Consider the following 72,089-nt stretch of genomic DNA (forward strand, 5'->3'; position numbering starts at 1 on the left):
AAGAATGAGGCTCATACCAACAAAATTAGAGCAGAGAGAGGGAGAGGTTCTAATATCATACACACCTTTCTTTGGATGCAGGAGTGCCAGAGTTGGCAGCATTCCTAGAGTTCTCATTTGGGTGAAATGTAAATGGGCTATCTGTTACTTGCATTTTTTAAAATCTCAACTGATTTTCCTGTTAATCCTGGATGTCTTTTTAGGACCTTTGAAGTAAGACTTGGAATTGTTTGTATACAGTTTCTGTTAGCAAAGAATAAATTTGAGATAATAAAAGGAAATAGTCATTATATACTGAAACATCTAGTTAGTTGCTTGGCTACTTAGGGAAGTGGTTCTCTTTTACTAATGGGAAACTATTGCAACACAATTTGTCTTGCCATATTGCAATTTGAAATACTTTCATGTAAACTTGTGCATAAAATTCTACCAAATGCTCTTTCTAAAATTTTATGGCTTATTCTAATATGAACACTAAAACTGATTATTGGATAAATACACATATGACATGCTTTGTTTTGATAACTACTGTTTTTTTTATTATTTTGCTATATCCATATGTTCATGTACTTTTGATGCTGAAAAACAGAAATTTTAAAAGTATTAATGTAAGACTTTCCAGAAAGTAATTTTAATGTGTGGGTGTATGTATGTTTTGTTTAACTGAGACTGAAGTGTTTTTTTTTTTTCTTCTACTGGTCTTTTTGTGGGCTATGATTGTAAAAACTAACATGATAATTGTTGAGTAAAGATTTTCTAAATGATCTTTTTTATTTGATATAATGTGTCAATAACCTTATTCAGGACTCATCTATTTAGCAATTCAATCCTAAACATTTCTTTTCAATAAGTCATCAAGCTCTGCTGCTAAAAATCTACATAAGGCCGGGCGCGGTGGCTCACGCCTGTAATCCCAGCACTTTGGGAGGCCGAGGCGGGCGGATCACGAGGTCAGGAGATCGAGACCATCCTGGCTAACACGGTGAAACCCCGTCTCTACTAAAAAAATACAAAAAATTAGCCGGGCGTGGTAGCGGGCGCCTGTAGTCCCAGCTACTCGGGAGGCTGAGGCAGGAGAATGGCGTGAACCCGGGAGGCGGAGCTTGCAGTGAGCCGAGATCGCGCCACTGCACTCCAGCCTGGGCGACAGAGCGAGACTCCGTCTCAAAAAAAAAAAAAAAAAAAAAAAAAAATCTACATAAAAGTATTCTCATTGCAACATTTGTGAGAAAATTAGAAATAGCCTCTGTTAATAAAAAAGTGCTTTAATTTTAGTATCAACCGTAATTACAAAATTTAATGTTTGCAATGATTTAAAAGTAAATTTTAAAGTAGTAAATTCCATGGAAAGAACTCCTGGTATACTGCTAACTTAAAAAAAAAAGTATGTGGCCGGGCGCTGTGGCTCACGCCTGTAATCCCAGCACTTTGGGAGGCCGAGGCGGGCGGATCATAAGGTCAGGAGATCAAGACCATCCTGGCTAACACGGTGAAACCCCGTCTCTACTAAAAATACAAAAAATTAGCCGGGCGAGGTGGCGGGCGCCTGTAGTCCCAGCTACTCGGGAGGCTGAGGCAGGAGAATGGCGTGAACCCCGGGGGGCGGAGTGTGCAGTGAGCCGAGATCGCGCCACCGCACTCCAGCCTGGGCGACAGCGAGACTCCGTCTCAAAAAAAAAAAAAAAAAAAAAGTATGTAATATGTATGCATTATGATATTAATTTTATAGAACAAAATTTATAAAAAGCAATTAGAAGAGAGAACATAGGGTAGCGAAGTTATGGACAATTTTTATTTAGTTATTTTTACTTGTCTATGCTCTTCGTATGATTGGCTATGAAGAGGTGTTATTTAATAATCAGAAAAAAATCTTAGAAATAACCCCTAGAACAGTCAAAGGTATGCTGATATGGAAACAACTTACAATACTGGTGGTACAACAAATTAATTTATCATTTTAGAATAGATACCTCCTTCAAACAAGCTCATAATATTTTCATTAGTAAAATGAAGCAAATAATCCTGAAAATTGCTAAATATAGGCACCAAAGGTATGTTCTTTACAATATTATTTGTTACTATAAAAAAATTGAAAGTAACCAAAGGGCATAACCTCTAGTATATAGATGAAAAAAGTACAAATTACATATCTTTTGCAATTACATCTATGTAATTAATCTAAAGATGATGAAAAATCCAAAAGCCTATTTTGCTTTAACAACAACAACAAAATTTTGCTTTAACAACAACAAAAATAACTACCAAAAAAGAAAAAAATAAAGACCAAGCGAAATGTAAAGTTAATGAGCAAATCTCCTCTGATTTATTAGATAAGCATTTTTTAGATGTATCAAAAGATTTTCAATTTCCTAAATTTCTTTCAAGTAAGACTGTTTCTCAAAATGATTCATATGGGAGGGAGGGAGGGCAGAATGTTTATACTTTAAAAAAAATTATACTTTAAACAGAAAGCAAAAATTACATGGTGCACAAACATATAGAAATTTGAAAATTGAGCTCAAAAGGTTGATCATATGTTTAATATTATGTAGATATCTGTTATGAGTGAAATATTCGTGTCCCTCTAAAATTTGTATTTGAAACCCTAACCACTAATGTGACAGAACTTGGAGACAGGGCACTTGGGAAGTGATTTGAATTAGATGGGGTCATGAAGGTGAGGACCTCGTGATAGGATTAGTAGCTTTCTAAGAAGAAGAGAAAGAATGCATCTGAGGAAAGTTCATGTGCTCACATGTGCTCACACCTGCAGAATGCCACTGTCTGCAAGCCAGGACGAGAGTCCTTACCAGAAACCAAATGGGCCAGCACCTTGATCTTGGACCTCCCAGCCTCCAGAACTGTGAGAAATAAATTTCTGTTGTCTAAGCCACCCAGTCTGTGGTATTTTGTTATGGCAGGCCAAACCCACTAATATAATATCTTAAAAATCTCTTGCTGTATTGTACAGGTGACAAGATAAGAAAGACTACCTTTTTATTAAACCTATATCTTGTCAGAGTTAATGAATGAATTTAAGCAAGGAGTGGTGAAGATGTAACTTTTTTAGAGACAAGATGGTAAAGAATCAGTCTCAACACTTATTTGCAAATGATAAATCAACTTACTTAAGCCAAACAAGGTAACTTACTGGCTCATGTAAGTGAAAAGTACAAGTTGTAGCTACAGATACAGCTAGATCCAGGGGTTCAAGCAATCTGATATGGAATCAGACTTATTTTTTCTAACACTAGGCCCTCTTGTTTACTGACTTCATTTCAAGAGGCTCTTTCCTCCTGGTGACATGATGGCTACCTGCTGCTTAGCAAGAATATCCTATTTTCTGAGGAACCCCAGAGGAAGGATAGCTTCTTTTTTGCAAAATTTCCCCCAACGGGCCTATAATTGATATCCATTGGCCTAGGGAAATTTGAGAAGCAAAGAAACAAAACCAGTAAAAGATGTGTGAAATTAATGAGTAGATTACTATTAGGAGCAACCAGGGCTCAATCCCAATGGGGCCTCTGACTCTGTAGGACTAGTGTTTATTTAATCTGTTGCCTGGAAAATATATACCTGTTGAATGAATAAGTTAGTGAAGCATTGAATAAATCAATGAATCAGTGAGTCAACCAATCAATCATTGAACTCATCAAACCATGAATAAGTCAGTCAATGTGTGAGCCCTGACTTAAGTATAGGAATTTATGTACAACCATAATTTTCACACGTGTTTGGTTTATTCAAAATTCAATTGCCCAGTCATGGTGGCTCACGCCTGTAATCCCAGCACTTTGGGAGGCTGAGGTGGGTAGATCACCTGAAGTCAGGAGTTCAAGACCAGCCTGGCCAATATGGTAAAACCCCATCTCTACTAAAAATACAAAAAAAAAAAAAAAAAAAAAAATAGCTGGGCAGGCACCTGTAATCCCAGCTACTCGGGAGGCTGAGACAGGAGAATTGTTTGAACCCAGAAGGCAGAGGTTGCAGTGAGCCAAGATCGTGCCATTGCACTCTAGCCTGGGCAAGAGCGAGACTCCGTCTCAAAAAAAATAAAAATAAAAATAAAAATTCAATTGCCCTTTAACAACCCTGAGTTCACAGAACAAACTGCAACCTGACTGTTACCCATGATGAACAAGGAAATGTCATTAATTGGTAAAATAGACTACATTAAGGACTCCTGAGCTTATTACCAGACACGGTAACTTCCCTGGTATTCCCGCAGGGGACAAAATTCTCTTTTACTCTCCACTGACTGAAATCATTTATAAATAGATAATATCCTGATGACAAGAGACATCAAAGCATAGGAAAACGGAATATTCTACTCTTTTTGGCACTATACACTAGAGGTAATGGACATATGATGAAAATAAAACTAATTTAATTCCTTGGCTTAAATCAAAACGTAAGAGATCACCTATCGCCGGGCGCGGTGGCTCACGCTTGTAATCCCAGCACTTTGGGAGGCCGAGGCCGGTGGATCAGGAGGTCAGGAGATCGAGACCATCCTGGCTAACACGGTGAAACCCCGTCTCTACTAAAAATACAAAAAAAATTAGCGGGGCGTGGTGGCGGGCGCCTGTAGTCCCAGCTACTCGGGAGGCTGAGGCAGGAGAATGGCGTGAACCTGGGAGGCGGAGCTTGCAGTGAGCAGAGATCGTGCCACTGAACTCCAGCTTGGGTGACAGAGTGAGACTTCGTCTCAAAAAAAAAAAAAAAAAAAAGAGAGATCACCTATCAATGGGTCCTGGAGAAATTCAGCCATTTGCTTGGGGTTCACCTGATAAAATAGTGGCCAAGATGGAATGACAGCCTTGGTTCTTTGGCTGTCAATCCAGAGTTGTAATTTAGATTGCTATTTAAAGTGCAATCAGTCAATGATTATATATTTCAGGGATTTTTCAACCCTCCTTGTACATCAGAAGCAGGGGAAATGCCTTTTAAAAATTCCTATATCTACATGAAAGCTTCAGATAATCATATTTACTTGGTCTGGGGTAAAGCATTGGTGTTTTTAAAAAGTGATTTTAATGTTTAGCCAGTGCTAATATTCACTAAGAAAGTTGGTGACAAGGATGAAAAAAACAGCCCTTTTCAAAGATTTACTCAAAAGAATCAAATAATCAATCACACTTTACTATGTCCTGCTTGTGTATTCACACAGGGAATACAATCTCTAAACTTAATATATTTTCTAACAGAGATCCAGCAGAAGGAGGCATCTATAAAATGTCTGATGATTAAGAATAATGCAAACACTTTTCACAGAGGCCAAGAACAAATGACTGCAATTTCTAAATTCTCCTAGCCACACTTATTTCTTGCACTTTGTTATGACACTGACATTTAGCCAGAATATTCCATCTAAACAGTGGAGCTGACTTTGTTTTTGAGTTATCAAAGTTTGTTGATCCTATTATGACATTTATCTTTGCACTTCAGTTAAATATACAACAGGTGCATATTAATTCATATGGTATCTGACTACCTATTAACAATATGGAAGGTTTAATTTAATGTTAGCTTGTTCAAGTGCCTGGAGATGCTCAGGTGAGAATGCATATGATTCTAATCTCTTTTCATAAGCCACAGTCGAATTAGTATCTCGCATTAGTGTATTGTCTTTTCACAGTTTATCCTTTTTCAATCAGTTTGCTGTTTCACCTTGTTAGTTCTGACAGAGGCAAAGTAGAAATGCCGAAAGCTGTTGAATAAATGTAGCATTGAGTCGTATATATCTCAACTACAGACAACAAAATTCAATTCGTTTTCGTGGGTAATGTTGCTGTTCATTTATAGGCCTTAATTAGAACCCATGTTGTTTTTTATCCACAAAGTTTCAGGATAAAGTAAATGCTCATTTTTAAAAAGAGAAGGGGAAATGTTCTTGCATTTAATCACACTAAACAAGCTCTTTAGACAATTTGTTCAGAAATTTCCCTAATTAAAGCTTGCCCTCCAGGTAATGTGGTGATCAGATCAACCAACGGATATAAATTAGGGACATTATGCAATTAGCACTAAGACCACAAATGGGAGTAACAGCTGGGTGGCTATGAGGGACACAAACAAACAGCTCCTAGGTGGCTCCTTAATATTAAGGAGTAGGTCTCCTGTTCGAATGTGCTGTGGTGACTGCTTCCTTAGCTCAATGAAAGAGGTATTTTTCTCTGAGTTTATGTCAGAAGATTAAAGTTGAATATTTTTAAAAATTTGTTGCAGATAAGAACATTTAGCTTTAATTCAGAAATGGATCTTGGTTTCTATTCATTCATAGCTTTCTGAAAGTTTTGAAACTAACTTTACCCTGATACAAAAAAGTCAAGAGATCAAGCAAAGGATATTTGGATATTAACATAACATTTCCTTGGGATAATTAAAAGGCTGAGAGACACATGGGTGTTTTTAATTGAAGTCAAGAGCAATAAGGCTGTATGATCCACTATCTGAATCCAAGTTTGAAAATTAGCTCCTATAAAAACATATTCAGAATTTTTTTAAAGTGTCTCTTTTTCTGAGACAGAATCTTGCTCTGTCGTCCAAGCTGGGGTGCAGTGGTGTGATCTCGGCTCACTGCAACCTCCATCTCCTGGGTTTAAGTGATAATCCTGTCTCCCTAGTAGCTGGGATTACAGGTACCTGCTACCATACCCGTCTAATATTTTTGTGTGTGTATTTTTAGTAGAGATGGAGTTTCACCATGTTGGCCAGGTTGGTCTCGAACTCCTGACGTCAGGCGATCTGCCCATCTAGGCCTCCCAAAGTGCTGGGATTACTGGAATTTTAGGGCACACTTGGCCCTAAAAGTGTCTATTTTATAGGATTTCCCAACGTGCTCAGTTGTATCCATTCCTCCTCGCCCACAGCACACCGACCCCATCATTTTCTACCTTATTAACTCAGCTTTCTAAAAAAAAAAAAACCTTTCTGAGCTCGATAATGGTTGTGATTTCATACCTCTCTTCTCACCTCTAACCTCACTGCACTTATTCACTCTGTATCCTAAAGAGGCAAACCAAGTGGCCAGAGGCCTCTTTGAGGATACACAATTAGCAGGACGGAGTGTGAATGGTTTCCTAACAATATCTCGGTGTCTTGTTGAGGATGTCAGATTTGAGAAAGAAAATAGAAATGGGGCCAAAGTGTCATTCCTCATGTTGCCGAAGTGGAACGTTCTTTCCAGGAAATAAGATGTGAGCACCATGTGTAAGGAATCCATTGAAACCTACTAGGCTTAAAGAAACTAAAGGGCCATTTGAAAAAATGAATGCTCAGTTTTAATCTTTCTGAAAAGCAGAAAGTAGCTAATTTGCTGCCATTTTTATTTATTAGATACTTCTTTTGAGTAATATTTCGACCTCCAATAGCATTTAAATCTCAACAGGGGACAGCCATCTGGGCCGTTTCTAATTTCATCTAATTTGACAAGCTTCATTTCAACATGAAGTTATCCTCTCTTGCCTGCGCTTATGGAACACCCATTTATATGAGCTGGAGCTCCAGCTAATTGGCCTAGGTGAGATCAGCTCTTAAGAGGAATTAAGATCTAACCACTTAAACACAGTTAGCAAGTCAAAATATTCTTTAGAACCTCTGCCAGAGGAACTCACTCCAGATAGCAATACCCACTTTTGGGATTCCTGGTTCAGGACCCCTTCTGGTGTCATTTGCTATTTGTATGAAGTCAGTAGGGCAACAATATTAGGCCAGTCTTTTCTCAACAGCCATACTACTGACATTTTGGGTTAGGTGATCCTCTGTTGGGGTGACTGTCGTGTGTATGGTACGATTTTAGCGCATCCCTGGCCGGTAGCACCCACCAGTTTGACAACTGAAATATCTCCAGACATAACTGGAGGTACTCTGGGAGGCAAAATTACTACCAGGTGAGAATCACTGCATTAGGCAAACTACGCATAACTTGCTGTGAACGAGAATACTTAAAATCTTAAGTTGCCCTGAGCCAGAGCACTTGAGCTGCAAACCTCAGCAGCCCTGGACTTAGCTCATAGCAAGACTTAAATCCTTTAATCAAGGATATGTGCTCATCTGAAAGACTTGCTGGTAAGTCACAAATGTAGAAAGAATTTCATTTTCATTGAGACCCAAAGTCCTATCATAAGGGATTTTATTAAGTTGCAAGAGAGATTACTTAACCAGATTAAGCTTTGTTGTTTGCCAAAGCTAGTCTGCTTTCATCTAATTTACGAAACTCTTTTTCACAAATCCACCAAGAAGGGCTACATTGAACACTGAAGTGGACATGACTTTGAGAAAATTAGAAAATGAATCAAAATGTATTCAAAATTATTGCAAATCTTAAAATATTTATAGCATTCATTTTATATTACTTTCATTTAGTATTTTTGTGAATTTTAGACACTTTGTGATTGACCCTAGAGCAGTCCTGAAGCACCAGCATGAAAGAAAATTCATGAGCCCTGCCCCTCCCCATATGCTCAGCATGATGGTGGGTCACTACAGCCCTCTGGGCCTCTGTTTCCTCACTTATCAATGAGGAGATTGGAGTAGAGAAAGAATTCCCAAACATTGCACCTGGATGGCATAGCCTACTGGGGAGGGCAGAGGCTCCATGCTTTGATTTAGCAATAGCAGCTTTCCTTTAATGGGATTCATCGATTGAGCTTCAGTTAACGATATTGTCACAGGTAGGCCCCTTTCAAGAGACACTGAGATGGAGATTGGGGCAAAAGGGTTTATCAGAAATCACCACCTGTGAAGAGAAGGTAATAGAAAGATTAAAGTGTGGGTGGTTTTATATTTGTTTTTGTTTGTATTCTTTACAGTTTTGCAGGTTTTTGCATGTGAAGAGGTTGTTTTCATTTTTTACTTGAATTTTGTTTTGTTTGCAATGAAATCTTTCCTATGCTTCATCCAGTTGTTTCACTCAAATCAAGATTGAAAGGAGCCTGATGAAAGGAGTTACAAGGTTTAGGAAGACAAACTGATTAATACAATACTTTCTTGGCCCTCCCAAACAATCTTAAAACTCCAGATGTTTCTCTATTAGCTTTCTCCTCATAAGCCCAAAGTTAGACCCCAGTATCTCCAATATTTCAGTATAGAGGATATAAAAGTATTCATACACAAGGCACTCATAATGACTAAAAACACAATTCAACCCTGAAACGTGTGAAGGGGGAAGACAGAAAAATTGTAAATCACAGTTTGGAGAGTGGCAGCCAATTCCTCGTTCTCTAACACTGTCTACAAAACCAGTAGGATTAAAAGCTTGCAGTTCCTTTTTAGATAGCTTCTTGTCAGGCAATAGCACTCACAGAGTAGCTAGCCTTTAAAGGGATTTCCCATCGCTTACTAATTGAACACCGGACACAGGACAGCTTAGAGGAGAAATAAAGAGGTCGTGACGAAGTTAGGAGGAAAAGGCTGTGTGTGTTGGGAATATGATACGCTAGTTACAGTGAAATTCCACTAAAATGAAAACATTCAGATTACTATACAGACCTCACACTAATAGGATTGAAATAGCAGTTTTATCCTCTTCCCTAACTGAATATACTTTAAACATTGCTGAAGGAAGTACGAAACAACACTAGGAAATATATTTAAATCCATGCATTGATCAACTCAAAGGTTAAATATGTTAAGCACTTAACCAAAAGTGCATATTGGACTCTGGTTAATTCAAGGATTTTATTACATCATTTCAGTTTTTTCTTTGGCATCCAAATATGTTAACAATTGTGATTCTGTAAGAAAACTACTAGTGTCAAATTATTGGTTCCTGATGCCTACTTGAACATCATAAAGGCATCTCAAACTCAGCATGACTAAAGTAACCCATCATCCTCTCAACCTGGTCCACTTCCATCTTGGAGAATTTACGCCATATTTACTTTACAGGTCACTGTCCCTCATGTGCTGGCCAATACTGGTCCCCTCATCATTCCTGAAGTTTACTGCAAAACATGTCATGTTTCACGTAGAGCAGGCTCTGGAGTCAGACTCTACCTGTGTTTAAATCCCCCACTACCCTCAAGAGCTATGTGCTCTCAGCAAAGTGAGTTGACTTCTCATTGCCTCAATTTCCCCATAGATAATAAAAGTACAGTGAGAGCTTCATATTTCATAGCAAGGATCCACCCCAAAGGAGATACATAAGTAAGAATCACTTTTTAAATTCTTTAAATCAACAACAAAATATTTGATGTTGTATATTTTCTGTGACATCAGTGTCGTCTCTCAAACAGATTCACAGCAGCCCCTTTGTCTTGAGATTAGCATAGCCAATGTTCTTCTATATTACAGAATATATTATATATAATTATTAATAAATATTACACATATTGTTACAGAATGTATTATACTCCAGCCCTTAAATGCACAAGTTGGTTTGGATTTAAAGAGCCAGCTCAATAAAACAGTAACCCTATGAACTATAAAATCAAGTCAAGAAGCAGGTACTTGCACTATGGGATTCGTGGGGCAACGAAAGGTAGCACAAAGGCATGAATACACAGAGTCCTAGTCACATCGAACCCCCTGTATTTTCTCCATCTCAGTGCTCTCCCCAGCACTGTGTTAGTTGGCAAAGGTATTAGCCTGAGTAATGGAGCAAGGAACGCATTTTTGTAGTACTTACAATGGACGCTTTACCTGTAGGTAACATGAGGAAGCAGGCTGGTCAGGTATTCAGTGGCAGGTTCAGCATTCCCTGTGTGCAGTTCATAGGGCAAGGAAGAGTCTGTAGGTAGTGAACTTTCCTTGAACTGAGACCCAGTCCTGTTTTCATGTACAATACAGTAAAGCAGTAGAACGGAGAATGTGGTGGGAAGGAATGCATATTTAAATATGCATATATTTAACTCATATGCATATTTGAATAAGTAAGAGTGGATGCATTATTTCTAACTTACTTGAATTTTCAGAAGACTGAATGAGATAACATTAATACCTCTAAAAAAGTAAACACTTAATAAATGTTAGCAATTTATTTTCTTTCTTGTTTATTACCTACTAGTGGAAGCCCAAAATCTTTCACACAAGACCTTTCTCCTCCTTGATTTTTCATGAACCAGGATTAGTGGCAAGGGAGAGTCACTCAGTCAGGCCAGGTGAAGATAAAAAGAGCTTGATAGTCTAATTAGTTTGCTGTATCTTACTATTCTATCTCTGCCAAATGACAACACTTCTAAATATGTGTACTACACGGTGAATATTGCTTTACTGGCATGGTGATAGGAGTCTTGTTTGTCCATATTCCTGTATAGCACTTAGTATTACCTGACACTTCATGCTCCAAGATTATAGAAATGTTAGTGCACATTAAGGATGCTCACTTTTTTTTCCCCAGAGCTAGACACGTTGCTGAATCCAGAGGACCTTCAAACCTGGCTCACATTCTATGGCAAACTATCCCTGCTAAAAAATTAACTGTTTAGGTAATGTGGCTTGATTACTGTTTTGGTCTTCTCTCCTATGAGGAATTCCTAATGAGGAATTTTTCTCTCAGGTCCTTTACAGCCAATGGTCTTTGATCAGTAGTATTGCAGTCCCCACAGGTACTGCTATCTATTGCAGATTGTCAAGATAAATGCAGTAGTTCCTTCCTGTATATATGCCCTTTGTCACTCTTCTGTCAAGAGGTGGAATCTACTTCTCCATCCTTAGAATTTGCAAGCCCTGTGGCTTGCTTTGGCCAACTGAATATTGTGGAAGCAATGCTTGGTGCCTTCTGAACAAGGCCTCAGGAGGCCTTATATATTCTATCTTGAGACACTTACTGTTTGTTTCTACTACATGAAGAAGCCTGAGCTTGCAACCTTGATGATGAAATAATATGTGGAGAGAAAGGCCCAACTAACAGACAGCCCTAAACTCAAACACATGTATAAGGCTATACGGACCATCCAGCCAAAGTCATCTCAACAGCTGACTACAGCCACATGAGTGATCCCAAGTGAAACCAACAAGTAGAACCACCCAGCTGATCCCAGCTCAGATTTCTAAGAGAATTAGGAGCAATTAAAATGGTGGTGGTTTTATGCTGCTAAGTTTTTGGGTGCCTTTGTTGCACAACAATAGATGGCTTATAAACGAGCTTGGAATCCTGGGAAGAAAATGCTGAAATTTCTATTCCTTTCATTCAAGAAACCCGCCTGGGCTTCTTGTACAAATTAGTTTCCCCTCTTCAAGAGTTCTCCAGGAGGAATAGCATTCTTACGTCAAATCACACGTATTCTTTTACACTCTTCCTCATGGAAAGTATTATACTCTGGAGCCATCTATTCGTGTCTATTTATCTATTTATCAACTTTAAAAGGACTACACATGTGCCCATTTTTTCTTATGAGACTATCCCCAACTGTGAAGATACAAGTGATGAGCTTAATTATTAAATTATTTTTAAAACTACTTTTTACTATCAACAATACATCATATAGCTGCATCATAATTTATTGCATTATTTTCCTATTATTGGATATTTATTACAACTAAAATTCTGTTAAGAGTATATTTTTATATACATATTTGTTCACATTCCCAGCCTTTTCTTCAATACAGAATCCTAGAAATACCATTACTAAAGAGTATAAATCTCTTTTTAAGATTTTAGTGACAGCTAAAGTTGCTTTCTACATAGGCTCATAGAATGCATATCCCTTTCTAAGGTAGGTCAAAATAGCTATCTCATCATTTCCTTGCCATTATGGACTATTAACTTTGTAAAAAACTGTTGAATGTTTGATAATAAAAAGATAGAATTTTGATTGCTACTACCACTTCTTTCCGTTTAGCAATGTTTTTATAATATTTTCTTTTTGGATAATTTTCTTTCTTCTACTCTTTTTTTTTTCTCTCTTTTTTGAGATGTGATCTTGCTCTGTTGCCCAGGCTGGAATGCAATTGTGCTGTGCAATCATAGCTCACTGCAGCCTCAAACTCTTAGGCTTAAGAGATCTTTCTGCGTCAAGCTCCTGAGTAGCTAGGACTACAGGTACGAGACAAAACAGCTGGCTAATTTTTTAAAAATATTTTTGTAGAGATGAGGTCTCTTGATATTGCCCTGTCTTGTCTTAATCTTTTGGATTCAAGTGATCCTCCTGCCTTGGCCTCTCAAAGTGCTGGGATTACAGGTGTGAGCCATCACGCCCAACCAATCTTCTTCTACTCTTTATCTATTTGTGGATTAACTTGGAAAGTACTCATTTTCACACTACTTTGTTAGAATGTTTGATATTTTAATAATAGTTACATGAAATTTTTCTTCATATTTTTATATGTGAAAAATAATATTTAATATTCACAAGAAAAAATGTTGCAGAACAAATATTTATTCCATTGAAGAGCCCATATACTCCTCATTTTATCACACCTTCTCTCTTTCACCAAATAAGTATATAAAGGTGTTTTACAGGGTTGAATACAATTTAAATTTTCTTACGGAAATAAATCTTTACTTACCCAGTTGTAAGCTACTTTGTAATAATAAAAGACTATGAGCCTGGATTTCCAAAAGAAAAAAGAAATACTTATGAGAAGCAAATTACATAAGAGACATTAATCTCAAAGCTTATTAGGCAGTTAAATTTCTTCTAAGTAAAGATGTTTCTAAGCCTTTAAAAAAAATCTAAAGTAATATTTCACAAGCAACTGCTAATGGTATCTGTTGGTGTTAGTAGAATTGATAAAATTATGTTTGGGGGTATAACTTCATTGGACTCTTTGAAAAGAGATTTTAAGCAGCAAGGTCTCTATACCACCAACAAAAGTGGTAGGGGTGCTTGCTGTATGAGTCATCTTACATACGAACATTTTTGTTCCCAAGCTTCCTTCTGGAATTCAGATCATAATTTCCACAAGAAAAAAGGAAATATGGTGTTTCTGACCCAGAAAATCCTTGGAATCAGAAGTTGGGGGATGAGAATGGGTAGGAAGTGGTCCATTTGTGTCTGCAATTCTCTTTCCTTTCCTAGACCAAACTATCCACCCTCCAACTTTACATTCCATCTATGCAGATGTCTAAATTGATATTAAATACTCATCTTCGACTTAAAACTAACAACTATTTTTTCTGGAACCAGTCTTCTTTCTCTTTCGGAGGAAAAAAAAAGTGACTTCAAGAGGGTGGAAGGTAGTATACAATTTTTGGTGAATGACCTTCTTGCTTCTCGGAATTTGCATTGCCATGGAAACTACAACCACAATCCTTTCAAAGAGTTCTGGCTTAAGCACAGTCAAAATCAGAGGGTTGCAAGGCCCTATGGAATAACCAGCACTTTTGCACCCTTTCTCTTAGCCTGGGTAAAGTTTGAATCCTGGAACTGGGCTTTGTGGAATAGCACAGTGGACATTTTCAGGCCTGCTGTGTTGCCTCTTGTACTACGGAGAGGAGAGTTACATTGAATTTTTTGAGGTATGACTTTGTACCTGTACAAATGCCCCACATGTTAGTTACTCAGTTTTAAATAGAAGTTTTATCCTTTTAAGAAGATCTCTTTCTCCTGTATAAATTTGTCACTTGTATTGAAATTATAGATTCACAAGATTCATTAATTTTGAAATTGTTCTGCGAGTGTATCCTGATTCCCATGGATGATTTTCATCCTCTGCATTTACTTCATCGAAAAACAAACAGCTTGGAAATTACACATGTGTTTCAAGAAAAGCCCTGATTTTGCTGCTTCATGACTAGGAGCATTCAGGATATGAAATAGGAGGCATGAAAACAGCTAGAGTTTAAGATAAGTAAATGTAGAACTAATAACAACAAAAATGCAGCCACTATCCTCAAATAAGCATAGGCTGAGATGTATTCCAGAGAATACCTATAAAATAATTGTTTAAGTTAAATCCAAAGAAATTCACTTGCTGAATTGGAATGCTGAATTAAAGACATCCTAAAAGAGAAAATTTAAGGTTCTAAGACTTTGCTTGCTCTTTTTATCAATATTGCTTAAAATGCTACAAGTCTCGTTTTCATTACATTAGATTTCCCAGCACTGAAAGGAAATCAGTTGCCTGTTTGAAACCAAAAAATATATATAAATTGACTATTTCATACAGATAAGAGTAATTTAAGCCTAAGACCTAAGGTATGGTACTTGTTTTATTTCAATTGTCTTCTTTCCTGGCTAACATTAGAAAATATTAATATATTGGTAATATTTGACTTTTTGGAATATATTCTGCAAAGCAATTGTAATTTCCCCACATATTTTTGTATACATCAACTAATGGACATGCCGATCCCTATATAAGACGAAAATAGCTCTCTAAGTATATAAGTAAATTAATAATGATCAAATTCACCCCTGTTTAATCATGCAATTATCAAGTCACTAAGAAAGGCTGAAGAGTTAAGTAAGATAATAAAGTTATCCCCATCCTCCTGGGAAGCTCCGGGAAAGCTATCATGTGCTAGCATGTTGTATTGAGCTGAGAAAGCAGCCTCAGAATAACACAGAATGAAAACCATCTCTTCTTACAGTTCACCAAGTCGAGGTGCAAATTAGGGTCACACATTTCTAATATTCCTATGACATGATTTTGAATTATCTACTGGCCCTTTTCACACATTGGATTCCACTTGCCTAATCTCTGTGATGCATACCAAAAACTCCAGGAAGCTTAATCAGCCAAAAGGTCAGTCCTGGTCACTATAAATTCACAGGGAATCAATCAGAAAACTTGTTCTGACTGCCTGAAGACCATCTGCTACTATGCTGGCTTCTGCTGGCTCAGCTTGCTGTTGAAATAGGAAGTTCCATTAACTCATGTAATAGTTGTTGAAGTGTTGCTCCGTCTACCTGGTGTGCATATGTGCATGTGCACGTGTGTGTACATAAGTGTGCACGCATTTGTCTGTGTATGTAGAAAACTGTAAAAGTTTTAATTTGTGACTTGACAAGTATTAAAGAATGAGGGAGAGAAGGGGTCAGATTGTGGGTGGACTTGTGGGCCAGGCTCAGGAGCTTTGACTTCGTTACAGGCAAAAGAGAGTTTCAAGTAGAGGGTTGAAAATCAAATTGCACTTATGTAGCTTGCTTTGTTGCAATGTGAAAGAGGGAGTAATAGGAGAAATGGTGAAAATACAGATATGAGTAGGAGACTTTTCAAACACAAGGGCCTGAACCAAGGCAACCATTAATATAATAGGAAAATGGGAATGTATACAGTTGTAAGTATTCTTGTATAATCTAAAATTTCATAAAGCATTTAAGATTTAATTTTATTTCATGCACATGAATCTGAATACCCTCTCTTTCAAAAAACTATATTGTCTTATAGTTTATGAATTGGCCATTTAACTATTCATTTATCATCTGTTAGTTCATTATTCAAAACTTCATTTTCTGATGAAGATGATCAAAAAATATTTGTTGAGGTTAAAGAAGTTAAACAACATGAATAAATTATCTTCGTTATTAGTTAAAGAGATTACTATGCCAACATTTTAGGCTGACATCCATTCTGTTTTTGTTTCACTGTTACAAAACTGAGGGGACAAGTCCACTCTATGGCCAAATGCATTAACTGAAAGAGAGCAATCTTCACTGAAAACCAAAGTTATTTCAAAGATTGAGGATAAACTTCCAAGGATAATTAACCTAATGGCATAATTATTCTGCATGATTCTAAAGATCCTCTCTAAGTTCATCAAGTCATCATGTTTGAACATTCTAGTGGTCCCTGCATTACTAGCTGACTGGAGAGTTGAAAGAAAATGAAGGAGGTTTTGACTGGTCGGTCACACTCAGTCTTCACTGAGAAGCTAGGTGTGTGTGCCAAAGGTCTAAATTTTCTGAATTAAATAACTAAAATGATTAAATTAAAGCCCCCCTCAGTTCTGCCTTCTATGTATATTTTTGCCTAGCCTCTTACTCTGTTAATTCCTATGAACTGTAAGTGATCATTGTCCCTTCTTCAACAGTATTCCTCTTCTTCAACAAAAAAGAAAATTCATAAAATGAAATCTATATAATTGCATCTCCTAAGGATTATTGGAAGACTACAATAAAGCATTTTGTCAAATGAATGTGCTGAGGTAAAAGAAAATAAATAAACAAATAATTAAATGGATTTACATTGTTTGTCTGTAGGTTTTCCCCTCCCTTTTAAAAAAATGCAACTATGACTTTAACTGATTTTTAATGCATCTTTGTCTTTCTTAAAGAAAATATTTTTAGAGCTAATATGTTTTTTAGCCATGTAGTATTGCAAGGGAAGATTATATTTAAATAGAGTCAATTGGTTGTTGGGTGAAATGATTAGAAAGCCTTGGGAAATAAATTGTCAAATAATAAGAACTTGTCCATTTCTCATGGAGCGTGGGCTTCACTTTCTGACTCTCTGAGAATCCTGCAATTACAGATAGTCATTTAATAAAAATGAGAATCAGTTTGCATGCTCCTGTTTCTAAAAACGCAAATACAATGTACAGGGAAAGAATTTGCTTTTAGCATTTTAAATTAAATTTACCGTGAAGTTGTAATATGATTTCCCTCAAGTTCTTTTAAATTAATATTTAATATTCTGTACTTGGTGTAAAAATTTGGTTGTAATATGGGCTTATGAAAAGATAATAGGAAAAACAGATATAAAATGTTTGGCAGCTGTCTTTCCTCTTACCTTTTTCTCTGAGTGTGAGCTGTGCTGAGGCCACAAGCCTGCTAAGTCTATTTTGTGTTTTGTAACATGATACTATACACTGGGTAATTTATAAGAAACAGTGGCTTATTTCTTACAGTTCTGATAGCTGAGACATACAAGATCAAGGGGTGGCATCTGGTGAGGGTCTTCTTGCTATGTCCTCCCATGGTGGAAGGTGGAAGGACAAGAGAGCACAAGAGAAAGAGGGGGGATGAACTAGCTTTTATAACAATCCCATTTTCTCAATAAACCTACCTCTGTGATAATAACATTAATCCATTCTAATCACCTCTTAAAGATTCCACCTGTCAACACTGTCACATTGGGGATTAAGTTTCCAACATATGAACTTTGGGGAACACATTCAAGCCATAGCACATGCTAATCAAGTGCTAAAGTGAGCTCTCTATTGCCTACATACCAATGTATGGATCACACATGGTTTGAAAGTATCAAGTCTTTCAGCACTTATCAACTTAATGATACATCGGTATAAAAAAAACATTCTAAAGGAATAAGTTACTTTAGTGGTCATCTGGAAAGCAATATAAACATAGTCAGTTTTCAGTTGGTCTAGAAATAAGAATGTTGACGGGCACATTTCTCCCATTCATGCGTCCCATTTGTTGCTTGAATCAAGTTACAGACAACTTTTCAGCCTGTGAACATTTAAAATAAAAGAATTTCATTAAAATGCAAAGTTATTTTTATTTCCATAGTGCTGTGTTAACATTTTTATACTGAGAATAACGATAGTCCTACCCAATGTGTTTGGATACCTGCTAACATCTGTATCTATTTTATTATATGTTTCAAGATAGGATGAGATAGGAGTTAGATCATTCCTGTACTAAAAGGAGACTGTTCATTAGGTAGCACACGTAAGAAACATCTGGCAAAAAGAGCTTTGCCATTTCATGTAGATTCTTCTCCATTTGCCCAGGAAGATCCAGGATAGAATGAGGCACTCATTAGAAATGAATAGTCTCTTAATTCCTCTTTCTACCAGCGACCCTTTCAGTATAATGAATATTTATTTAGATAAACAGCATGGTGGTCCATATTCCGGTTGTAATCTTTCGTCAGATACTTGTCCCAGAAAGTCTTTTATTTCAAGGGTTTTTACTGCGTTGTTGTCATTTGCTTTGGGATTGTTTAGATTCATTATTTATCTTACATGCTAGATATGCCTTTTAGTCCATGGATGCCATTGAATTTATTTTTAATTTCCTAAAACTTGGCACAATTTCTATAACATAAGAAACACTCAATAAATATGTTTCCATGGTTTTGCTTAGGAAGGAAAAAATGAATATTATGTTTATGTTTCTAATCATAAGCACAGATCTCTCTTGCTGTACATAAATATTACCCCACAATTTAAAAATTGAACTCTTTTTTCTTAGAATGAATATGTAAAGAGAGACAGAGAGTAGGAGCAGAGGTACTAGTAAGAAACTGTGTGCTCTAGATATGTGATAAATCTATCCTTAATAAACTAGTAAGTTCTTGTTGTTTTTCTTCTTCACTCTTTTCTCCTCTTCTGTTATCTTTATTACATGAATTAATTCCCCTGAAGTAAGTCTATCAAAATGGAAATTTGAGCCAAAATATATGAGCACTATGAAAAATGTGTTCTATGTCTTTCACAAATACACTCATACACATACACACACTCTCTCTTTCTCACTCACAAACAAAACCTTCATGCAATGTTAGAGCCGAATGAAAAGTTAGAGAACATTTTCTGTGATTTACTCTTCACAGGGGATTACGGATAGAAGGCTCTGATTGGGGATATGGATTATAGAGCCAAACACACCTGGATTTCAGTCTTGAGACATTTGTTACTTAAGTTTCAGTTTCTTCATTGATAAAATTGGCAAAATAATACTAATTAATCAGGGTTGTTTAGTATGATAACAAAATGATGTGCTTAAGGTATGTGTTGCTGTATATAGAACATGGCTGCTCAATAATTTTAGCAATTATTTTTTCCTGAATCATATATGAAAATGAGGTGGTATTTTTGCTTATGGCTTTATCGTGAATGTGTTTTTATAGACATGCTCTAACCGACTTTAAATTTCACAAAGAATTATTGTCAAAATCAATAAAATTGCAGCCTGTTGCATTTTGTCTTTTACAGGCATGTAGTGAATGAGAAGAAATAGTGTGACATTATAAAAGAAGCATTGCAATAGGAAAAACGTGAACCGAGTTTCAAAACTTTGGTCTGACACCCTTTTTGTATAAACTTGAACCTGTCCCCTGGTGGTTTTGGGCCTGAGTTACTTCACCTTATAAAGAATTACATGATCTCACTCACAGGAAGGCAGAAATCTGGGCCAAACCCTTGGTTTTTCCAGTCATTTGCAGATCAGAACTCTATATTCCTATGAATGGCTTTTTCATACGTATTTATGTTACACTTTTTTAACACGAAGTTGTCATGGACTAAGTAGAAAGAAGCTAGACCAGCACAGTCCAATAGAACTTTCTGTAATGAGGAAAATGTTCTTATCAGAAATTGCTATGGTAGCATTAGATGGTATGGTATCTTATGAATCAGTAATTACTATGGTAGCAATAGCCATGTGGCTGGCTATTTAGCACTTAAAATATTGATAATGTGACTCAGATACTGAATTTTTAATTGGATTTTAATTAATTTAAATTTAAATATAAAGAGCTACATGTGGCTGGTGGCTAGACCGTGGGACAGATCGGACAAGACTACAGGAAGTCCTCAGCTAACGTCCCCGATGGGTTCTTGGAAACTGCCACATTTTAAGTGAAATGACACATAACAATACCATTTTTTCATCAACCTTATAAAAAAATGATGTTGAAGAAAATGATGTTATTTGAGGACTTGCTGTACATCTTTTGCTTAAAGTCACAATTTCTAAGATTCTCTGGGTGATGTTAATTGAGGACTTACTGTACAGAAAAGGGTCAAGTCAGATGCACCCTGAAGGCCTAGTTATTGTGTTAAAATAAATTTGACAGATTATTAAAAGAGCTCATCTGTTTTTAGAATAGCAATATACATGAGCTCATGAGAGCAAGCATACTTCGAAAGGAATCTGCTTACATGTGACAGAGCCTTGACATGGGAAGTGGTAATTATCCTGTACTTAATTTTTAATTGACAAATAAAACTTAAATATATTATCATGTACATTTTTTGAAATATGTATACATTGTAAAATGGCTAAATCGAGGTAATTAACATATACATTATCTTATATTCTTACTGTTTTTTTGTGGTGAGAACAATTAAAATCTACTCTCTTAGCAAATGTCAAGAATGTAGCATATTGTCATTAACTGTAGTCACCCTCTTATACAATAATTATTCTTAGTTTCTTCTAAGTATTTCTCTATTGTATTAAAAATGAGTGTTGCTGATTAAAATCTCATGCTTAGAAGGCAGTGTGGGTTGGATTCCCACCCTATCTCATCTTGAGTCCTTTCTGATTTTGGGTTATCAAACAGTGCTGAGTGAAGGAGAAGGATGGCAATTTTGTAGAACAGAATTTAGAAATTTGTATCATGTGCTGCCCCGGTTTTTGACACTGTGTAAAATTAAAAATATATATTATTTTGGGTTATAATAGGTCATTTAAGGGAATACTGGAAAAGCAGATGCCTTTTTAGTAATTTGGGAAATCCTATAAAATATCTCAATATTTTGTTTAATATTTTTATCTATTTAAAATACCTAATATTTAACAGTTTATTTAAGTGAAACCTGAATACCAAATGCAGGTTTTGTTTTTGTTCAAAAACTTTCATTCATTTATCCTGCAATTGTTTTTAAAAACTACAAAGCAATCATTTCACAGTGTTTCACATTTCACCAAGCACTTCTATGAGCATATGTCATTTGGCTCTCAAAATAAAATAGTCCTACTGCTCAGGTGTCATAGTGGTCCTGGCTTTTTGTCTGTTTGTTTGTTTGTTTCTAAGATAATGAAAGTGAGCTTAAGCCAATTTGAGTGACTCCAGTGGGCTCATAATTGAGTGTTAGAATCAGAACTTCAAATCCTGTGTCTTTGCTGCTAACCTCTCCCACTCTCTACCCTACTTATAGTGCTGATTAGGTGGCTTTTCTCTCATAGTATCAATATGCCACTGAAAGGGAGATTGCTTTCTTGTCGAATGCTTCTTTTGTTAGTCACACTTTGCCCCGGAGAAATTCTCCCTTTGGAATTTTGCAAGGGATAAAAGCAAGCCCTACATAACGTGATTAATGGTTCTGAAAACCGTTTTCCTTTTAAACTGCTTTGTGGATCATATATGCTTTAGAATTATTTATTTTTATTTTTGTTTGACTTGTTTTGCTTCCTCCTTCCTCCAACACAGATTGCTTAGTGGGGGCCTACAGGGTACAGACTTAATTTTAAAAGTGTATTTAAAGATATAATTTAAATACAGTTGCCAGCACGGGTCTGGCTGAGTTGTCCTTCTTTCAATGTAGAACCTCCAGGAATGTCCGTTGTGCATGACATGAGGGCAGTTTCACTGACAGTTTATGCAGGCAGGGGGAGGTAAGCTCATATAACCTTGTTCCTTACGGAGGTGTAGAAAATCTGTAGCATGATGTAATGGTAAGCACTTGATGTTTTCTTCAGATTTTTCCTCATAAAAGGAACAGTTCTTACTGGAAAACTGTTCCAAACAGATGTTCATAACTCTAGCGCTGGTATTGCTTACCCTTAGAGTATGGTAGGTCTTTGAACGTTCTTCACAGGGTGCCTTATTCAAGACTCATGACTTTGTGTGCAACATTTATGTTCACATTACAATAAGACTATTTATGATACTATGAGTTTTGACGTTACAGGGTCCTCAAGTCAGAGAGTGATTAATATTTCGAGCTGTCTTTGAGCTACACGCTTTTTTCTTAATATTTTCCTCTTTTTAAATAGCATGCAAAGCAATTAAGATACCAAATAAAACCTTAAAATGTGAAAAGGTTAAAAATGAGCAGAAATAGTCACCATTTCCATGTTATGATATACAAATATATCAACAAATGTCTAGGTGTATGTTCGAATAAATATTTTAAAAGTCATGTGTAGATTTACTTAGCTTAAAAATGGAAACCAGGAATATGAAAAAGGAGAAGACATTTAAGAAGACAAATTATTACAAAATGGTATCCATTGATCCTCTGTGAAATATGTTTGTTTGTTTGTTTGTTTTGAGACGGAGTCTCACTCTGTCGCCCAGGATGGAGTGCAGTGGAGCAGTCTTGGCTCACTGCAACCTCCGTCTCCCGGGTTCAAGCAGTTCTCCTGCCTCAGTCTCCCGAATAGCTGGGATTACAGGCTTGCGCCACCACGCCCAACTAATTTTTGTATTTTTAGTGGAGACGGGGTTTCACTATGTTGGCCAGGCTGTTCTTGAATGCCTGACCTCAAATGATCTGCCTGTCTTGGCCTCCCAAAGTGCTGGGATTACAGGCATGAGCCACCGCACCTGGCCCGAAATATGTTTTTTATGCAATTGTATTATGCTCAGTGAGAAAAAGAATATTCTGACTTGAACATATGCAAAGTCAAAACTGTGGAAAGGAACTAACTACAGGGCTATTGGTTGTATTTTTTTTTTTTTGAAAATTACTTGAATAATTGTTGATTCCGGAGGCTTTAGTAAAGATTATATGGAGACAGAAACACAGTTTAAATCAAGCAATCGGTTATCTAGGGATGCGCCTACACAGTGAATGTATCAAACAGCAGCTTAAATTGCAAGACTGGAGTAAGTACATGCAACTGGAAGCAGCAGGGATGGGAGTGAGTACATGCAACTGGAAGCAGGAATAAGGGCTACTTGATTTCTAGTATGGTTGTTTAGGCACTTCTGGATGACTAATAAGAATTTCTTTTTCCTTTTAACTTTTATTTTAACTTAAAGGGTACATGTCCAGGTTTGTTACATAGGTAAACTCGTGTCACGGGGGTTTCTTGTACAGATTATTTCATCACCCAGGCATTAAGCCTACTACCTGTTAGTTATTTTTCCTGTTCTTCTCCCCGCTCCCACCCTCTACCTTCCAAAAGGCCCCAGTGTGTGTTGTTCCCCTCCACTTGTCCATGTGTTCTCATCACTTGGCTCTCACTTATAAGGGAGAACTTCCCGTGTTTGGTTTTCTGTTCCTGCATTAGTTTGCTAAGATTGACCTCTAGCTCCAACTAAGTCCCTGCAAAGGACATGATCTTGTTCTTTCTTTGTGGCGTAGTATTCCATGGTGTATGTGAACCACAATTTCTTTATCTAGTCTATCGTTGATGAGCATTTAGGTTGATTCCATGTCTTTGCTCTTGTGAATACTGCTGCAACAAACATATGCGTGCATGTGTTTTTACAAGGCCTCCGTACTCACAATCAAATATAACCTCTGACTCCTTGAGTCTCTGGGAACACACTCAAGACAGAGGAGAAGAGAGCAAAAAGAGAGAAACGGTGGGAGGTGGATAAGGATTGTAAAACTAACTGTTGGGTACTATGCTCGCCAGCGGAATGACAGGAACATTCATATCCAAACCTCGGCATCATATATATATATATATATATCCATATAACAAACCTGCGCAAGGACCCACTGAATCTAAAATAAAAGTTGAAATTACTTAAAAACAAAAAGAGAGGAAGGGAGAGGGAGGGAGGGAGGAAGGGAGGGAGGAAGAAAGAATACAGTGCGCAGTTTAGCATGAATCATGCTACAAAGCAGACAAATTTGTCACATAATGTTCATGATACCCATGGAAGCAGATAATGTTTTTGTTACGAATTCACTGATGAAGTCAGTGAGGTTCTAACAGGTTAAGAACCATGTCCATGTTACACACATAAAATGCTGTACCAGCTGGTCTATTGGAATCCAAAGCCCACGTGCTGAACTTCGCTGGCAGCCTTTGACTTAAAATTGGAGGAGCGTAAGGAGAAGTTCTGAACATGAAGTGTGGGACTAAATGGATGGTGGACTGCAGGGTTGGACAAAGAGAACAGTTTGACATAGTATCACCAAGGTCAATGGGCAAGAGGGTGTTTACAAAGGTCTTCAAGGGAGGCAGCTGTGGCCAATAAAAAGGGAATTTCAGAGAGAATCATGGGAACCTAGGGTGCTGTGAAAGATTAAAAGACAGAGGAGTCCCACAGAGAGAATTAATGAAAGACCACAAGCACAGTGGGAAGGCCAGGTAGCAAGGACCCTGCTCAGGGTTCAAGGTCAATAGAGTAATGATATGAGCAGCAACAGGGGGTCCTCACATGTGACAAACCCCAGTAAGAGAAATGGTGTTTATTTCATCACCTAGAAAAACACTATCCAAGGAACTTTAGTTATAAGGAAAATGTTCTGTATTTATGCTTCCTAATGCAGAAACCACTAGCCACAAATGTACTCGAAGTGTGGCTACTGCAATTGAGAACCTGACTTCTTAGTTAAATTGAAATATAAATAGCCACATGGAGCTCGTGGCTACCGTGTTGGGCAGCAGAGACGAGAGCTGTAGGATTACGGGGAGAGGCAAAATATAGATTGACCTATAAGTGACATCAGATAGTAAGACAGCATTGATACCAAAACAGAGACTGTTAGGCCTTTTAGCACCTTGTCAGGAACTCGGGTGAGAGTTGGATAGTGCTTTGCCTAAAAGCAGCCATTCCAGGCCTTTTTTCTGCTCTCACTGAAAGCAAAGAAAATTCTTCTTTCTTTCTTATCAGGAATCTGGCTTCATATATTCTCTTTCATGTATGTTCAAGCTCATTTTCCTCTTCCCTTGCAAGCATGGTTATGTCTCTCCCGCACTAAAAACAACAAAAATTGCCAATAATAATAATAATAACGGAAATACTTCCTCAGCCTTCCTTATTCCTCCAGACACACTTGTCCCTCCCTCCTCCCTCACATTGCCAAGCTTCCTGAAATAGCACCACATAGAAAGGATTTTCACATCTTTGTCCTTCATTCATTCTCAGCCTACTGGTCATGATCCTCTTGCTGAAAATAGGCTCACTTCACTGAAAATATTAACGTTGGCAAATCCAAAGACACTCCTAATTTTTAACCTTAGTTGAATCATGTGTGTGCATTTGCCCATGTTAAACAGTCTCAGAAAATCTTTTCTCCATTGGCTTCAATAACATAATTCTCTCTAGGCCTTTTTGTCCATTCTTTTGGTCTCCATATTTCATCCTTTTTTCTTTGCCAATTTATTTATCTACTTTTAAACGATGAGGCTCCATAAGGCTTTTCTTAAAGCTTTGGTTTTCTCACACCAAAAATATTTCCTGGTCCTTCTCATTCATTAGAAAAATCTCTCAGGAGGCCGAGGCAGGCGAATCACAAGGTCAGGAGATCAAGACCATCCTGGCTAACACAGTGAAACCCCATCTCTACTAAAAATACAAAAAATTAGCCGGGCGTGGTGCCACATACCATGTAGTCTCAGCTACTCGGGGAGGCGGAGCTTGCAGTGAGCCAAGATCGCACTACTGCACTCCAGCCTGGGCGACAGAGTGAGACTCCATCTCAAAAAAAAGAAAAGAAAGAAAAAGATACTATTAAGTTTGTGTCACCCACTGGTCCAGGCATTTCATAGGCATTAATTTATTCACTGTTGATAACAGGGTTATACCAGATACTGCTATTGTCTTCATTTTAAAGGTAACACTGAGACTCAGAGAAGCTAAACAATTTGCTCAAGGCTGAACAGTTGCTAAGTTATGAGGATGGAGATTGAATTTAAGCACTGTAGCTCTAGGGTCCATGTTCTCACCTTCTATATGATGCTGGCTATATGATGACTCCATTGTTGCTCATTCCATTTTTCTACAGCTCTCATTGAAGCACATTGATTAGTCCATGCATGTCCATCCTGATAACCCAATATGCAGCAAAAATGCTTTTGATGAGCATGTCTGCTGTCTGCCTTTGTGAATGTTCCAGTGCTTGCTCAAACTGAACAAGAACAAAATGGAGCTATTCTCTCCCAGCCCAACCCACCCTTCTGTATCAGGTTATAAGCATCACCAGCTACCTGAGAGGCCAGGTCAGGATCCAGGTGTTCATTCTGGACTTTCTTTCCACATTTCACACCATCTTATCTTTTGCATCCCCCGTTTCTTGGCATAGTTCAGGGCTGTATCATTTCTTGGTAGAATAACTCGCATACACTACTATTTGGCCAACATGTCCTAAGTGCACCCAAGCCCCCCAAAACCCTCACTCATATAAACAATCCGGCCTTAAAACTCTTGCTAGCTTCATGTTTCTAAAATGCAAAATAGAATTAACTTTTTTTCTTATTTAAAATTATTTAATAGCTTCCCATTGGACAATTTTAAAAACTCTCAAATGCTTTAGCATGGCAAGTGAACTTCACACATACCTTCCTTGCCTACCCATCCAGCCTTGTCTCTCGACTCATACCTGGCTGTGGCTTCTTTAGCTTCCACTTTTAGCTCTCTAAAAACTATGCTGCTTCCGTCTCTTCCATCTTCATATTTGTTGTTCCTCTGCCTAGAAGCACCTTGCCTCTTTCATGCACACTTTGCCTCACTCAGGACCTACTAAGACTTTGTCTTCTGTGTTCCCCTCATGCCTTATATTTTAAAGACTTAACTATTATGTTTCAGTTATGCAGTTCCTCTTTTCCTCACTACTTTAAGAAGTGGGACTGTGTAGCATTTTTTTTTTCCTCTTGCCACTGCATTTTATTGCTTGGATCCTCAGTGAATGTTTGAATGAATGAATGAATGGCTGAATGAATGTCATTTCCCCTTCTTCCATGAGCACTTTGGCTATATATGAGAATGGAGAGGAGTCTCTTGGAAACTGACAACAAGAAATTTGGAATATTTCCTCCATTCCACCCCTTCTATCAGCCCTGAAACTCTCCTCTCTAGGCATGGTTTTTCTCACATTTTGAGGAGGGAAATGCCACTCTGGAGATTCTTTCCCTTGGGTAAAATGCTGTTGGCAAGTCTCCTAGAGCAGCAAGGTGGGGCTCTGGGGAGAGGAGGGACCACACACAAGCAGCAACACTCAGAGATTTTCATTCCTGCTTTATCCTCCATTACTGCACCCACTTCAAGAATGTCCTTAAATCTGGCAGTAGGTTTTGAGACGTGGAAGCCCCAGAAAATGTATAATTTTGCCCGAAAAATACAGTCTCTTTGCATTTTCTAAAGTACAGTGAGAGTTTAGAAGCTATTTTCTGTTCTTGGGAAGAATGTGGTAGGGAAAAGGTGGGGGCTGTGTCGATCCCCCACAAGTAATGCAAAAAAAATTTTTTAAGGCACATTATATTGCAAAAGTATTGTGTAGCTCCTATGAACAAGGAGAGTAAAGTGATGTAGTTATCTCACGGATTGATGCTCTTCCTAATTATTGAGTAGCAACTATTGCCAAGGCATACCTCTCCTTGTGTGGGCCACATACCTATGACACCAACTCAGTAATGCTACTACTAATAATAACTACAACAAGAGCTAATATTATGTGCTTACTATTTGCCAGTCATTGTTTAAAATGCTTCACATAACTAAATGCTTAACCCATAACTCAATAAATCGAACAATATATAAAGATCTTTCCAAGGAAATCATCTAATTTTGGCAGTTTTTAAGGTTAATTATTTTATGAATGGCAAAAGTAAGGCCTAGAGTGGTTGATTCCTCAAGTTTCTACAGCTAGTCAGTGTAAAAGCCAAAAATCCTGGCCTATGACCAGCATCTGGGGAGTCAAAAGAACTCCATGGCGTGAGGTTTTCAGTATTGAAAATGCTGTTCTACCTTTGAGGACTCTCCTCATAGAGACTGAATCCCAAATTCTGAAGCCTTATATGACCACAGTTTTTTCACCTATCCACTAATGTGTTCATTGCATAGGTGTGCATGACTACCATTCTATATATAATTATATATAATTTAATTCACAAGTATAGAATATCCCTTAAGCTGCCCCCAAAAAAGTCAATCTTGTCCTAATACGAAATCATCACATAAATAGCAAACATCTCACTGTGCCTGTGTTAGGCTCTGATTTTAAGAAAAGAAGGGGAATCCACACTGCCATCCATTAACCAGTTACAAAGCTCGTACTCTGTAGCTGGTACTGTGTTAGGGCCAAGACAGAGAGATGGGAATAGCACTGCAGCCCTGCCGTCAAGTGTGTTTGGTGTCATGAAAGAATCTGTTTGTGTTCCTAGACTGAGCTATATTTTCCATTGATTGTCATTTTTGTGTGCTTCTTAAATAGTAAGATTGTTTTTCTTCACCTTATCTTTGTAAGAAGCACAAGCCATAAATACTCCTAAAAAAATGGAAAAGAAAGTGATAAAGAGTTGAGCAGATATAGGCATAAGAAACTAATGGTGAAGAAAAGAAAGAACATCAACTGCAAATATAGGAAGTGTCTGGAGAAACCTAAAGGCAGTTGAAGAAGAAGAGAGTATATTGGGGTCATACATGGGCCAGCCAGCTTTCTTTGGAGACAACTGTTTACAGTGATGTCCAATTCCTACTTGGATGATCAAGTCAAAACTGGTATGTATCATATCTCTGGAGGAATGTGAAAGGGTGATGTCTTTAGCACCTAAGCCAGGGAACACCTGGGATATTTAGTCGAGTAATTGGATGTAACTTAACTAGAAATAACTTTCGGATTCTTTCTCAGAAGACCATTAAGAGAATCAGGCGTTATACTTTGAGAAATGTGACCATGCATCAAATCTACAACCTGAAAGAAGTCAAAACATTTTGAGAAAGCAAAGATAATTGCAGGAAGGAGCACTGGAAATAAGATAAAATTAAATTTAGAAAGTGTTTTCTCAAGTGGATTTGTTTGTTTGCCCATTCTGAATAATGAGCATGCAAAAGATTAGACAAGTGTACTGTGGGCTTTGGTGAAGGCAAAGAAGGCTGAGGACTGCAGGAAAGCCGGGCACTCAGAGCAGAGGTAAGGGGAGAGGGAGGGAGATGCTTGTAAATGAAGGCAAAACCACATATTATAGAGGCTCACAATCAATTAAATATTTGAGTTTTATATTCACATGAAAACAAACAAAATGTCAGAGGTCTGTTGCCTGATCAGCTTTGGAAGCTTCAAATCGAAAATGGGCAAGGATTTTATGCTCTGCATTCAATTACTGAGTAGAACTCATTTTGACCCTCAAAACAAACAGGATATTTCACTGAGATCCAGAGAGCAGAGAGGAAAGGCTCTTGAATTCCATCTGATATTACACTCAGTGTTCAGCTCTGTAATTCTCTCCACCAAACAAAACAGCCAGCTGTGTCAGTGTCATCCAAAATCTGAAGTCCTTTCCAGCTAGAAGCCTCAGGGAAAAAAAAGAAATTCTATACTAAAAAATTAGTTTATTTTCTATGTAAATAGAATTCAGGTTAGAGGAAAAAGTTCCTTGTTTTTCATTTGTTTATAGACTCCTAATCAATTAAAATATGTATGAATCATTTTCTAGTGGAATTCATATGAGAAAGTGGAGCAAAGGGATGCATTTCAGGTATGGGAGATGGAACAAAGGAAAGGGGGATGAAGAGTAGAAAGGGAAGAAAAGAAAGAGAGGAGGAAAAAGAATAAAGAGGGAGGGAAAAGAAGGGAAAGAAAGGAGAAAACTGGGAGGCAGTTTCCTCTTTCTGCTGAGATATTTGACATACATTATCAAATGTAGCCTCACAACTCTTCTGTGAGATAGATTGTACAATTAGACCCAGATTAGAGAGAGGAAAGCAAAGCTTTGAGAAGTTCTGTAAGCCCAGTGTCTCATATTTAGCAAGAATTGGAGCCAGACATCCACTCAAGTCCATCTGCCACCAAATCCCATGCTTGCGAGGTCAGCCTAGGATGGAGAGGGGGTGATATTCAAATTAGCTTCATCTATGTCCCATCTACCTGAGATAGATGTGTGGTTACCAAACATTGAGCATACATCGTGCCCAAAGAAGTGACTTTCTTAGTGGGGTAGAATTCGGAAAAACCCATTTTGGCCAAGTATTTTATACACTATATGTAAATAGAGTAAAACATGATTAAAAACAAAATATCCTCTGTTTACCAAATCCCACTCAAGTCTCTACTTAAAAATAATCCATTCATTGGAATTCTCACATAAAGAGATGAGAAATGTATAGGATATTGAGGAAGTAAGACAAAGAAGGAAGAAATTTTTAGGGGACAGAATATCACCTTCTAACTAAAAATGGAAAACAGAAAAGACTGCATTTCCAGTGGCTTCCTAGACAGGAGTCTATGTTTCCCACTATTTGAGAATGATTAATGAATTGACCTCCTGTGTGCCACTTTGAAAACACACCAAATGTGCTTAGTTTGGCAGAGTAGTAGAGGAGGAACTATTCACACAGAACAAAAAAGGCTGCTGTTTGCCAGTAGCTATTAACTCGCAGCTATATCAACACTTGCGCAGTTAACAATAATCTTATCCAAGAGTCTATTCTTGTAGAACCTCGAGGGTTGAAGAAATATTTTATTGGCAGCATCCCTAATCTTATAAGTAGCAATATGTTTTGACAAAATGAAACCACACAATTCTCACCTAGTCTTGGGTTTACTTTCTTATGAGAGCATCTGAGGCTGAAAATAAAAAGCATTCCCAAACCCCTGCCACCTTCCCCTGCCTTCCGCAAAAAAAAAAAAAAAAAAAAAAAAAATTGGCTTTACACTCAAACCTTGAGGTTCCAATTTCTTTTAAATTTTTTAGTACTCACAGTTTCTCTAAACTTATACCTTCTAGGCTTTCGAATCTAACCACCCTACATGGATGCATTTTCTTAACCTATGTGCACAAGAACACTTCAAGATTTTGTGATCAGCTACTGTTGAAATATCTCCTCTTGCTGTCATATGCTGGCTCTTAGTTTTGGGAGAAACTACAAACCTCTACTTAAATTGAGAGTTTTTAGGTATTGAAATAGTGCCCACAGCAGGAAAAAAAAAAAAATTGGGTGTAGTGGCAAACTAAATTTGTAACAGAAAGTGGAAAAAAATAGCCTAGAGCACACATAGAAAAGTTCTACTGGGAATTAATCATTTCTATCTATTGGGTCCAGTATGGAGTATAAAGAAAGGAAGATAAGTGTTATGAACAGACCGCAGTGAGTCCTTAGCAATAAGTTGTTACATGAGCCTAGCAAATTGTTGACTCTATCTTGTGATCTATCTCCATAGCTCCATGTTCTACTTCTTGAGACTTTTGTTCCACAGACTTATTGAAAAAAAAATCCACTGAGTGTTTATAATTTGCTGAGAACTCTTCTAGATACTGGAGATACAAAATAGATTGAAACTGGTTCCCTACCCTCAAGTTCCCTCCCCAGCTCATGTCCTCTGAGTGGAGATAAGGGCAGCATATGAATGAGTGATTTGAGAAGAGTGGGAAGATGGTACAAGTCCCCTGCACAAAAGAGATGCTGGCAATGGCAAGTTTGTACCTCATAAATTATAGTCCCTCAACAACATTGTTGCCATCGTCTTCATCCTGACATGTGGTTTGGTGGCATAACATTGGCAGACAATTACGTTCCAGGAGACCTGCCTGCATGACCCCACTGTTATTTTAATGTAGGGGCTTCTCATGAATACCTTTTAAAAATAAATAAATAAATAACAGAAGTGCAAGTTCAGGGTAATGGTGTTGGTGGCCTACTCCTTGTTCTACTTCATTAATTGTCCATAGTAATTTCCACGTCTGTTCGGTTTTTTTTTTTTTCACTTTTCCAGTAAGTGAATTGTATATGATTCTCTTTAAGATTCACTCAGCTTATAATTACTTGATTCATCAAAGACAAGCTCATAAATTCACTTTTCTTCAAGCAATACTTTTTCTGAACATTTACTATTTGTACTGCACTCATCTAGATATTCAGAACATAAAGTCACATGTAAGACCTGCTCCTTTCCCTGAAGTTGCTGAAAGTCCAGTGGGAGATATGGCAAATCCATAAAAGAGGTATAACAAAATTAGGCTATGAGTACTTACATAAACAAAAGGAGTAATTAATTCTGATGGGGAAAATGGAAAACATTTCCCAAATGTAACACTTAAGTTGAATATTAAAGAGGTAGAAGTGCACCAGGCAAAAAAACAAAACAAAAAAGTTATGCTCAACTGATGGAACTTCATGAGTAAAGTATTTGGCGGGAAATTAACAATACCTAAAACTTACTGAGCATTTATTAAGTGCTAAAAGTTTCCTATGTATTAACTCTCTTAAATCATTATCATAACTGTAGAAGGTAGGAACCAACATCTCCAGTATAGAAATGAAATACCCAAGCCACAGAGAGGTCAGGTAGTTTATCCAAGATAACAGAGCTAACAAAGATGGAAATTTGACAACAAACAGTCTGAGTCCATCTGTACTTGAAACCCCCAGCTCATACATGTCTAGGAACAGGGGGCAGTCTAATATGGCTAAAATATAAAGTGGGATATAGAGGAGGATAAAATAAGGAGAGGATAATGAAGCCAGCCTGTAAGGGCCTTGAATGCTGTGCTAAGAAACATGGACATTATCATACAGTAGGAGGAAGTGGGTTGGAAATAAGAAAAACTACAGTGAAAAAAGATATGACAAGTGAAAGCAACAGAAGTTGTCATTGCTAAGGAGACATGGGGACAACAGGGAGTGATGGGGACTGTAGTGACATAGAGAAGCCTTACATTTGCAGGAGTATGTGGGGACAGCAAATCAGTCCAAAGGGAGAAATGTCAACCTACCATTCATTGCTGGTTGCTCTTTCTCAAGAAAAACAGTAAATATCATAAGTTGATTCTACAAATTATTAAACGTTGACCAATCAAAAAAAATTTTAGACCGTGGACTAAACAAAATATGCCTGCTGGCACCCAGATTGAAAGGAGAGACATCTGTGCTTTTAGAAATCATTTCTTCTATTTTTTTTAACCTGGGAAGCAATGTAAGCTTATTAGTATTGTAGGAAGATAAATCCAGTGGTATTATAGAAAGTTGAATTGAGAGGGAAGGGCCAGTGAGAGATTATTGCAGTAGGAAAAAGATGACAAAGGCTTGAACTAGTGGCAGTGGGAAAAGCAAGGCAGGAAAGGGTTTTCAGAGGATAATTGATCTGTTAAATGTGACTGTGGATGAGAAAGAATGTATCAACAATAACCAGGACTGTCTAGCTCTGGTGATCAGAAGGAAGGTAATGTATTGATGGAGACACAAGACAGAAAAGGAAGAGCACATATGTGGAGAAAAAGAGTAAGTTCAATTTGAAAAGTGTTGAAATAGGGTTTAGGAAGCATTCGAATAGTATCCAGCTCTTCTTGGCTTTTCTATTGAAAAGAATACTCAATCATCAGATTAAGTCAGATCTGATTCACTGATCACAACTGCTTCCTCGAAAACGCTAAGAATTTAAAGCGTTGCTAAAAACTGTTTATTCTTGTGAGATTTAAGCACAAAATCAATTATCAACAAGAATTAGTAACAATAGGATTGCAAACTGTATTCCTTTTAAAAAACTTGCTCCTCCTTACTTTCCTTTGAGTTTTGATTATGTTTTTCTGCAGGTATTTGTCTCCATTACCATGGGCAGCAAATCTGTCAAGGGAAATAGTGTTTGGTTTAGAATCTTTTTTTCAAAAAAATCATCTTTGAAACTTTGCTTGTAGTTTTGCATTAGTTTTCCTATATGTATACAATCAGGTTTCTAGGAGTTTCTATTATTTAATAATCATAATGTACATTTAGTCCTTATTAGTAACCATAAAGCTTTTGTTCCATTAATCCATTTTAAATGACTTTGTAATCAAATATTGCATAACCATAGATCTATGAATATTAATTAGAGACTGAATTAAATAATTTTTAGTTCCTTCTGATTTCTGTGGATTTTGATTTGATGAATTCTTTGGGGTAAGGAAAAATGGTATACATGGGTTATAAGAGGTTTAGGAGTCAGTTAAATGGAGGTGTCTAATCCCACAGATTGCATTACACGTGCATATGTCTTTGGTTTGCCAGCATGATGTATGATTTTTTAAAGGAGATACAACTTCTCTAATGGGAAACTTCACATGCAAAATACTTGGATTTCTAATTGCCTTGACTAATCAAGATTTCTGCCAAGGGTGTGTTGAGGGTGTGTGTGTGTGTAAACCACCCCCTCTTCTTGTAAACAAGGCTCAACCTATTCTAAAAGAAATTAGAGTATTAGAGTCATATGAACCAAAACATATGTTGAGATCAGTGGAAAATAAGTAGGTAATGTCTTAGGATGAGTATATATGTATACCTATGAAGACATGTGTATTTTAGTTCATTCAGCAAACACTTATACTCATCCCACTTGAAAGACATTGTGCTAGCTGGTGCAGAGAAACTCTAGGGAAAAGACAGTTTATGACTATAAGCAACACACAATCTGAGGACACATAAATAATTAAGTTTAATATGAAGCAAAAACTGCCAAAAGAGAAGCAGAAGGTAAATGCTATTAGAGGACTCCAATAATTTTAAAGTTGATGAGCGACCAAAGAAAGTCTTGTTAACAAAGTGTGATCTATTATCTTTCTACCTTGTTGAGCTATTTCTCGTTGACCTAGCCAACATAAACACATAAGACTTTTCTGAATCCTTAAACTTTTACACTTTAGCACAATTCCTTTTAAAGAAGCAGCTCCAGCCTCTGATCAATAAAACTAGAAGAAGCCATTCTAAAATTAATTCTTAAATAATATCAAACACTATGCTATGGAACAGTATTTCTATTCTCAAAGGTAAGAGTGTTGGGGAAATATTCATTATTTTCGCAGATCTTGAATTCCAAGAACAGTTTGTGGCTCATAAAGTTTGTTCCTTAGGACTGCTATGTCACTCACCCTGACTGGTACATGGGAGTCCTAACACACTCATAGATATTAATGGGATACCTTTCCTTCCTACGCTCTAAACTGCACTGTATATGGCTGTAGTTAAATTAACATTCAGCCATGACTACTTCAGCCTCCTTTTATAACCACATCATTAATAGAGCTCAGTGTGCATAAGTCTGCTCCAAAAGCTCATGTCCTTTGTGTGACTCTGTATTCTTTTACTGAGACCAGATAGACACTTACTAGGAAGGCACTACTGGGAAGCTGGGTAGTGGCCGCGGTAGGGAGGGATCCTGTAAATTTGTCTTGACCCTTGGTTGCCTGTAGTATGCTCGACCTTTTGTTGCCTGCAGTATGCTCACCCTTTGACCACTTAGAGCAAGATCTTCAGGAGCTGGCATTGTCCTATAAAATGGAAAGATGCGATGTGTTGCTTCTGTAAAGAATAGACATGAGGGATCCTCAAATACCTTGAGATAATAACACACATATTTTTTAAAACAAAATATATTTTTACAGATGAGGACACAAATGGCATTTAGGTGACTCTCTCAAGGTCACATAGTGAGTGGATTAAAAACTTCAATTCAAATTTCAGGGATCCTGAGTTAAAGCCTAGTGATCTTTTCTTATTCTTGTTCTTTCAGTGTTTTATTAAATATGCAAATATTAACCTACTCAATCCTCATAAAAACTCAGTGGTGAACTGACTGTTGGCCTGGCAGTTGAGAAGTTTTACTCCCCCACTCTCCAGTGAAACTGGTGAAAAGTATTTTTAAAGGCAACTATTTAAAATCTCTGATGCAGATAATTTTATTTCTATTTTATATTAATAAGCAAAGAACTGAGGCATAGAATGGTTAAGTAAAATGCATAAGGTCATGTGGAAAAGCTGAGATTCCAACCTAGTTGGTTGGTTCTAGAGCACAACCTCAGGGTGAGAATGGAGATGTAATAGGCAACATTTTCCTAATCATTTTATTCTAGAGGAAAAATGGTATCCATGGGATATAACAGGTTTAGGAGTCAGTTAAATGGAGGTATCTAATTCCACAGATTGTATTACACATACAGATGTCTTTGGTTTGCCAGCATGACGTATAGTTTTTTTAAGGAGATACAACTTTTCTAATGGGAAACATCACACGCAAAATACTTGGATTTCTAATTGCCTTGACTGATTAAGAACTCTGGCAAATCCTGACCCCTCCTCATGAGCACGTGGCGGCTCTCAGCTGGAGCAGAAGGGCAGCAGCACCACTTGGATGAATGTGTTCATCAATGTGTGCTACCAGGCCTGTATCATAGTATCCAAATGATTTCTCTAGGGCTTTAATTTCATGTCTTGCCCCACACTAAAATGATGCCTAAATAAAGCTTATTCTGGGAGGAAGATTTATTCCTGGCAGGGGTGGGGGATGGGTTGGCGGGGCAGACTTTGGAGTCAGACTAGCTGGTTGAATACTAGATCTGCCTCTTACTCCTTGTGTGACTCTCAGCAAACTAAACCCTAACTTGGATAGCTTCTGCAAAATTCAGTTTTGTCCCTTATAAAATGAAAGGCTAACAGTAGCTGAGTCAGAGAATTCTGCTAGGTAAAACACATAGCAGAGGGCCTGGTATATAGAAGGCTTTTCATAAATAATATTAAGCACTTCCTAAACATTATTAAGCACTGCTTAATATTAGCTGCTAAGCTGTTATTGTACCTTTTGTAATTTTTGTGATGAAAGGGAAGTGTATATGAAAATTCCTAAAAGCACATGATAATAAAATTGTACACAACGAAAATATTGAGTCCTAGAATAAATTGATATGGAAAATTATTCAAAGTAGCTTTAGGTAGAGATGAGGAGATGATTAAAAATTAGCAATTTAAGTCATAATGGTGAAAGAAGAATAAAATACAAGTAAACGAAATATCTAGTATGATCAAGATCTGTAGAAATAAAAAGAAGAAAAAGCAAGGTTTTTGCAGAAGGAAAGAGAATGTGTACATTGGAACAGAAATTGGGGGGAAGTTTATAGAGGAAGAAGAAAATAAATAAGGGAAAGGACAAAATTATCACTAAATAAATAAAAGGAAACTCCTCCAAAAGTCCAAAATAAATGAAACTCAAATTCAAAAGAGAAAAACAGGAAGAAATATTGTGTTTCCATAAGTCTGTGGATTATGAGGAATCATGAAAAGGAAAAAAGAGGTTTGGCACAAAACCTTGAAGGATAAATACGAGTACATCACAATTGAAAAGAAGATAATGAAAACAGATAATTAAAATGCAGAAGCTAGAGTTACAGCCTTTGGAACTCAAACTAAATAAACTTGTTTTATTGTCAGTCTGGAAATTGGGAAATAGCTGTACTGAGAGTGAGTATATCTGCAACCATCACATTAGCTGACAGGGCATGTAAACATTTCAGAGGTAAATGAACTAACCCTGAGATGGATGATTATGGATGTCAATTGTGGAAAGCAAGAGATTTGATTTTATAGCAAATGCTGCAGCCCCCTCTTCCTCTCAGACAATGGCACCAAGAAATACAAATGGATAGGTTACTTAAGGATATGTCTCCCTTCCTTAAAGAAGAAAAATGGCTGCATTTAAAGAGAATATAAGATTTACTTAGAAAAAAAAAGTCAAGAGGACTAAAAATAAATAAAACTAAACAAAGGATGCAAATATATAGACCCAATCTAAAACAAATACAGAATTTAAAGTTTTGACATGTGTATACATGCAGAAAGGCTGAAAAATTACTTCTAAAAGATGAGTCACAGGACTGTGAGAATTTATGTGTAAGAGAAAAAGAAAAGTTCAACTTTTCAAATCATTAATATCTTCCCTAAAAGCTGCATATATTGGAAAATATACTTGGACGATAACCTTATTCCTACAGAACAGGAAGATGATTCAACTTCTAGAAGAAATATCCAAGGTGTGAAAAATTTTCTTCCTTTGTCAGGACATCAGAGTCCATCGAGAAAGTTCTAGAGGAAGCACTCTGAGAAGAAGAAATGAAGCTCAAACAATTCATAGGCTGAAGATATTTTTACTTTCAGCTACATTTAATGAGAGCAGTAGGGGGAAAACAAGGATGAGAAATTACCGCGTAAATCAGAGAGCAAAATGAGGGCCATTTGTATTGATACAGTCAAACTGAAAAAAAGAAAAAAAGGAGGGTAAGGCAAAAATGAAGGCGCATGCTACAAACATCTTACTGTGTTCATGAAGAGACGAGAGGTTGATGGGTTCAGAGTGCAAATGGAAGGCAAAAAAAAAAAAAAAAAGATTTGGAAAAACAAATCGGATAACTTAACTGTTTCAATTTTAAGAAAAGGCCTTTAAAGAAAATTATACGGTTTCCCAACAGAAAAGAAGCCCAAGATGAAAAATCCAGTGATTCAATGTGAGACCTCACTCCACAACCTGGAGACCGGATAATCAGTGAGTTGAAAAAGAGAGGTGTCCTCAGTCCCAGTGGTCTGACCCTAAACTCTATATCTTATTTTAGCTAAAAAATCATAAGTAAAAATGAAATAACTAACACAATAAAAGAATCTTGTGATCGTATTTTTAAAGGATGTTTGAGAAGGTATGAAGAACTAGAAGTGACAAACATCACTATCCTGATAAAACTGGTTTTCCAGGAAAAGATGCTAGTCTGACAAGAGGCAGGATGTGGCCCATGCAGTCCTGGGCCACTAAGCTATTTAGTGGATCGTATTCTGGTATCATGACAAAGAACATAGCTAAGGCTATTTTATACCATTTAGGTCAAGAAAAACTTGCAAGGAGATGGTTTGTTAGATAAGTTGGGAACACATACGAATGTGTTATATGTCAGGTCTAGAGCCATCACCATAGGAATATGAAAAATAAATTAAAATGATAAGGGACTGAGGTGAAGCTGTTTGTTATGTACTTGTATATGACACCTTCAGATTTTTTCCAAAGAAAAAACATGTTCGATTTGAAAGAAAGTAAATGTAAAGATGAAAAAACAAACAAACAAACAAACAAAAGAGTGAGAGAGAGAGACTGATAAGCCGGATGGTCCCAGACATATCTTATGCAGCTGAGATCATCCTGGACATAATGAAAGCAAAAGAGATGAGGTAATTTAAAATATGTGACAAGTACACAACAAAATATGCAGAAAAGTACAATACAATAAAAGGAAAGGAAAGAGACTTACATTGAGACAGCATAAGGTGACAGATGATCTCTATGCCTCTTATTATTCAAATTTCACAACAGAATTATAAAATATGTCATCATCTCCATTTTACACATTAGAGAATTGAGAATTAGGCAGGTTAAGCAACTTGTCCAAGGTCACACAGTAAACAAATAGAGAGGTGAAATTCAATTTGCTGTCTATCTTACTCGTAAGCTTTTATCTACACACCATTGCCTTTCAAAACAAAGACATAAAAGTGAGAAATAAAGGGAAATACAATTATATTGAAGCTGTAGAGTTGAAGGATGGGTGTATTGTCTGTAGAGCATAAGCCTGCAACAAATTTTTTAAAAAGAAGAAGGAAATGTTGGCAGGATTTCCACTTACTTGTCAGTTAAAAGAGAATTCTCTACAATATTATGCAAAGGTACATCTGACCACATGAATACTCAGGAACTGACCTGTGTGTTAAATATCCATGCTAAAAGCATAAAGCTGTAATTCTGAGTGAGAGTTCCTGTTAAGAAAATATCCCTTTCTAAAATAATACATCATTAAAGCAGATTAAGTATTACTTGACTTCTCTTTTGCTGTTATTCAAATTTTATTGCATTTTTTGTTGCTATTCAAATGTTATTGCATTGTACATAATTAAACTAGCACTTATCATTAAAGTGTTCCATTAGGAAGCTCTAGGTAGGACAGACCTGCTGTCCTCACTCAAAGATCACTCTGGGGATTGCATACCTGGAAAATGTTCATTCCTTGAGGAATCCTGGAAGGGCACACTGATGGATTTATATTAGGGCACCATACTTCTCTTTTTTCCCCCTGATGAAATAGTGCCTATACTTTGTCTGTAAGGGCACACTGTCTTTTTAATTTCCAGGAGTCATGTAATTGAACAATGAGATTAATAAAATGAAAATTAACATAGAATAAATTTGTAGGCATATTTTATTGAAAAAATTAAGAAATATGTAAAGTTTTGGCATTATTTTTATAAACACTTTTATGCGGCCGGGCACGGTGGCTCACGCCTATAATCCCAGCATTTTGGGAGGCCAAGGTGGGTGGATCACCCTAGGTCTGGAATTTGAGACCAGCCTGACCAACATGGTGAAACCTTGTCTCTACTGAAAATACAAAAATTAGCTTGGCATTGTGGTAGGCACCTGTAATCCTATCTACTCGGGAGGCTGAGGCATGAGAACTGCTTGAACCCAGGAGGCAGGGGTTGCAGTGAGCAGAGATTGTGCCACTGCTCTCCAGAGTGGGCGACAGAGTGAGACTTTGTTTCAAAAAAAGAAAAATTTATACACACCATAAGATGACATTTTGCATGGAATATATTAATGGATTACAGGTAATATTATAGGTAATATTTTTCTTCATTTCCTGATTTTTTACGGTAAAAATACATGACTTTTTAAAGTTTAATAGTGTGGATTCAAAAGAAATACCCATTTCAATTCACTCTTAGAGATTAAAATTGGGTTAATTATCATGCTGACTCAGGTAAATGTTGTGATTTTTCTAATACAGAATATTTATGTGCCTAACCAGAATGCATAAAAATTCAGATGTCTGTTTACACCCTAAGCAAAAACTGTTGTAAACCAATTAAGATTATAGTCAAATGAATGAAACTTTAAAAGGTTTGTAGATCATGATTTCAATTAGTAATAATAATAACAATTGCTATATTTACTGAGATTACTATAGGCCAGGCACTTTTCTAAGTGTTTCCATCACTTAACATGTTTGAATAATCACGTGATATAGACGCTGTAATCATCCTAGTTTTCACCAGTGGAGGGGCTGAGGCAATGCTAAAACTGTTTTAATGACATTCTTGAAAATTAATTATAAGTTTACAAAAATAATGCCTTGTGAATGTTGAAATAAATCAGCCAAGACTGATGTTTCCATAGATGATCTTAAAAATATTTTTATTATGCATCTACACGTACATTTATTGCAGCACTACTTACAATAGCAGACTTGGAACCAACACAAATGCCCACCAATGATAGACTCAATAAAGAACATGTGGCACATATACACCGTGGAATACTATGCAGCCATAAAATGAAAGAGTTCATGTCCTTTGCAGGCTCATGGATGAACCTGGAAGCCATCGTTCTCAGTAAACTAACACAGGAACAGAAAACCAGACACTGCATGTGCTCACTCATAAGTGGGAGTTAAACAATGAGAACACATGGACACAGGGAGGGGAACATCACACACTGAGGCCTGTCAGTAGGTGGAGGGGAGGGGGAGGGAGAGCATTAGGACATCCATGCAGGGCTTAAAACCTAGATGATGGGTTGATGGGTGCAGAAAACCACCATGGCACATGTATGCCTATGTAACAAACCTGAACCTTCTGCACATGTATCCCAGAACTTAAGGTAAAATAATAAATAAATAACTATGTGAAACAATATATTTTTATTGTGCATCTAAAGGAAGCTAGAAAATATTTCTCCTTTCTTTATTGAAATAAAATAGTTTAGAGCACTCACTGCTCCCAGTCCCCATTCTTCAAAACATGTGCACGGACCACCTGCGTTGGAATCCTCTGGAGAGCAGACCCAAATCCCAGAGGCTCAAAAGTCTGCATTGTTAAAATGCTTCCTAGCAATATTTACAACTGCTAAAATGTAATGACTTCTGAGTTTATGTGGGAAATCAGAAACTTTTTTTAAAAAAATCATGCATTTCTGATTTTCACTTTCCAGTTTGACTCAATTGCTTTCTTATGTGTTATTGGAAGTGAGATGTTCACAGCAATTTTTTTTTTGCCCCACATATTCTTAGTATTCATCCCAGAATGCCAACGCCTCAACACTTCTTTCTGTACTTCCCCATTTCTCCCCTCCTACATTCTTGCAATTGCTGAGGAAATCGTGACTGAGAGAGGAAGTGCATCTGCTGACTTGGGCCTAGTATTTCAGTGTGTGAGTTTACTTTATACCTTCCACATCCCATACCTAGTGGCCATCTACACGGTAGTGGAATCAAATATCCCCATGTGGGAAGATTTATTTGTTTCCTCAAAGGATACAGGAACCAAAAGGGATCCAGTGGGGAAGAAAAGAGACTAGCTGCTATCCTTCACGGAGCCAACATTCTGCTGGGAGAGGCAAGAAAAAATCCACAAATGAATAGAAAAATAAATAAGTATAATAAAAGTTCAGAGAGCGATAAGACCTATGTAGAAAAAATGTTATAAGGGCACAATTACTGAGTGACAGATGGAGTAGAAGATGCTAGATTAGAAAGGAAAGGCCTTCCGGAAGAATTGGCATTTGAGCTGAAATATGAATGAAGTAAGAAAGTGAGCCATCCAAAAACCTGGGGAGGAGTGTTCCAGACAGACAGAAGAGAAAGTAGAAAGGCCTGAGGCAGGAGTGGGCTTGGCTTGCTCACAGAAAGCATGAAGGTCAGTGAACATGGTTCGAGCAATATGCGTGAGGAGGAGAGTGGGGTGACATGAGCAATAAGGTAAGGATTGACTCACGTGTGCCATTGTAGCCCATGGTGCTTGGATTTCATTCTGAGTGTAATAGAGACCATTGGCCAGTCTTGAGCAAGGGTGAGAAATTATCTAATTCACATTTTAAAATATCGCTATAGCCAGTGTTTAGAGAATTATCAGAGCCACAAAAACCTGTCAGTAGTATGTTACAGTCCAGGTGAGAGAAGACCGTGGCTTAGATGGAGTATTCACAGAATAGATGTTAAGACGTGGTCAGATTCTGTGTGTACACGTCTGTATTATGCAGTTAGAGACCATTGGAGTTGCTAATAGATGAGGAATGTGGGAGATAAAGAGGAGTCACAGATTTCTACAAGGTTTTGGGCCCACGTATGAAATGTTGACGCTAGGGACTGAGATGGGGAAGGCAGGTTGCAGGAAGACTTACGAGTTCTGCTTTCGATACGTCGAATTTGAGCATCAGTTAGCCGGTCAGTGAAGAGCCAGTAGGCGGTGCAAGTCTGAACTCAGGGGGAGATGGGAGTAGAGATCCAAACGACAGAGGCATGGGCGTGTAGATGGAATGCAAGTTCATGACTCTGGATGAGATCACCCAAGGAGGAGTGTACACACAAATAGAGAAGAGAAAGATACATGGATTCATGTGGCTCAGTGCCCAGTAGAAAACTTGCTCAAGCCTGTTGTTCTATGACAACGGGCGTGGTTTTTTAACTGCCTGCAAGTCACAAACAGCGTTGATCTGACAATAGGACCATGATATGTAGAATATAATATGTATGTTATTGTAAATAAATTGGAATATAAATGTTACCTGTTAATGTCATACAACCTCCTTGAAAAGGCAATTATTTTTCTTTTTGTTGCAATAAAAATTTGTGTGAATATATTAACGCCCCACAGTACAGGATTCATTTTTAGCAGTGAGTTTCAGTTTATCCTGAGAGGCAGGCAGATTCACTTATAAAAACTGGTGGTACAACTGGGAAGAAAAACTACCCTTTTGAGTAAGTGCTTTATAAAGGCAATTAAAGCAGAAAGATGTGTTTATGGGCTTTCACCCTTCAAAATGGCTATAGATCAAATTTATTAAAAATGTAATTTGGAAGAGAAGCTGGCAATACAGTAATAAAAAATGAAACTAATTTATCTTCAAATCGTGTGGCGCTTTTAGCCCTAACCAGCCTAAAGACTTTGTTACCCCACTACAAGTAGGAATTGAAAACTGCTTTTCAATTCCAAAGCATTTTGTACTAGAATGTGGCTGGTGTTTATATGGTCACATGAGAGGTTATTCTAATAGTTCAGGACAGAAAATATAGATATAATTTGTATATTTCTGAAACTTAGTAGGAATAATATTTAGGGTCTACTATAGCAAAGATAGAAAGAATTTGATGATGTAAACAAATCTACTATTAAAACACATGTATCCAAGTGGTTAAAAAAGGCAGTAACTTTTTGTATGTTGAAGTCAATACTTTTTCCTGTTTTGCAAAGACACTTTCTCTTTTTAAATTTTTTTTTAAAAAAATAAAAGAATATGTTTTAGATTTAGCAGGACACTGGAAATATGAGATGCTTTGAAAATTCAAATGATAGTGTTTCTTAATATTTCTCCTACAAAATTACTTTTTAGAGGAATTCATCTTATTTTAAGAGGAAATGTATAAACTTTTTTTCATTCAAGAATAATGTTCCAATGGATTGTTTCGTGTAACAAAAAGTATCATTTCCAACAGCATTCAAATTACTTCAAAATCCTCTATTGAAACAAATGGAAATGACCTAAAATTGGATGAAGTTGTTCACCAGTAAGGAAGGGGCAGCTTACAGAGTCAGTTTCACTGCACTGAAATAAAGAATGTCCTGTAGCACTTGTGGGTAGAGAGGAAGAGTCTAGTGAGCAGAGGAAACAGGTGATGAAATAAGGACAATGTGTGGTCACCCCAGTAAAATTAGTTGAACTAACTGTGTAGACAGGAAGGACAATTCTGACTTCACATGGAGGCTCTGCTCATGGTGCCTTATGAGTATGTCTTCTCAGGATCAGCACTGTTGAGAAATGTAAATCCCCACGTTTCCTTTCTTGCCTCTTGCCCACATTCCTAAAAGATTACGCTTAACTGTCAGAGCTAAAGAGTAGATCTTCATCTTCAATTCTTTCAACATGAAAAGATTATTATTAATAGCACACTGAGTGAATAATGATTTCAAAGAGTCCTTGTTATTATATAAGCCTGCCTACAAGGTGATTTCAGAATAAGAAATGTGAAGTGTTTATTTTATCAGAAATTGAATGTGCACTTGCCTTTCAAACTCTGTAACATCGTTGTAGTTAAAATAATTGAATATGGTTAAATGTCTACCCTGACTGGATTATCTTGACATTAGCCTGAATTAGCTAGTAAAACAATTATTTTTAAAATCCAAGTAGGTTTTATTATTAATTATAATTGGAAAGCACCATCCACTTAAAGTATTAATAATCACAGTTCTTCAGTGACATTAATTTAGAAAAAATAACAAAAATTTTTGCCTCTTCACCATGTATAGCCCAAACCTCGTGTAAATTAAATGCTGTATTTTTATTTTGTACAGACCGACTCACCCACCCACCCAAACACACACACACACACACACACACACAGACTCACACACACACACATTCTCTGTGGTTTTCCTAGTTCAGGAAAGTGATTATGATCAAGCAACAAACAATAGTGGTTCTCCATTTGCTATGCTGACATTAAAATGAGAGAAAGGACATTTTAAAAGCAACAATTACCACCCAAGTCACTATTCGGCTTCATATTTTTAGCTATAAAAATATAAAATCAAATAAGAAGGTTTTATGAGATCGAATGATTTTCCATCTCTGGGCAAAGGAGAGGAATAGCTGATTTGCTTTGTGAATATATTTCACCAGTGTCTATATAGAATGTGACAGTTACCGACTGCACAAACTGTATCCTTTTAGAAATGTAGTAAATTTAAAGCTTTTTATGAGTCTGTGTGAACCAAAGACACGATAGCTGGAAAAATCACATGTTGAAAAGAAGTTTATTTTTACTTCAGTGTCTGCCTAATAGTGCAAACCTCATCTTTGCCTGGAGGTGGTATATCTATGTAAATGAAGATGGGCTAATAATGTGAATATGAAATGGGATGGATCTTCTGTCTTAATTCATGTGCTATTTTCACATGAAGAATAAATGAGAACAAGATATTGATTACTATAAATTTTGTTCATTTTAGTATAAATATGTCCAAACACATTTGAGATTAAATGGCAGTTATATTTCTTCATTGAATGTCATTTTCTCCTTCTCTTTGATAGATATTACATAAATAGATGCAGATAGGTCATAGATATAGAGATGTAGATATAGCTAGATCATAGGTAGATAATACACATATATAGATGAATAGATCATAAATCTACCTACCTATCTATTGCTATATATGAAAAGGAAAGAGAGAAAGAGAGAGACCAAGGTCAGCAAATATCTCTGTAAAGGGCCAGATAATTAATATTTAAGGCTTTACTGGCCATATGGTCTCAGTCATAACTACTCAAGTATTTTTGTGTTGTAGCACAAAAGTCTTAAACAATATGTAAATGAATCAGTGCAGCTGTATTCAAATAAAATGTCATTTGTGGACACTGAAAATTCATTTCATATAATTTTTATGTATCATAAAATATTATTTTCTTAAATAATTTCAAAACATAAAAACTATTCTCAGCTTGAGTTCCATATAGAAAGAGGCCTTAGGGCAGATTTGGCATGGGCCATAATTTGTAACCCGTAATATATATAATATTCAATTGTTATTTTTAATCTCAAAGAATCCCATGGCTCTTTGTGAAGCTGTCAACTCATTATGATTTGCAAACCTCTCCAGAGTAAATATGAACTCTATACAAGAAAGTGAAAGTTGGTTTTGAAGCAGAGGACTTTTTAAAAGAAAATGCAATCTTATTGCACAAAATGGAACACAGCCAAAACAGAAAAACTCACACCTCTACTTAAAAGAAAGTGCAAAGCAAGACTACATCTCAGCTAAATGTTTCATTATAGGATAAGTTAAGATGTATAATTAGTCAAAATAAGATCCCAGTATTTTCACAGTATTGCAAACACAGTACAATATTAATTTTCACATTATATTTTATATGCAAACAAATTGGGTTTGTCAAAAAAAGGTGTTGCTTTCCTCACAAAAGCTGTCTTTGATAATAAATAAGAATTCTACTGAAAAACTGAAGCTTTCCATATGTGACAAATTTTGGAAATAAGAATAAAAGAGAAATGTAGCATTCTCTCTTAAATACATAATTTTACAGATGAAACTTCTTAAACTAATGCTGAAAAATTTGAATGCCCAACTCTATCGACTTATGCAAAAGAATGAATGGATACATAAGCAAGTGGGTTTTTTTGTTTATTTTGTTTTTTAAGATTTCATTTAGCATCCAGGTCACTGATAGGGTGTAGACAATGGAAATAGTTCCCTCTTCCGTTCAATTACAATTCCTAATCAGTTGGATTTGTCATGTGGTTCTTTCAAGAGTGCTGTAAATGTTGCTTCCTATCCAATCTCGATATTCAAAATATTACTAATCTTTGTTTGTTTTTGATGAAGGGGTTCATGCATTTCTGTTAAAGACTTAGACTTGAGAACTGAGCACTAGAACCTACATTCAAAGTGTTTCTCTCATTTCGTTCTTTGCCACTAGGAATTAAGAATGGGTCAATGAAATATACAGCTCCTTTCTGGAATGTACCTGTTCTGCTACAACCATGGAAATCCTGACGTTTCTGTGTCTTTCAGGGACAAGGGTAATAGAGGAGTTTCAGACTCCCTCTAAAACAAAACAACAACTGAACAATAAACAACAGAAAAAGAACACAAAAAAAGACGGCGGTACTCTTTCCCCTTTCCTTGCTTTCTCCTGCTACCAAAACAAACAACAAAAACTACATTGTCTCATTGGATGATGAAGCTAAAATTTTGTAGCAAATCTATAAAAGAAAAGAAGTGGAAATCTACTCAAGAGCTACTGTAAAACACTGTATACAAAACAACCACTTTGATTCACATTAAAAAGTGTTATCTGTTTCTTTGAATTCACAAGCTAGATATTAATCCATCTTTAAAAGAGAAGAAAGCAAAGATCGTAGATGACAAGTCTGGCTTTCTTGTAAGTATCTTTGAATCTGTATGTTTGCCATCACAAGTTCTCAGATCTATTAACTATTGTTTACTTCCAAAAAAAATCTGGCATGGCTTATGAAGATGTATATATATAACAACATCAATATGAATGGGATAATACAACAAGACCAAGGGAAACTAAACTTGTGTAATTATTGAAGGTAGTAAGCATCTAACAGACATTTTGTTTGTTGTAGTTTAGATTTAAATTTGCCACTGAAATCAGCCTCTTCTTGGGGATTTCCTGCTTGTACTGATGAGCCAATACCCCTCCCTTTATACTCATTTTCACAGAAATTCTTTGCTAATTCATTGCCTAGCTCGCTCTGTAACATTCATAACCATCTTCAACACCACCTCCAGACTGACTGCAGTTTGACATAAAAAATGGCCTTAGAAAAGGCTCTGGCTGGGAAATTTCATTCCAGCATGGCAGAAATGTAAAGAGTCTGTTGTGATATAAGTACTATTTATCAGGCTCCTATAAATCTCCTTAGCATAGTCAGCAGAGTCCAAGATACAAACTTCCTAGCAAGTCTGCAGGTAAATTCAGATAAAGCAATCACAACTTGGCCTGGGGAGTGGATTCATGCTCTCTAGAATAACAGTTGCATGGTGTGCAAAAAGATTCTGCAAAAAGAGTCAAAATACTAGTAATAACGATAATGATAATAATTCATTCCACAAATATGCATGAAACACCTATTAGATATTCATCAACATGAATCACAAGACCTTGCAACAATTATATTGCCATTGATGATTTTTTTTTTAATTGAGACGGAGTTTCACTCTTGTTGCCCAGGTGGAGTGCAGTGGAGTGATCTCGGCTCACTGCAACCTTTGACTCACTGCAACCTCTGCCTCCCAGATTCAAGGGATTCTTCCGCCTCAGCCTCCCGAGTAGCTGGGGTTACAGGCACTCACCAACATGCCCAGCTAGTTTTCTGTATTTTTAGTAGAAATGGGGTTTCATCATGTTGGCCAGGCTGGTCTCAAACTCCTGACCTCAGGTGATCCACCTGCCTTGGCCTCCCAAAGTACAGGGATTACAGGTGTGAGCCACTGACCTGGCGGATGAATTTTTAAGACTGTTGTATGAATGCCTGTGGGGTATTGCCCAAGAATAAGGTGCTTTCCAGAGTCTTTGTCCAAGGGTTTGTGATTAACACTCTTGAACCATCTGTGAATGGCTCAAGAGGCCATGATGATGGCATTGCTATTGATGTTGCGGGAAGCCCTACAGGGAGGTTTCTTCTCCACAGAGGATATTTCACCATTATCACAGTAGAAATTAGTATTTAAGGAACTCAAGCCATTCCTGACTGAGTGAATGGTAGCAGCAGATGGAGCTGAGGCTGCAAGGGCCAGATGCCCTTGGGCCTTACCATGTCAGTGCCTGCAGGGCTAATTTTCAACTTGCGAGTCTGTTTCACTTTGCCTGAGGCCCTTCTCTAGTCATAAGATCTCACTCTGCCTGCTGTAGTACTGGGGAAAAAAGGGCCCCTAGGAGCAGCCCTCAGCCAGTGACTGACTGGGAGTTGGTGCAAAATGCACCAGTTGCCTCACCCTTGAGGTGGGGTGTTGCAGATCCACTTATGATGCTTTGGCTCCCAGAGAACCCATCTGGGTGGAATTGCAATCTCTCATTGGAAACTTGCTTGGAAAGAAAGTTTTCTTGACTTTCTGAGGCCTTCCCCTCCTCCCGATTCTACTTCTTCATTATCAGCATTTCCAGGAACCACACACCAAATAAATAACTTGCACTTGAATCCTTGTCTCTGGGTCTGCCATACCTCACAATGAACCCACTAAGCAGATTTCTTAAAATATCTTCTGAGAGTAAGAGTGGGTGGCATTCTTCTTTTACATATTATTGGTATGTAAGAAAAAAAAAGCTTTTTAAAAAGAGCTTGAAATTAATTTTTTTCTCTAAGAAAATAAAATAAAATAAGTGCTTGCATATCTAACCAGTTTCCTTAAATCAGATATGCACACATCTGGGATAATGATAAAAATTAAGAAATTGGGAAAGCTAGAGTGAGTTCTGATAAAGCATTTATGAAGTGCCCTAATCCAGTCAGCCATCTTGCTGTTAGCCAACACTTTATTATTCTTCATAGAAAAAGGGTTTTCATCGATATTTATGTGGCCTAAACGTTCCACCCGATATTTATGAAGACTATTTGATGAAGTAAAGTAGCATGATATCAGGACCATGGTTTGAATTAAACTCTGAACCCTTCTTCATCTTAATGCTACATTTTGAAATTATTTCCTATACCTCAAATGAGAATTTGACTACCTACTACCCCTCAAAATGGCTCATGTTAAAAGAAATGCTAGTTATAAAAAGATATGGCACTCACTAAATGCCTAAATCATTCTGATGCATGGATCATCAAATAATTATCATTGCTCCAGCAGCATTGAGATTTCTATTACCCCTCTAATTTTTCAAAATGGTAGAAAGCCGTTGGCTTCTGCAATTTCACATGTGATACTTGTCATTGATGTGCTGATTCTGATACTAACATAAGATAAGCTGAGAAAATCAGAAAGTTTTAAACATTTTGATAAGCTGTTTGAATCAATAAGAAATATGTGAAATTTTAAAAAAATAGGTGGATAACTGTATACTATCTATACTCCTGACATTCACCTCATCCCTGGTTCAACACTGTAACACACCTGCCCAAGTGGAAGGCCACAGCCCTGTGCCTCGATCAGTTTCAACCACCATCTGCTTTAGACTCAAACCTAACTCAGCCACTCCAGCAATTACTGGAAAAACAAAACAAAATAAAATAAAAACAAACACACAAAAAGAAAGACACATGTCATAAGGGCCTTTCTAGATTATCAAGAAGGTAATAATTTCCAATTCTGGAATGATGCATTTGCAAGTATTAAAGACATTTGAATTGCCACTTTTGCTTTGCCTGAAAGTGTTTCATTTGTGCTTACAAACAGAATCAGGATGGTAGGGTAGAGAGTTTGGAGGGACCAGTTGCTTATACCTCATGAACGATAATGTTCGTGAACAATGAACTGTGAAAGAAATGATAATGTATGGGCAAGAAAATGTATTGCTCTTACATACGGCAGGCCATTCCACAACACCTTTCTGTCTGGTTTGTTTTTATTTTAAATATTGTATGAATCTATATTAACTCATAGTCTCTTTAGGGTTTTATTTTCTAAGGAAAAGGGTGCATCCTTAACTTAGAAAGCGGATATGCAGTCCTGAAATCCTTTAACCTGAATTCAAATACCAGGATGTATATATCCATTTATTCACCAAACGTTTATAAAGTGAGCACTAGCTTTTAGCTGAGCAGGTTTATAGATGCTGGGTATACCCAATCACCTAGATCATGACACATAAATTTTGAAAAATTCAATAAAGATACTAAACTCAAAGTAGAAGTTGAAGGTAAGGTGTGGCCAGAAGAAAAGAGTGATCAATTCTTTCTGAGTACATGGAAAATTTCACAGAGGAGGTCATACTTTTACTCAAGACTAGAAGGAAATGGAGATAGATGTTTGTTAGATGGTGAAGAGCCAACAGGGCATCTCTGTCAGAGGAAAGAGTGTGCTCAGAGGAATGAAACAGCCAAGTGCATTCAAGAACCAGGCACTTCATTAGGACTCAAGTAAATGTGTAATGAAAATGGCCAGAAGCAAGAGTGGAGAGATTGGCAGGAACCAGAAGGTGGAGACCTGAATAGCTGGGATTTTATTCTGGAGGCAATGGGAGCACAGGAAGATACTGGGGAGGGGTGAACAGAGGAATAACAGCATAGCATATGTTATTTAGAAGGGTTTCCTCAAGGCCAATGGGAAACTAAAAGTAAAATTCATGCAGTATGTTTCAGGCCTCAGGGCTGGGAGTGACAAGCACACCTTCCACATACACACCCTCCTTTCAGACACGCAGGATGCGATCATAAATATTTCTGTTATTACATACAAGTGATGGCGGGAGGTGAGTGATGGTGATGAGAAGGAGCAGAAGAGCCACAGAAGATGAAAAGGAATGGCTGGTGTTCTCGTCAGATATGCCGCAGCCTGGCAAACATTTGTCTCTGGGCCCCTCCTCTATTTTATTATCCACTACTTACTTCTCTGAAACATCCTATTTCTATCCTTAACCCAGAAGCATATTTTTAAAAAAACCCTTTCATCTGCAGAAATATCCATCCATAGGAAAGATAATGGCTTCTTTTATTCTTTTTTCTTTTTCTGAGACAGAGTCTCTCTCTGTTGCCCAGGCTGGAGTGCAGTGGCACCATCTCGGCTCACTGCAACCTCCGCCTCCCGGGTACAAGCGATTCTCCTGCCTCAGCCTCCCAAGTGGTTAGGGTTACAAGCATGTGCTGACATGCCCAGCTAATTTTGGTATTTTTTGTAGATGCTGGGTTTTGCCATGTTGACCAGGCTGGTCTGGAGCTCCTGGCCTCAAGTGTTCTGCCCACCTGGACCTCCCAAAGTGCTGGGATTATGGGCTTGAGCCACCATGCCCAGCAAGACTAGGGCTTTTTAACATCCATTTAGATGTATACATATGACAAAGTTACTTACATAAGATGCTGTATGGTGAAAATACAGCTTTAGGAGAGAGAGAGAGAGAGAGAGTGTGTGTGTGTGTGTGTGTGTGTGTGTGTGTTTAATTTCTAGATGTCAAACACTTCAGTAAATTGGCCTATGCAAACCATGTATATGTCCACTGCCTCCAGTATGATTAAACCTAGGGGATAAAAGATTCTGAGATTCCCAGGCTCTGCATCTGTCACTAATAATTGTAAATAATATACATGATGCTAGAATGTGCATTATGCTTTCAATCTGGTTTTACATCTGAAATGTTTCTTATATAAACTGCCACATCGTCCAATGATCAGCAATTATAGTAAATCAAATTCAGTACCAAACTCTTTTACCTTTCCTAATGGCAGAAGGAAATGTCTTCCTCACCCTGAACATCAAAAACATCCACGATGACCTGCCTGTAATAATGTCATCAAAAGTGCACGGATCACACCAGAAAACACATGAAATGAATTTTCATCTATGGCATTGCTTCCAGATAAAACTATCATGAAAAAAAATAGTTTTTCAGTGGCTGTAAAAGAGAATATGGAAAAGATATTTACCCCGCATCTATTTCTTCTTATCCTTCATCATCTCTCTGACTGCTTGTTTAATTGTCAACCTGTCTCTTGAGTTTCATACCCTTCCCAAATGTGTTTTCCCCCTCTGCCTTATCTCTTCAAAGCCATCAGTCACACAGCAGATTTGTAATGAACTTGCTCTCTGCCAAGGCAAAAAAAAAAAAAAGGTGACATCATTTTCAAAAAGGGGGAGATCAGCACTTTAATCTCAGTGAGATAGAAAATAGAACAAAGGAAATGCCTGGCAGGAGTAAAAGGGGGAAAAGTTAGGGATGGAGAGCAGGCTTTCTTTGCTTCTCCATGCTTTGTACACTGAGCTTTAGAAATTTGGAAACCATTTGTTTTCCATTCTCATCGTATCCTGCTGGCCATTTATGGTCTTGTCCAGAATAATTACTGGAAAAGGAGCATGGCATTCTCTCTCTCTGCTTTTGTGAGTTTGGTGGGATGGGCTGAGGGTAGAATCCTTAAATGCTTATTACAGAGTTTTGACATGGAGGCAGCATTTCAACATTTTCTTGTGAAGTAGCTAACTCACGCATCTGGTCAGACAGGTGTATTCTAGCTGTGTACAAATTAAAGCTGAAATAAGAATGCAGAGTTATGATGGTGGAAGAAAGAAGGAGCAAGCATATTGCTTTAAAGAGCTGAAGATCCCATCAGACTAAATTATAGACATATGTATCAAAGGTAATGTGGAAATCAGCTCTGAAGGCTCAGAGGCTAAGACATTAAAACAGCTGTTTACAATAACTTGGGATGTATAATCAGAATGATTTTATAAAAAACATAATTCTCCAAATTAATCAAGCTGAAGAGAAATGTGGGTTCTCTCCATTTACTTGGGGGCCATGTGCTGGAGATTATCAAATATGTACCATTTGTAAGAGAAATGTGATGAATCACCCTAGATAAAATGATAGCAAAAGCTTTATTTCTAAAATGAAGCTGGTGTAGCATTAGAAATGTGTGTTGGGCATGAACCTCCCAGGTCACAGGCTAAGATGTGCCAAGAATGTAGCTTTATTTTTCTGTTACTTGATTTCAGTCCTGGAATCGTCACTGTTTCTCTTATCAAAAATCCCAACCTGAAGTCAATTCTTGGTAAACTCATTCAGCTCCAGATTTTGCTCTTGCTCCTGTTTCCCTGTATTGATTCAAATTCCGTGAATTTTTCACAGTGTCCAGGTCCTGGCCCAGTCCCACCTGTATAATCCTTCATCTACTAAGGTATGTTCCACCCTGTCAGATTTCCTGTCTTAGCACCTCTCATCTCGCCCCAGCCAAGCATCCAGTTTCCTGTGGTATCACTGGTTGACATTTCAGAGGTAACCCTGAGTCACTGGCATCACTACCATGAATTATTTTTAGCTCCTGTGGCCATTTCTCAGCCACTTTCACATCCCTCAGCATGGTGGAAACCACAAGAAACTTCTGGATGCTCTTCTCTTCCACTTTCTGGTTCCAAGTCTGGTGAATGGAAACTTGAAGGCCATTAGAGGACTATTCAGTCTGCCTAGATTGAACAGACCACATTTTCTACCCGTGGCTGCCACATCACTCAGGCAGGACAGGAGATGAAGGCAGTGGAGTCTTAACAGGCTTTTGTTTCCCACTTTCCATCCAGGAAAGTAAGGCAATGACCCATAGATGATTGGTTAGCTCTAGGTCCCAACCATCAATCTGGGATGTGGTCCAGAGAGGGCAGTTGTAGCAGAGCTTGCAGCCCTTTCTCAGGTATCCCCATAACCATTTCACTCAACTGCTCTCCTTGATGATGCCCCTCTTTTCTCCCAACCCAGATGCATAGTGTCTCTTCTGTAATTGGGAAAACAGGGAGAAAGTTTACCTCCAGTCTGTTACTTAAAACTCATGTCATCAAGCCCATGGTTTTTAATATTCAAAACTTCAGACTTTCAAACAAAAATTAAATTCTTCTTCCATAAAAATTGTCTCTATAGTATTTTGAGATTATATTTTAAAAGTTTTAAAAACTGAGTTTTGATCTTTTATTTCTTTTGATATTTCTGCTATATATATGTGTATATATATGTGTGTATATACGTGTGTGTATATATATATATATATATATATATATATATATATATATATACTCAAAACAGTAGCAGATAATTTCAGGAAGTATTATATACTAATGTTCCAAAATACTATTTTTTCCATCTATAATTCTTTGCCTACCAAAAAAAAAAAAATGTGAGTCTTGCCTTTTTATCTTGCCCTCTTCTAAGAAAGAGAAAATTGGATACTTGTCTTTAATCTATTTCTCTAGAATAGAAAATTCTATATAGGGCAAAGTAGAGTATATATCCAAAGTAGAATATAGTTGTCCCTCAGTAGCCATGGAAGACTGGCTCCAGGACCTCCCCACAGCTAGTAAAATCTACAGATGCTCAAGTCACTGATATAAGGTGGCATAATATTTGCATATAACCCAAGCACATCCTCCCATATACTTTAAATTATCTCTCAGTTACTTATAATACATAATAAATGTAAATGCTATATAAATAGTTGTTATACTCTATTGTACAGGGAATTATAACAAGAAAAAAGGTCTGTACATGTTTAGTACAGACACAATTTTTAAGAAATATTTTCTATCTGCAGTTGGTTGTGTCCATGGATGAAGAACCCATGAATACAGAAAGCTAACTATACTCTACACTGAGGTCCTTAAGACTCAGTAGGTAAATCCACACAATAGAGTCAAAATATGTAACCAAGAGATTTCTTCCATTGGCTCAACAGTATCCTATGAACCGATGCCATTCTAGGAAAGGTTTTGTCCAAACAGAGTCCAGTTGAAGCCCTAAGAGCCCCTTAGGGATTGGTACTAAGAGAATCCAAAGTTATACTGTAGTTAATGGTGGGCACTTCAGTTAAAAGACCATGTGAGATTCGACCAAGTGGACACAAGATGAGTCCATAGAACACATGGACACAGCTGGAGTTGAGGAGAGGAAGTAGGAAGAGTGGCATGGATCAAAAGAAAGCAAATGCTAAGAGCTGTGGAAATCATGGCTGAAAAATAGAGGTGAGAGACTGAATTACTGGCTCCTTAATGGCAATTGCATTTGCTCTCTGAGTCCCCATTCTTTTCTTCTTTTTCTCCATTGATTCTATTAGTAACCAACATATGATATATTATGACATAGTATATCATATATTGTATGTGTTTGTTTATTTACCATTTTCATACATGCATACACACACACACACACACACACACACATTCAAAGATTATAGAATCCATAGAGAAGGAATTTTTTAGTTTGTTTTGTTCACTGGTGTTTCCCTTGCTCCTTAAAGAGGTGATAGAAATTTCAATAAATGCTTGTTGAAGGAAAAAAGAAAGAGAAAAGAAAGGAAGAAAAGAATGAGGTGGAAGGGAAGAAAGACAGCAAGACAATGAATGAAAATTGCTTGATTGCTAATTCTCCAGACTCAAGAGTACTACTGTCTGTACTTCCTGCTTGTGGGTTCTATGTTGTTCCCCATTTTCTTTTCTCTTGCTTCCTTTTCTTGACTTGAATTAGTTTAAATGTGTTTCTCTTTTGTAGAGTGAAACGAACCCTCACAACAACAGGTGTAGTGAGCAATCCTAGTTGTTTTGCCAACCCTTTTCTTTATTTCAGGCAGAGTAGCAAACATTATCATCTTTAAATTATCTTTAAACCTCATTATTAAAGCTGACCACATGGTAGTCATAAGCTTGTTGGAAGAGCATGACCAAGAGTGCTGATTCACAAGGGAAGATGTTTTTAAAAATAATAATAATAAAAAGAATGAAAAAATACATCCATTATATCCACAGAGATCACAGGGATGTTACTCATAGCTGCCTGCAAAGTAGTATATTCAGCTTCTAGATAGAGTTATATCGAATGAGGTTGAATAAGGAAAGAAGTGCCTCCCACTCATAGAGTTAGAAAATATATAGCCTTTGCAAAAAGTGCAAAGGAGGATTCATAGACTCTGGAGTAGTTTGGTGTTCCCACAAATACCGTGTGTCTCATATAGGAACTTGAGAAGATGGAAGACTCAGTTCATGGCAAACCATAAAAACAGAAGACTAAGTGCATTCATCTTGTAATTTGTTGTATTATCTCAAGATTTATAGAAGCAGTTCTACCTAATGCACAAATCTTTATTAGTTTTGTTCTCTTTCCTTTTTTCCCTTCTCTGTTTTAAACTTTCTTTGATAGGTGGTCTTGGAAAGTGTTGAATTAAGACTTGGCATAATAAAGTCCTATGTATTTGGCTGGTCCTTCAGTTCTAAGAGTCTCACAAACTAGCATCTCACATATGTGTGAGAGACTGAAGATCAAAGTAGCAGTAACATATACTCACACATACACTCGCAAATGAGAGACTTACATATACAGAGATACAAACATGCATACACACTACTACCCTTTTGTACTTTAATGTGATTTAGTTTGGGAAAGCACTGCTTCTGTACCTAAACAAATTCTTCTTTGTAGCAAAATGCTTATATATCTGAGCAGGACACAAAACCAAATAAATGCAAGGTAGGATTTATTTTATAATAAAGGGCAGGAATTATCTATTGAGTTTCAATAACATTTGATAACAGGTTTGACATCAAAGTATATTAGTGAACTTTTAGTCTGTTTTCACACTGCTGATAAAAACGTACCCAAGACTGGGCAATTTACAAAAGAAAGAGGTTTATTGGACTTACAGTTCCACATGGCTAGGGAGACCTCACAGTCACGGCAGAAGGTGAGGAGGAGCAAGTCACATCTTACGTGGATGGCAGCAAGCAAAGAGAGAGCTTGTTCAGAGAAGCTCCCGTTTTTAAAACCATCAGATCTCACGAGACCCATTCACTTATGAGGACAACACGGGAAAGACCCACCCCCATGATTCAATCATCTTCCCCTGGGTCCCTCCCACAACATGTGGGAATTATGGGAGCTACAAGATGAGATTTGGATGAGGACACAGAGCCAAACCAAACCAGTAAACAATAATATTTTCACAGAGCTTTGCAGTTTACCGTGTGGTTTTAAAACTGTTATTCATTCACTCCATATTTGTTTATTATGTATTATTTATTTTTTTAAATTTTTTTGAGACAAAGTCTCACTCTGTTGCCCAGGCTAGAGTGCAGTGGCACCATCTCAGCTCACTGCAACCTCTGCCTCCTGGGTTCAAGCAGTTCTCATGCCTCAGCCTCCTGAATAGCTGGGATTACAAGCATGCACCAATATGCCTGGCAGATTTTTGCATTTTTAATAGAGACAGGGTTTTGCCATGTTGGCCAGGCTAATCTTGAACTCCTGGCCTCAAGTAATCTGCCTGCTTTGACCTTCCAAAGTGCTGGGATTACAGGCATGAGCCACTGTGCCCAGCCCATAACTATTTATTGAGCACCTATTATGTTCCAGGCACTGTTCTAGGCTGTTGGAATAGAGTGCAGGCAAAAATTTCTGTTCTCATGGAGATTATATTCTAGAGAATCCTGTCATTTAAAACCCATAATAATTCTGTTATATACTTTCTTTTGGGGGAAATGTGACTGTATTAGCCTGTTTTCCCACTGTTATAAAGAAATATTCGAGACTGGGTAATTTATAAAGAAAAGAGGTTTAATTGACTCACAGTTCTGCATGGCTGGGGAGGCCTCAGGAAACTTATAATCATGACAGAAGGCAAAGGAGAAATATATACCTTCTTCACAAGGCTGCAGAAGAGAGGGCAGGGGAAACTGCCATTTATAAAACCATCAAATGTCATGAGAATTCACTAGCTGTCACAAGAACACTATGGAGATCCAATCACCTCCCGCCAGGTCCCTCTCTCAACACCTGGGGATTAAAATTCATATCACAGTTCAAGATGAGATTTGGGTGGTGACACAGAGTTAAACCATATTAATGACTTAAACCCAACTTTCTACTTGAACATGCTGCTTCTTTTAGAAACATCTAACCAATACAAAAAGAATAAGGCAATGAACCTCAGTGAATTCTCTATACTAGGAAACAAGCAAGTACACTAATAAGTTTAGTAAATTGATAAATGATTTTGGAAGCTATACCATGAATTTAACTGGTAAATTCAAATATTTTAACAAAATACTCAGGAAGGAGCCAAGTAACAGTAATTCTTTATAGTATCTATAGAAAGCATAGAATGTGGCTTTGCATATACTGCCAAGTAATTGTAATTAATTTTGTTCGGCTCTGCTCTAAATTAAAACTGAGATATATCACATAAGAAGAAATTTCTGTTTCCCATTACAATTATAACTCAGTTAGTGCCCACTTGAGCGCACACATGTTTTCTTAACTGAAGTGATTAATATTATAGCTTTCATTTCCTTTAATAAACCTTGATACTTTCCACTAAATTTAGTTTTAAACATTTTTCAAATACTATCAGATTCAATTCACATCTCAACAGATCAAGTGAAGTGGAAAGATCCAGCCTATCCCTAAGTTATTTTTACCCATGACACAGGACAAGTCAATATCTGTCTTATAGTTGGCTCATCTTGAGAGATTCATTTGTAGTTTTCTGAATACTTCTGTAAGTAAGCTATTCAAGCATGACTATATATATACAGATATATATAGACATATATACACACACATACGTACTATACAGATATACATATGTGTATATATGTGTGTATATATATACATAGATGTATATGTGTGCATATATATTAATATATACACACAGTTATATATATGTATATACATATACATGTATATATATATATCTGCATATCGTACTTTGATGTGATTTAGTTTGGGAAAGCACTCCTTCTGTATCTATACATTTTCTTCAATTTCTTTGAATACACAGACACACGTGTGTGTGAGTGTATAAATATGTGTGTATATATATCATATGGTATATATATATGTGGAGATATATATATATAGAGAGAGAGTGAATGAAGTAGGTATGGTAGTCTTAAACTCGTGTAGTATTAGATTTTATTTGAACTTTACAAGAAGAGCAGCCAGTTTGATTGTGTTGAGATCAGTCATTTGCAACATGGTTAACTTCTGGCTCCCCTTCTCCTCTCTAATGTTTTCCAACATTCGCTATGCTTTTATCTGTAATGCTGAAATCATTACTTTGGTTACAGTTGCCAGATTAGTATTAAGTATTTTAGTTTCTAACAATGCAAGAACCTATATAAGGAATGTGTTTAAAAAGAAAAAAAAGTTTGACTATAGATTAAATGTGGGTGGGGGCAGAGGGCTCGAGGAGAAAGATAAGCTTTAAAAAATGTGCAAATACATATACACCATGGAATACTATGCAGCCATAAAAAATGATGAGTTCATGTCCTTTGCAGGGACATGGATGAAGCTGGAAACCATCATTCTCAGCAAACTATCGCAAGGCCAAAAAACCAAACACCGCATGTTCTCACTCATAGGTGGGAACTGAACAATGAGAACACATGGACACAGGAAGGGGAACATCACACACCGGGGCCTGTTGTGGAATGGAGGGACAGAGGAGGGAAAGCATTAGGAGATATACCTAATGTAAATGACGAGTTAATGGGTGCAGCACACCAACATGGCACATGTATACGCATGTAACAAACCTGCACGTTATGCACATGTGCCCTAAAACTTAAAGTATAATTAAAATGTGCAAATAAAAGTTAAAAAGAGGAAGGCCCCCAAGTCACTAACAATCCACATGTTCATTTAAAGTTACATGATAAAGTTTAAGTCAAATATTTTGTAGGAAAAAAAATCCTTCATTTTAATTTTCTTGACATTTTAAGTTAAAGAGCATAAACCTTCCTCCAATCCAAGAATATTCTTGGGCACTGTAACCTGAGAGAATTTTCCTTCAAATCGCAGGGTTCTAAGTGATAGATAATATGTAATCTTAAGATATATACACACACACACACACACACACACGTGCGTCAATATAGATCTTAAGAAGAGAATGTGCACAACCACAATTATTAGAAAGATAGATCTAACTTTTAAATACTCTAATATGCTATAATCTTAAATCCACCATTTGAGATTAGTTTACACATAATAAAAGCCTTTCAAATCACGAGGTCTGGAGATAAAGATCGAAACCATCTTGGCTAAACGGTGAAACCCCGTCTCTACCAAAAATACAAAAAGTTAGCCAGGCGTGGTGGCACACACCTGTAATCCCAGCTACTTGAGAGGCTAAGGCAGGAGAATTGCTTGAACCAGGGAGATGGAGGTTGCAGTGAGCTGAGATCATGCCATTGCACTCCAGCCTGGGAGACAGAGCAAGACTCCTTCTCAAAAAAAAAAAAAAAGGCTTTCCTAGGCATGCAATATTTGCTATCAGGGCATGATGCCCTGAGCAGAAAGTGGGATCACCTATTAGTCTGGGTCCTGTCAGGGGAAAAAAAGTCTACTAGTTATTTTAATGGAAAAAGTTGTTATAAAGCATGGATAAACAAGTATTACAGAAGTGAAAGAGGAAAGAGGGACACTGTGGATTCACATAGGTAATTATTGGAGGGAGCAACTATCTCCCTTAGGGTTCAGGAACTAACGGGACGAGGGTGGTATTAAAATTTAGAAGTTTAGAGAAGAGTCTTGCAGAGCCTGGACCTAGAATTCTGGTGAAGGGGTCCCAGCTAGTTGGGTTCAAAAAAGGGACCCCCATGAAGTTAGGACCTAGATTAGCTGGCTTTAATAAAGTTGAGGAGGCTTTAAGAGGCTATTTGTAGCATGTGGATAAACTATAAATTGGGACCAATTGCAGCTTTTGGAATCTACTTTTGACATAAGTGAGAAGAGCTATTTCAAGGATGACCCCAATAAGGACAGCAGATAAGAGCAGAAAACACTCACTCTCTGTTACTGGGGAAGGTGCCCTCTACTTGAAGAGCTTTGAGAGTCCCCTGAAGAAGGTCCATGCCTCCTCCTGCCTTCCAATCTCCTTTTAAGTCTGACTATTGTCAAAACCTAAGAGAAGATAGCTGGCAAAGAAGTGTGGTTTTCTCCAGAATACAAAGCAAAACATAGTAGGGAGGGTTTAAAGCTGAGAAAGGCAATAGCTTAATAACTGGTGCAAAAGGAAAACAACCTGTATTAATTTGCCTGTCACTTACCATTACTGTTTGGAAAGCTATACTTGTAGTTCCACAAGAGAGTAAACAATACTGGCAATTGCTAGCATTTAATAGCATTTACTATATGCTAGGTTTTTACTATACATATTTACTATATGCTGGGTGTTACATATGTGTTATCTTATTTAATTGTCAAAACATATTTAATGAGATGGAAGCCATCGTGAACCATGAACAGAGTTATCCAAACTGAATATAATCATGAATTTTAAGATAGAAGTGTTTCCCTAAGCCATTCTTTGGTCTAGTCCTTTGTCTACAGGAACATCTTTTTTTTTTTTTTTTTTCTTTTTTTCTTTTTTTGAGATGGAGTCTCTCTCCGTTGCCCAGGCTGGAGTGTAGTGATGCAATCTCGGCTCGCTGCAACCTCTGCCTCCCAGGCTCAAGTGATTCTCCTGCCTCTGCCTCCTGAGTAGCTGGGATTATAGGCACACACCACCACGCCCAGCTAATTTTTGTATTTTTAGTAGAGACGGGGTTTCACCATATTGGTCAGGCTGGTCTTGAACTCCTGACCTCATGATCTGCCCAACTCGGCCTCCCAAAGTGTTGAGATTACAGGCATGAGCCACCACGCCTGGCCAAGTACATCATTTTAAAATCACACTATCTTACTTAATAGTTCTCTAAATCACCTGTAACAAGCAGAAAAGTCAGAGGAGGTTTTCCTTGATAGGGACTATGTGCCTCAGCTTATATGAACATCATAGCCTTTTCTCTTAGCCACATTTTAAGAAAAGGTGGTAATATTAAAGAGTGAATAGGAGCATGCTAGAAATATGAATTGGTTGACTTTAGAAGCACTTTGATTAAAATATTTTTTAATTCAAACCATAATGATACAGTTAATAAATCTTCTCAGCTGAAAATGAAGAAAAGAAAAATAATGCAATCCTAGAGAGCTCATTAAGAGCCAGAGCAGCCAGGTGAGATTAGAAAGGCAAAAGGAGAAAATAAACTAGTAGTTAGCAAGGTAATAATAATAGAAAACAATTGAATTTTTATAACTACTATATAATCATATATATAAAATAGCTATAACTATTGTTTGTGGTTTCACCTCTGTGCCAAGCATTTTGTTTGATAAATGCACAGACAATTACAAACATATACAACTCTCCTCAATGACATTACCAGGTAGGCATTAGGCTCATAGTTTTGAACGTAGGGGAACCAAGACTTAGCCAGAAAAATTGTGGAATCTAAGCATAGGAGTTAGGTTTTCCCTGACAAATGAGTTATTCTGCACAATGTGAAATTAGTCATTACTGCTTTCTGGTTGGAGACACTTTGGTGTCAACTTAAAATGTCATCATTATCCAAATCTTATTTGTGAATAGTGCTGCAATGAATATATAAGTGCATGTGTCTTTATAATAGAATGATTTATATTCTTTTGGGTATATATCCAGTAATGGGATTGCTGGGTCAAATGGTATTTCTGCCTTTAGGTATTTGAGAAATCACCCACTGTCTCCTACAATGATTGAACTAATCTACACTCCTACCAACAATGTAAAAGTTTTCTTTTTTCTCCACAACCTCATCAGTATCTGTTGTTTTTTAACTTTTTAATAATAGCTATTCTGGCTGGCATGAGATGGCATTTCATTGTGGTTTTGATTTGCATTTCTGTAATGGTCAGTGATGTTGAGCTTTTTTTCATATGTTTGTTGGCCACATGTATGTCTTCTTTTGAGAAGTGTCTGTTGATGTCCTTTGCCCACTTTTTAATGGGGTTGTGTTTTTGCAAATTTGTTTAAGTTGAAGGCTTAAAAAAAACCTTTTAATTTTGTCATTGCACTATCTTTATTATTTTAGTCTATTAGTTAAAAACTTTTTGTTGCAAATAAGAGAATGACAAACTATTGATTTAAATAAACAATAAGGGCATGTAACTGTCTTGCATGACAAGAAAGTGGAAGTACATGTCCCCAGGATGGGCTCAGGATACAGGGAAGTCATCGAAGACCCCATCAGCTTCTGTTCCTCTACCTTGCTATTCTCTGTGTGTGTTCTCCTCAATCTCAGAAACTGGACCAGTATAAATGGAACCTAGTATACACAAGGCAGTCAATACACTTAAGTATTTTGGAATTATATAAAATCTGAATGAAAAAAGACAACTAAGTAAGAATTTAGTGGGAAATGTACAAACAAGTATTAAGTCTGGTCTCTTCTCTAGCATAATCAGCAATGTGACTTGGAGAAAGTCATTTAACCTTTCTAAGCCTCTATCTCCTCTGTAAAATGAGTATAAATGTTCTTAAATAATCATTAAATGCATTTGACACCGTTACATTGCAAACATTTAGTAAATGAATAAACTAAAAACATAATGAATGTGTGAAGAAATATGTAGAAATATACGCTTAAATATAATTAGACAGCTCTTAGCTTAGAAAGTTTAAATTGATGGCATTTCAACAGAGAAAAGGTAGGATTTGCCTAATGCAATCATGGATATTTGGCCTTCCTGTATGCTGATGAGACTTGGCCGATTCAGGCATGCCTATGTGTGAATAAGCCTTACTGTTGAATCTGTCTCCAGCTCACCTAAATCTGTCTGAAAGGTAGATAGAGCCAGACAGCTGAGTCACTCTCTAACAATTGCCAACTTGTGATAGCTTTCCAAAGCCAGACAATCTCCCTGCTTGGTCAGCCTTCTTTTTTTCCCAAAGATTATCATATAGTATATGTATTATTTTCCATGTATTGTGTCATAAAACACTGATTCCAAATGCTGGGAAGGTGAATGATTTCTTGGAGAAGGTAACTTTAAGGTTGAGGCTGGAACAATGACCCAGTTATTCGATAGAGGAGGTGGAAAGTACAGGAGACCAAAAAGCTCAACAACAACCACGAAAGTTTACAGTCAATGCTGGGTTTCTTGTGTGAAATTATGATCATATATGTACATATAGGTTTTTATTCACAGTTCCTAGCTCATAACTCCCATTTATCATTTTCCATTCTTACGGTCTTGTTACAAAATTGGGGGCACTTTAGGTTTTAGAAGCACAATTTTTCTCTCTGACGTTCTCTTGTCCTCCTTTCATCTGCCCAAGGCATGATTCTCATCTGATTGTGGATCATAAGACCCTCATCCCAGAGAGGGTCCTGCCGCATATTCTGGGGGAGGGAACACTGCACAGAGAGGCCAAGAAGAATCTGAACAGACAGGTCTTGCTGGATTTAGATCCTATCCTTTGTGTCCAGTTACATTTCCACATGATCATTCATGCTTCAGTGATACACAACCAGCGAAGTCTCCATAAAAGGTCCAAAGAACAGGGTTCAGGGAGCTTCTGGAGAGCTGAACACATGGCGGCCCAAAGAACAGGGTTCAGGGAGCTTCTGGAGAGCTGAACACATGGCGGCCATCAGGAAGGTGAAGAACTCATCTGCGTGCCCGGAGGGTGGCACGCCCCAAGTCCACGGGGAAAGAAGCTCCTGCGCTTGGGACGCTTCCAGTCCTCGCCATGTGTATCTCTTCATCTAGCTGTTTATTTGTATCCTTTAAAATAGCCTTTGTAATAATGGGTAAACGTAAGGAAGTGTTTCCCTGAATTCTGAGAGCTGCTCTAGCCAATTAACTGAACTCAAAGAAGGGGTCGTGGGAATCCCAACTGGAAGCCAGTTGGTCAGGATTTCTGGAGACCAGTACTGGTGACTGAGAGGAAGGAGGGGGGCGGTCTTGTGGGACTGAGTCCTCAATCTGTGGGATCTGGCACCATCTCTGGGTAGATAGTGTCGGAACTGAATTGGAGGACCCGCTGCTTGGTGTGTGGGGAGAAACCCCCACACATTTGGTCACAGAAGGCTTCTGTGTTGATGATTGTTTTGGTGGTGTGAGAGCAGAGGAAAAACGTAGTGTGAGACAGTTTTTCCCTGAAACAGTTGTCATTTAACTGTGAGCCAAAGAGAAAAACAGACTCCACCGTGAGAGACCAAGCCATGCATAGCCAGAATCACACTAACATTTGCCCTGATTTTCTCACACACAGTTTCTCTCCCTATGGCCTACTCATCTTTTCTTGGAGACAAATGTAGGTTCACTTTCCCCAGGGCCTGACCATAAAACCCAGCTGCTAGAAATGTGCTGGCTGATTTTTTTCTAGCATTACTTGTCTGCTACTTACTTGGGTCTGTCAGATCTGGAATAAGAAAGAAAAGTAGAGGACCCATATTTTGAAGATCCAGGCTGTGAGAATTGTTAAAAACCAGCAACCAATAATACTGGTCAAGCCACGTATTTGTGTGAGTTAGATTTCTATGCAGGGATACTTTGTCTGTTACTACCATCTCCATCTTGGATATCTCTACTTTGTTTTTATGATGTGGGCCAAAAGGTATTGTTTTAATAGAGCGTTTCTTCCTTTTTTTTTTTTTTTTTTTTTGTGATGGAGTTTCACTCTTGTCACCCAGGCTGGAGTGCAATGGCGCAATCTCAGCTCACTGCAACCTCCACCTCCCAGGTTCAAGCGATTCTTCCGCCTCAGCCTCCCTCCTGGGATTACAGGTGCATGCCACCACGCCTGGCTAATTTTTGTATTTTTTTTTTCTTTTTTTAGTAGAGATGGGGTTTCACTCTGTTAGCCAAGCTAGTCTCGAACTTCTAGCCTCGGATGATCCACCTCTTTAGGACTTATGAAAATATAGTCCGCCAAGGACTTCCTATAGGTAACAATTAATGTTTTATCTAATCTACCTGAAGATCTAGTGGCTGTAAGGTACCATTAAGGCCTGTAGATTATTTAGTTTATCCAGATCATAATAGTACTTAAAAATAGAAGCACTGTCCATATTAAATAAAATAAAATGATAGTTCCATCTGAGGTTTTATAAAAAACATGTGGGATGGTGGAAATTGTTTTAAAGATTGGCAGACTGTAAAAGGAAAGTGGAAGTTTTCTCAAGTGCATTGCTCTAAGGGTTAACCATAATTCAGTATTTACTTGCGCACTTGCAGAAAATTAGCTCACTGTTTGTTTTATGTGATGAGTTGTTAATATTACATAGTATATCAAACTGACATCATAACTAAACAGAGACGCTGGGCAGTTATCATAAAAAGAACAATGAGAATCTAAGCATACAAGTTAGGTTTTCCCTGACAAGTGAGTTATTCTGCACAATGTGAAATTAGTCATTACTGCTTTCTGGTTGGAGACACTTTGGTGTCAATTTAAAATGTCATCATTATCCAAATCTTATTTATTATAATTGTGGGTGAGATTCAGTTTGTTGCAATGAGAGCCTATTACATCGTTCTGTTATTTTTAAAACCTTAGGAATTTCACACTTCCCCAAGTGAAGGACTGATGTGTGGTGCTAGAACCATTCCTCTGATGGCAAAGCCATTCCAGCAACATTCTTGACATGCTTGAGGCTGATGGCATGCCCAGACAAATGTTCCACTGTTCCCTATTTATTCCATTTCTGCAACTCTTATTTCCTGGCGTCAAGTCGTAATCAAGCTCCCCACCAGCCCTGTGAGAAATAAAATAAAACCAATGGAAAACTCCACAGAAATATCTGTTAATACAGGACTGGAGAAAGAAAGCATATTAATGAGTGGAACTCCAAACAGGAGTGAAGTCATTCATTTAAAGTGGGAATCAGATGACCTCTTTAAACCTTCCAATGGGGAGGGAGGGCGGGGAGTGGAATTTGACTTAGGCTTTATACAAAGAACTTCAAATTCAGACATTGAAGATATCCCCAAATGATGTTCTACCTTGTTATGGACTCTATGGTGCCCCCCAATATTCATATGTTGAACCCCTAAGGCCCAATGTGACTATATTTGGAGATAAGGTCTAAAAGAAGATAATTTAGGTCAAATGAGGTCATAAAGATAGGGCCTTAATCCAATAGAACTTATGTTAATATTAACATAAGAAGAGGAAGAGACACTAGGAATGCACTCACACAGAGGAAAGCTTGTGTAAAGACAGTGGGAAGGTAGTCATTTGCAAACCAGGAAGAGTGGCCTCACTAGAAACCAATGCTGCTGCCACCTTGATCTTGGACTTCCAGCCTCCAGAACTGTGAGAAAATAAATTTCTGTTGCTTAAGCCATACAGTCTGTGGTATTCTCTTGTGGTAACCAGAGCACACTAACACATAGCTGGGGTCACAGAAGATGACTTGACATACTAAATGATGTTTGTCTTTTTTTTTTTTTTTTTTTGAGACAGAGTCTCGCTCTGTTGCCCAGGCTGGAGTGCAGTGGCACAATCTTGGCTCACTGCAAGCTCCGCCTCTGAGGTTCACGCCATTCTCCTGTCTCAGCCTCCCGAGTAGCTGGGACTACAGGCACCCTCCACCACGGCCACCACGCCTGGCTAATTTTTTTGTATTTTTAGTAGAGACAGGGTTTCACCCTGTTAGCCAGAATGGTCTCTATCTCCTGACCTCGTGATCCGTCTGCCTCGGCCTCCCAAAGTGCTGGGATTACAGGCGTGAGCCACCGCGCCTGGCCGATGTTTATCATTTTTTAAATGCTTGTTCTTTTATGAAACCACATTGCTCAATGCCAATAATAACAATAATCGCAATTTATTGAAATTTTGATGAGCACTGTTCCAGGTATTTTAATTTCTTAAAGTAAGTCATATTATTACCTCTATTTTACATGTAAGAAAAGGAATCAGGGACAGTTTAAGTAACTGATCCCAAATGCCCCAAGTGTTATAACTAGCAAAGTGAGCTACAAAATAACATCTTTCTAAATCCCGTTACCATCAAGGGAAAAATACAAGCAAATCACTGCACATGTGTGTGCTTAAAAGTATTTCTTTAACAAGTGTGGAAATTTTAAATTTTTCACAATTTAATAAAAGCTTTTTGGCATTATATATTTTTTTAATATATTAGAAGTCTCAGAAAAGGAAACAAAAGGGGCATTTTAAGGAAGATCATTATACTGAGTTGTATTCATTAAATACATACATCTAAACATGGGGAAAATCATTTGTATTTGAAAACAATTGTAGGATTACGTAGTTAAAGGATTATTTTTTGGTAAATCTTTAATAAAGAATTTAATCACTTTTTCATTTATTTGCTGATTTTTATATATCTCTGCTTTAAAGTTGAGTGCAAAATATTTCTTTTGAATCTGACGAGGGGCTTAAAGAGCAACAGATTTTCAGGAGGTAGGAAAGCTACCATAATCTTATTTTTAACTGGTCAGTAAGTAAAAATCTAACGAATGTTGATCTTTCTCTGACAACAGTTGCTTGGAAGGTTGCATCTGTTTGATTAATATTTAAACACTAAGGCTTCCAAAGCAAATTTACAAGCTGAAATTACTAGAGCTACAATAAATACTGAAACATGTTACTACTTTATTTTCTACATGAGCTAAAAAGAACAGCCATTAGGAATAAGCAAGAGCAGGAAGGAGGAATTTTGTTTTCAGTTTGTTTTCTTCATTGGCCATTAGAAATGTATAGCCTAGAAGATAAAAGTGTGGTGGTATTGTTTATTTGTTTTGGAGTTAGACTGTCTGGATTTCAATGCTGGGTTCCACCTCTTCCTGGCTGAGTGACATTGGGCAAGTTATTTCCTCTTCCAGTGTCTCAGTTTCCCCATCTGTGAAATGGGATAATAACAGTATTTCTCAGGAGTTTTTACACACCATCAATGAGTTACAACATATAATGCAAAGAACAGTGCCTGGCACACAGTGTTCCATACATGCTAGCAATTAATATTCCCAATAAATATAGTAGTTAAATAAAGTCATGGTTCTATAATATTCACCCATTCACTCAACAAATATTCATTCAACAGACAGTTATTAAGTTTATGCCATGCCAAGGAACTGGTCATAAAGATTTATGTTTTGGTTTTTAGGTTTTTTTATGTGGGGGAGGGGGACAGAGAATTTCTCTGTAGCCCAAGCTGGAGTGCAGTGGCACCATCTCAGCTCACTGCAACCTCCACCTCCTGGGTTCAAGCAATCCTCCTGCCTCAGCCTCCCAAGTAGCTGGGATTACAGGCATGCGCCACCACACCTGGCTAATTTTTGTATTTTTAGTAGGACAGGGTTTTGCCCTGTTAGCCAGGCTGGTCTGGAACTCCTTGTCTCAAGGGATCCACCCACCTAGGCCTCCCAAAATGCTGGGATTACAGGCATGAGCTACCACGCCCAGCCAATATTTAAATAACTCATAAGATCTGTGGTCCAGAAGCTAGCATTCTAGTAAAGCAAACAGACATATAAATGGTTGATAGGTGCTGACTATTGAGCCATCTAATGGAAACACAGAACTGGGAAGTTGAAATAAATTTGGGGAAAACATTTTGGAAGGCATATTGCTGGAGCTGAGTTTTGCAACTTTGATGACTCAGAGTTAGAAGAGGAAACAGAGGCAGTCATGTCTAGCAGAGGACACAGCATAGAGAAGACATAATAGCCTGAGGAGTTTGGGAAACAAAATATAGCTGTGATTACCTTATAAAGCGTGCTTAAGGAGGCTTTGAGTAAATCAAGCTAAAACTGATCCCGTAACTTCTCACAATTCCTGTTTTCTGTAGCACTGTGGTGGTCCCTTTCTTCTGGGATCAATGATTTAATTCTGACTGGAGGCAAGAAAAAACCATAAGACTTTTGCCCAGTTGTCCGCATTGGGTCAACATTTCAATAAATAACCAGGTCACAGCCATCTTGGTCTAAGGGCTATGATTAATTAGACGTCATCCAAAATACACTAATATTGGCTAATTTTACCTGCAGGTGAAAATATGTTAATATGCGGCTCAAAGATGGCAAGACAAGTGGTAGTCCAGAAAGTATTACAATATATTTAAAATTTTAAAGCTCAATATTAAATAGTCCTATAAATTGCAATAAAATGTCACATCTGATTTAAACATACATATTTTCTAAATTATGGAGATGAGAAATTGCATACTAGGTGTAAAAGCAGCTGCAATTAATGACTGCTATTTATGACCCAGGGTATTCTTTTGATGCATACAGGTTATTGAGCTCATGGTACACAAAAGCCTAAAAACTGCAGGAAGATTTGAGATGAGAGAAATATTTAATCATGCCAGTTTTATTGTAGGTCATCAAGGCCATCTCTTCAGGTGGGCCTAAATCAACAACATTAAATGAATAATTTACTCAGCTCTGACTTGAAGCCGACTGACTGTTTTATGCCTAAGGAAAAATAACTTGGGCCTTTGTAACTCTTTAGCCTGATTGCTTGTAATGCTCATTGATCTGACGACAAACGATGTATAAATCTGTTCTTTAGCAACAGATGCAACAAAGGTGTCGATTAAAAATGACC

At 37.4% G+C, this 72,089-nt stretch overlaps 1 long non-coding RNA gene across 1 annotated transcript; it reads left to right on the forward strand.

Moving 5' to 3' along the window:
* The first annotated feature begins 14,202 nt into the window (after window positions 1–14,202).
* LOC130540773 (uncharacterized) lies at window positions 14,203–48,359 on the forward strand. Its single transcript, XR_008954771.1, has 3 exons — window positions 14,203–14,404; window positions 14,527–17,035; window positions 47,969–48,359. It is a non-coding gene; the product is annotated as an uncharacterized LOC130540773 (long non-coding RNA).
* Window positions 48,360–72,089: the final 23,730 nt, after the last annotated feature.

This window comes from Pan paniscus, chromosome 15, assembly GCF_029289425.2.
Source record: "Pan paniscus chromosome 15, NHGRI_mPanPan1-v2.0_pri, whole genome shotgun sequence".
NCBI classification, from domain to species: domain Eukaryota; kingdom Metazoa; phylum Chordata; class Mammalia; order Primates; family Hominidae; genus Pan; species Pan paniscus.